Source organism: Mustelus asterias, chromosome 15 (genome assembly GCF_964213995.1).
Source record: "Mustelus asterias chromosome 15, sMusAst1.hap1.1, whole genome shotgun sequence".
In the NCBI taxonomy this organism is placed as follows: Eukaryota; Metazoa; Chordata; class Chondrichthyes; order Carcharhiniformes; family Triakidae; genus Mustelus; species Mustelus asterias.
In genome coordinates, this window is record NC_135815.1 from 44,015,559 (window position 1) to 44,087,647 (window position 72,089).

Here is a 72,089-nt window from a genome sequence, read left to right on the forward strand (position 1 = left end):
CGGGCATTGAGTCTACATACATCCAGCAGCGTCTGCTGGAACAAGATGACCTAGACCTCCGGAAAACGGCCACGATGGCTGAAACGTTAGAAGCAGCCTCCCAGAATCTCGGGTCTTACCTTGGATCCCGTTCCACCGACGGCTCCACTGCGACGGCTGCTCCAGCAGGGCCCAAATGTTACTTTTGTGGCCTCCCTAAGCACCCTCGGCGTCACTGCCCGGCAAAGGACGCGATTTGCTCCGGATGCGGTAAGCTAGGCCACTTTGTTAAAGTCTGCCGAGCAAAGCCGCTTCTGAAGACTCGTGGAGCCATGTGTGCTCCGAGGGCGCGGCCATCTTTGATGCAGGCGGCGGCTGCGCGCGAATCGCCATCTTGGATGCAGTCACCGGAAGTGCGGGAATCGCCATCTTTGATGCGGTCACCGGAAGTGCGGGGGTCGCCATCTTTGAGACTGGCATCAAGGCAAGCTGAGCAGGAAGCTTCATCCGTGACGTCATCAGACGGCGACGAAGATGGATTCTTCTTTAATTCAACAGTGGCATCGATTTGCCTGGACCAGTCGCAGCCACATCAACTCTCCAAGTCCATAATGGAGATCAAGGTAAATGGTTATGCAGAAAACTGCCTGTTTGACTGTGGGAGCACGGAAAGTTTTATACACCCTCGCACAGTGCGTCAATATGCCCTTCCCGTGCGACCCTGGAGCCAGACCATCTCCATGGCCTCGAATTCCCACTCAGTGGAGGTCCTCGGGTGCTGCTTGGTGACGCTGACGGTACAGGGCACAGTCTACGAGCGTTTTCGGCTCCTCGTGCTGCCGCGACTCTGTGCAGCTGTACTGCTGGGGTTAGATTTCCTCAGCCATCATAGAAGCGTCATCCTGCAGTACGATGGCCCTTATCCCCCGCTCTCCGTCTGCAAGGCGCCGTCACGGCAGCGCCCCTCGCGCACCACCTGCAGTCTCTCGACCCTCAAGATCACCCCGCCCCCGTTATTTGATAACCTCACCCCGGATTGTAGGCCTATAGCCACCAAGAGTAGGCGCTATAGTGCGGATGACCGGGCCTTCATTTGGTCCGAGGTACAACGTTTGCTCCAGGAAGGGATTATCCAGGCCAGCACCAGCCCCTGGAGGGCGCAAGTGGTCGTAGTTAAATCGGGGGAGAAACACCGCATGGTGATTGACTACAGCCAGACCATAAACAGGTATACCCAACTAGATGCGTATCCTCTTCCCCGTATCGCGGACATAGTCAACCACATCGCGCACTATAGGGTTTTTTCAACGATCGATTTGAAATCGGCTTACCACCAGCTCCCTATCCGCTCGGAGGATCGCCCATACACTGCCTTTGAGGCAGATGGCCGCCTCTACCAGTTCCTCCGAGTCCCCTTTGGTGTCACCAATGGGGTCTCAGTCTTCCAACGGGCCATGGATCAAATGGTGGACCAGCACGGACTACGGGCCACTTTCCCGTATCTGGATAACGTCACCATCTGCGGCCATGACCTGCAGGACCATGATGCCAACCTACAAAAATTCCTTCGTACGGCCACTCTCCTGAACCTCACATACAATGAGGCGAAGTGTGTTTTCCGGACACGCCGCCTCGCCATCCTTGGGTACGTGATAGAAAATGGTGTCCTTGGCCCCGACCCAGCCCGTATGCGTCCCCTTATGCAGCTTCCCCTCCCTACTACCCTCAAAGCACTGAGGAGATGCCTGGGCTTCTTCTCCTATTATGCCCAGTGGGTTCCCCGTTACGCAGATAAAGCCCGTCCGCTCCTAAAATCGACCTCTTTTTCCCTGGCGGAGGAGGCCTGTCGGGCCTTCGATGACATCAAAGCGGACATCGCGAAGGCCGCGATGCACGCTGTGGACGAATCCATCCCATTCCAAGTGGAAAGTGATGCGTCTGACTTTGCCCTAGCTGCCACCCTTAACCAGAGGGACCGTCCGGTGGCCTTCTTTTCCCGGACCTTACAAGGCCCTGAGATTCGACACTCCTCGGTCGAGAAGGAGGCCCAGGCCATCGTGGAAGCCGTCCGGCACTGGCGCCATTATCTCGCGGGCCAACGATTCACCTTAATTACGGACCAGCGGTCAGTTGCCTTCCTGTTTAACACCAGGCAAAAGGGCAAGATTAAGAATGACAAGATCTTGCGGTGGAGGATTGAGCTCTCCACCTACAGATATGACATCATGTACCGGCCTGGGAAGCTCAATGAGCCCCCAGACGCCCTGTCCCGTGGATCATGTGCCAGTGCCCAACTAGACCAGCTACAGTCCCTCCATAACGACCTCTGTCACCCGGGTGTCACCAGATTTTTCCATTTTGTCAAGTCCCGTAACCTGCCCTTCTCACTTGAGGAAGTCCGGACGATTACCAGGCAATGCAGGGTCTGCGCTGAGTGCAAACCGCAGTTCTACCGGCCAGGTAGGGCGCACCTTGTAAAGGCCACTCGCGCGTTCGAGCGCCTTAGCGTTGATTTTAAAGGCCCCCTCCCCTCCTCTAACCGCAATGTTTATTTCCTGAATATCATTGACGAATACTCACGTTTCCCTTTTGCCTTCCCCTGCTCGGACATGACCACGGCTACAGTGATTCGGACCCTGAACAAGCTCTTCACCCTGTTCGGCTTCCCAGCCTATATTCATAGCGACCGTGGGTCCTCTTTCATGAGTGATGAGCTGAGGCAGTACCTGCTCGCCAAAGGCGTTGCCTCCAGCCGCACCACTAGCTATAACCCTAGGGGCAATGGTCAAGTAGAGCGGGAGAACGCAACCGTCTGGAAGGCCGTTCTATTAGCGTTACGGTCTAGGGGCCTTCCAGTCAGCCGTTGGCAAGACGTCCTTCCGGACGCATTACATTCCATTAGGTCACTCTTGTGCACAGCGACCAATACGACCCCTCACGAGCGGATGTTTTCGTTTCCCAGGAAGTCCTCCTCGGGTACTTCGCTCCCGGATTGGCTGATGTCCCCGGGACCCGTCCTGCTTCGGAAGCATGTCCGGACCCATAAGGCAGATCCCTTGGTCGAGGAGGTCCAATTGCTCCATGCTAATCCCCAATATGCTTATGTAGCGTACCCTGATGGGCGGGAGGACACGGTTTCTGTCCGTGACTTGGCACCCGCGGGTGCCCCGGAGGTCACCACGTCCTTCCGCCCCACGGTCCCTGGTGTCGTCCATTCGGAGACTGCTACGCCTCTTCCTCCCTCAGTCCCTGTCCCCAATGTAGTGTGCCCAGAGCCTGTTGCGGCCCCCCATCCCCCAGCTCCGGTTCCCACTGCTCCCCATACACCACCAGGGCCACTGCTCATTCCTCTCGCCCCTATGTACAGCTCGCTTGAGTCGCCGGAGCCGTCGCCACGCAGTACCCAACGACTGGACGGGACGACGGATCGGTCCGCTTCACACCACCCAGCGCCTTCTCTCGACGCTCACTGTACGGAGCCTGGGCCGACATCACTCCCTGCTCGGACGACTCTGCGACCTGCACTACGACGATCGCGACGACGGATCAAGCCACCGGTTCGTCTGGACTTGTGATATTGTTTCCGCTTCACCCCCGTGTTGTTTTTTTAAAACGAAGGGGTGAATGTGGTGGACCTCAGTTGTGCCTTTGTCCTATATGGACCACCGTTGTGTGTGTTTGTCATACCTGGACACATCCCCTTCCGGTTTGGTTCCTCCCCTCAGCACCTAGTATAAAGGTGGCTGTCTCCTCCCCCTTGTTCAGTCCAGGTCGGTTAATTGTTGGGATCTGCTCCTGATTCTGTTGTGAATAAAAGCCTACACTTATATTGGCATATCGGTAGTCTTTCGCCTTATTGATAGCGCATCAGCCTGGAACAGTCTTGAACGATTCCACAAAATAGTGACATTCGGAAAGCAAAGAATGTTTGCAGGTTGTCCTGAGATGTCAGCCGTGAGATCTCAATCTCTCAACCCAAGCAGCTGAAGCAGTTGAATAGAAGGCTGAGGTTCTTATAATAACATCTGCACTTATTTCTCCTCAATCATTCTTCGTTCTTCACCAAGTTGTCTATCCTACAGCTTGTTAACAGTCCTTGCCAAGTGGATTTGTCTGTCATGGTTTTTTAAAAGTTTACTTATTAGTGTCACAAGCAGGCTTACATTAACAGTGCAATGCAGTTACTGTGAAAATTCCCCAGTGTCCATGCTCTGGTGCCTGTTCAGGTACACTGAGGGAGAATTTAGCATGGCCAGTGCACCTAACCAGCACATCTTTGGGCTGTGGGAGGAAAGCGGAGCACCCAGAGGAAGCTCATGCAAACATGGGAAGAACGTGTAGACTCCGCTCAGCCAGTGACCCAAGCCGGTGTTTCTCACTTTAGGACAGGTGATGGAAGGTGCTGTGGGGTGCACATTTGAGGTTGGGCAGCTGGTGGAGCATAATTACATATTTTGCAACGTTTGCACTCATCCACCACTTGAAATATAGATGAGATTCCAAATGTATGGTCTTGACAAGAAATTCTAGTGCACATTGTGCATAAATGCCTGACTGTGGAACTATGTGCAAAGGAATTACTAATTTTGTAAATACTGTCCTAAGCAGAGGTTGAGGAGGTTTTGTAGACGTGTGCCATTTTTGGTGAAGATCGTGCCTATAGATCTCGGGTTGATTGTGTGCTCCTGTTAACTGAGGAGAAAGTAATTCCTACAAAAGGAGGAGCAGAAATCCTTTGTGAGAAAAAAAGAGATGTGATGGACTTTGTGGCTGAAATTTATGACATACTCGCTGTGTGGACCGTTGGGCAGGCTTTTCCAAGTTTCTGGCTGTGTCACTTCAGGTGGGTAAAGTGGGGCCTGCTGGCTGCACTGCCAGCTTTTCCCGCCATAGGTTTTGATATTTCGGGGCATTTTTACCATTTTGATTCGAAGTGCTGAATCTGGGCGGAATTCAGATCCGACTTGGAAATTCCTTCTCCAGCGCCCCCATACGCACTGTCTGAAAAAAAGTTGCGAGTCTGAATTGCGCTGTGGGCGGGGCTTATCACGCCTGAAATGCTGCTGCTCCAATCGGAGCCTTCAACTGCACATGCGTGGTGAAAAGAATATTTGAAAAACGCTCCCGTCACATCGCTTCCGGGCCGCAAAAAGCGGATAAAGCGGTCCGGGAGTGATGGCTCTCACAGACATCACCCCACCCCCAAAACATAACTGTCCCCCTTATCCACCCACCGACCCCCCCCCCCCCCCCCGCCGCTACCCAGACCAATTGCAACCCCCTGTCCCCTTACTCCCCCACCGATCGCCTGTAGAGTGGCAGCGGACCCCCCTACGTCCCACCCACCATGAGAGATCCATCTAGCCCGCCTCCCTCCTCCACCCCCCACCAGAGAGCCATCTGGCCTCCCTCTCACCCCATCAGAGAATGATCGGGCCTCCTTCCTCCCACACCCCCACCAGTGAATGATCTGGCCCTCCCTCTCCCTCCCCCCCCAAAAGATAATGATCAGGCCTCCCTCCTCCACCCCCCCCCCACCACCAGAGAACCATCTAGCCTCCCTCCTCCTCCCCCCCACCCCACCAGAGAATGATCTGGCCTTCCCTTCTCCTCCCCCCCCCCCCCCCGCCCCCACCAGAGAATTATCTGGCCCTCCCTTCTCCTCCCCACCCCCCACCACCAGAGAACCATCTAGCCTCCCTCCCCCTCCCCCCCACCCCACCAGAGAATGATTGGGCCTCCCTCCTCCTCCACCCCTCCAACACCAGAGAATGATCTAGCCTCCAGGTCAAACAAGGCCAAGTCTCCACAAGGACTGTGAGGTATTCACTCCTAGCATGACTGTCATGAACGGATGCATCTTCAACAAATAGATTGGTCAGGATGAGGCCAACTAGTATTTTCTCTCTGATGGTTCTCTCACTACCTGCCACAAACCCAGTCTGACAGATATGTCCACCAGGACTCAGCCAACTAGATCAATAGTGGTGTTACCAAGCCACTCTTGGTGATGAGTATTGTAGTTCCCATACAGACTGCGTACATTCTGTGCCCCTGCTACCTTCAGTGCTTCTTCCAAGTGCTGTTCAACATGCAGGAGTACTGATTCATCAATTGTGGGAGGGTGGCAAGGTTAATGAGCGGAGATTTCTTTGCCTATGCAAGATCTGAGGTCATTAGACTCTATGGACTTCTGCATCAGTATTGAGGACTACCGAGGGCACTTCTTTCTCCAGTCATACCATAGTGTCACCAATCTGGTGGGTCTGCCCTGCCAGTGTGCAGGACTTCTTCAGGGATAGTGATAGAGAGGTTTTGGACATTGGCTGAAATGCATGATTCTGTGAGTATGGCAACGTCAAGCTGTCTCTTCTTTTATTCCTATAGCAGTTTGATAAAACAATCACTTGCTAGGTCACTGCAGAGGGCAACCACATTGTCATATACCGAGTGTTCCATATAAGCCAAAAACACAAATACTCTTAAAATTACTGCACAGTTTAATTTCTCATGTAAGTGCAAAGAACAAAATTGTAAATTATGGGATTTATGTATTCTGGTAATGTTGTTATATTCAAATCTATATTGGTTCAATTTTTGGTCCAGTCCCTGAGGTTCATTGATCTAAATGGTACTGCTCTGTGTAACTGAGCCATGCAGACAGGGGAGATCCCACTTTTGATCCCTGCCTTCTACTTCATTAGTAGTGATGATGGCGGATCATTTTGTCCCCTATTCTAGCCCAGGACATGACATCTTACCCAGCACCTTCACTATCTATGTATTTCACATCAGCGCAGTCATCCATCAGTTCTCTCTGATCTGTTTAATTTCAAAGTTTTATGGATTTCAGAAGGCAAATTCAAGGTTGCAAGCTGTGCAGATTCAACGGATAGCATAATTGAACCTTAACTTTTGCGTGCCTGTGTTTCACATTGCTATCCACACTTGCCCTGAATGCTTGAACAGCTGGCTGATATACAGACTGGAAAGAACATTTGTCAGCCTGCCTGGCAGACTGTGGCTCTGCATTAGTTACTGGTTGTAAAATCCCTTTGGTGGTTGTAAAGCTTGAAAATTGGAAATTATTTCATATCTCATTGTTTTTCAAACAAATATTTCAGGACTGATCGTACTGTCACGCTACCAAGCTAATACTGTTTCTATCCATATCCCAGCTATATTAGCTCAAATTATGTTTATTCATGCTAGTGCTATGGTATGGTCTCACAACAATGAAAAGCAAATAAATCAACAGTATTTCTCATGATTTTATTTGACAGGAATACTGTGGTTCAGAATTCATATCCATTTCTGAAGCCAAAAGGCTTGGAATGTAGTCATTGTTGAGATAAATCCAGCAGCTAAGTGACACATAGCAAGGTCCCACAAACAGCAAATATGATAAATAACATGTTATTTAGCATGGTGGCACAGTGGTTAGCACTGCTGCCTCACAGCGCCAGGGACACGGGTTCGATTCCCGGCTTGGGTCACTGTCTGTGTGGAGCTTGCACGTTCTCTCCGTGTTTGCGTGGGTTTCCTCTGGGTGCTCCGGTTTCCTCCAAAAGACGGGCTGGTTAGGTGCATTGGCCATGCTAAAATTCTCCCTCAGTGTACCCGAACCGGCGCTGGAGTGTGGTGACTAGGGAATTTCATTGCAGTGTTAATGTAAGCCTTATTGGTGACTAATAAATAAATAAAGAAACTTATTCTGTTCTAGTGGTGTCAGCTGAAAAAAAAATGTGGGCAGGACAACAACATATATTCATACAGCCATCGACAGCAACTTTTCAAACAACTCAAGCAATGATGAGACAGAGTACAGGAATGAGATGGAGAATCTGGTGAACTGGTGCGGCAACAATAATCTCTCCCTCAATGTCAACAAAATGAAGGAGATTGTCATTGACTTCAGGAAGCGTAAAGGAGAACATGCCCCTGTCTACATCAACGGGGATGAAGTAGAAAGGGTCGAGAGCTTCAAGATTTTAGGTGTTCAAATCACCAACAATCTGTCCTGATCCCCCCATGCCGACACTATAGTTAAGAATGCCCACCAACTCTTCTACTTTCTCAGAAGACTAAGGAAATTTGGCATGTCATCTACGACTCTCACCAGCTTTTACTAATGCACCATAGAAAGCATTCTTTCTGGTTGTATCACAGCTTGGTATGGCTCCTGCTCTGCCAAGACCGCAAGGAACTACAAAAGGTCGTGAATGTAGCCCAATCCATCAGGCAAATCATCCTCCCATCCACTGACTCTGTCTACACTTCCCGCTGCCTCAGCAAAGCAGCCAGCATAATTAAGGACCCCACCTTCTTCCTTCGGGAAAAAGATATAAAAGACTGAGGTCACGTACCAACCGACTCAAGAACAGCTTCTTCCCTGCTGCTGTCAGACTTTTGAATGGACCTACCTTGCATTACGTTGATCTTTCTCCACACCCTAGTTATAATTGTAACACTACATTCTGCTCTCTTTCATTTCCTTCTCGATGAACCGTATGTTTTGTCTGTATAACATGCAAGAAACAATACTTTTCACTGTATACTAATACTTGTGACAATAATAAATCAAACTTATATGATGCCTTTAGCAGAGTGAAGTAATAGAATCATAGAATCCTACAGTGCAAATGGAGGCCATTCGGCCCATCAAGTCTGCATCAACCAGAACCACCCCCGCCCCCTCCCCCCCACCAGGCACCAGGCCCGATCACCATATCCCCATGCATTTACTCTAGCTAGTCCCCCTGACACTAAGGGGCGATTTAGCATGGCCAATCCACTTAACCCGCACATCTTTGGACTGTGGGAGGAAACTGGAGCACCCGGAGGAAACCCACGCAGACACAGGGAGAATGTGCAAACTCCACACAGACACTGACCCAAGCCGGGAATTGAACCCGGGTCCCTGGTGCTGTGAGGCAGCAGTGCTAACCACTGTGCCACCTTGCTGCTCCAAGTGTCCCAAGATGCTTCACAGAAATGTTAAAAATAAAAGTTGACACCAAGTCATGTCAGGAAATATCAGAGCAGATGACAAAAGCTTGGTCAAAGAGGTCAATTTTAAGAAGGGTCTTAAAGGCGAAAGAGGGGCAGAGAGGTTTAGGGAGAGAATTTTAGAGCTTACCAATTGTGAAAGGATTAAAATTGGGGATGCCCAAGGGGACATAATGAAAGGAGTGCAGGTATATCAGAGGATTCTTTGGCTGGAGGAGATAAGGAGAAGCAAAGCCATGAAGCAATTTGAAAACAAGGAGGGGAGTTTGCTTAACTGGGAGTTAATGTTGGCCAGTAAGCACAGGGGTGATAGGTGAATGGAAATTGGTGAGAGTTACGACATGGGCAGCAGAGTTTTGGATAACCTCAAGTTTCTAAAGGATGTTATTGTACGTGGCCCCTTTAAGGGTGGGCATTCATGGGTCACATAACCCTCCTGGGACCTATCAGGAAAAGGTGTATGAACTGCCACCTATTGGGTGTTAGGGTGCCAATCCTGGCAGGGGAAACCTTCAGTCTGAGCCCAGGAGTCACTGGGTGAATGTGTGGGTGGGTGAGTGGATGGGTGAGAGGGTGAGTAAATGAACAAATGGGTGAGCGAGTGGGTGAGTGAGTGTGAGGGATGAGTGAATATGTGACCGAGTGGGTGGGTGAGCACGTGGGTGAGTGAGTGAGTGAGTGAGTAAGTGAGCGAGTGAGTGCTTGAGTGAGTACTTGAGTGACTGCTTGAGTGAGTGCATGAATGACTGCATGAGTGAGTGAGTGAGCAAGTAAGTAAGTGAGTAAGTGAGCGAGTGAGTTCTTGAGTGAGTGCATGAGTGAGTGAGTGAGTGAGTGCGTGAGTGTGTGAGTGAGTGCATGAGTCAATGAATGAGTGATTGTGTGAGCGGGTGGATGAGTGAGTGAGTGAGTGAGTGAGTGAGTGAGTGAGTGAGTGAGTGAGTGAGTGAGTGAGTGAGTGAGTGAGTGAGTGAGTGAGTGAGTGAGTGAGTGAGTGAGTGAGTGAGTGAGTGCGTGAGTGAATGAGTGAGTGAATAGGTGACTGAGTGGGTGAACGAGTTGTGAGTTTGTGAGGGGTGAGTGAATAAGTAAGTGAGTGGTTAACTGAATGAATAACTGGATTGGTGAGTGGGTTTAGTTGGGTTGTGGGGAGTTAATGGGTCAGGGGGAGTTTGGTCAGGTGGGGTAGATAGGTGAGAGGGGTATTTGAGTCAGAGGGTATTTGGCTTGGGGGTTAAATGAGTTGAGGGGTATTCGGATCGCGGGGAGTAGTTGGGTTGGGGGGGGCAATCGAGTTGGGGGAGAAGGTCGGGGGGGCATTTGGGTCGGTGGTATTCCAGTCAGGGGATAGTCGGGTCAGGGTGGGCATAGAGTCAAAATGTAGGTGGCTTGAGGTGTATGCGGGTAGAGGGGAGTAGTTGGGTTGGCGGCTATCGAGTCAGGGTAGTAGCCAGGAGGGGGGCTGTCAGGTTGGGGGATTTAAGGTTGGGGGGTTATTGGGTCGGGGGAGGAGTCAGATGGGAGACTCTCAGGTCGGGAAGGTAGCTGGGTCGAGGAAATGGTCGGGTCAGGGGTATTTGGGTCGGGGGGTATTTGGGTTGGCTGGTACTTGGGTCGGGTTATTTGGGTCGGGTTATTTGGGTCAGGGGGAATCATTGGGCCGGGGTATTTGGGCCAGGGGTATTTGGGTCATGGACATTTGGGTCTGGCGGTATTTGGGTCAGGGGTATTTGGGTCATGGGTATTTGGGTCATGGACATTTGGGTCTGGCGGTATTTGGGTCGGGGTATTTGGGTTGGGGATTATTTAGGTCTGGGGGTATTTGGGTTGGAGGGTATTTGAGTCTGGGATATTTGGGTCAAGTGTATTTGGGTCTGGGGGTATTTGGGTCAGGGGGTATTTGGGTCAGGGATATTTGGGTCAGGGGTATTTGGGTCAGGGTATTTAGGTCATGGGTATTTGGGTTGGGGGGTATTTGGGTCAGGGTATTTGGGTCAGGGTATTTGGGTTGTGGGTATTTGGGTTGTGGGTATTTGGGTCAGGGGTATTTGGGTCAGGGTATTTGGGTCGTGGGTATTTGGGTCAGGGGTATTTGGGTTGTGGGTATTTGGGTCGTGGGTATTTGGGTCAGGGGGTATTTGGGTCAGGGGTTATTTGGGTCGGGGATATTTGGGTCAGTGGGTATTTGGGTCAGTGAGTATTTGGATCAGTGAGTATTTGGATTGAAAGTATTTGGGTCAGTGGATATTTGGGTCGTGGGTATTTGGGTCAGGGGGTATTTGGGTCAGGGGTTATTTGGGTCAGGGGGTATTTGGGTCGGGGGGTATTTGGGTCGGGGGTATTTGGGTTGGGGGTATTTGGGTCAGGGGGTATTTGGGTCAGGGGTCATTTGGGTCGGGGTATTTGGGTTGTGGGGTATTTGGGTCAGGGGGTATTTGGGTCATTGGTATTTGGGTCAAAAGTATTTGGGTCAGGGGTATTTGGGTCATGGGCATTTGGGTCGAAAGTATTTGGGTCAGGGGGTATTTGGGTCGGGGATATTTGGGTTGGGGGCATTTGGGTCGTGGGTATTTGGGTCATGGGTATTTGGGTTGTGGGTATTTGGGTCGGGGGTATTTGGGTCATTGGTATTTGGGTCAGTGGGTATTTGGGTTTGGCGGTATTTGGTCAGGGGCTATTTGAGTCAGGGGGTATTTGGGTCAGGGGGTATTTGGGTTGGGGGTATTTGGGTTTGGGGTATTTGGGTCGGGGGATATTTGGATTGGGTGGTATTTGGGTCAGGGGGTATTTTGGTCGGGGCGTATTTGGGTTGGGGGTATTTGGTTTGGGGGTATTTGGGTCGGGGGGTATTTGGGTCGGGGGGTATTTGGGTCGGGGGTATTTGGGTCAGGGGGTATTTGGGTCAGGGGGTATTTGGGTCAGGGGTATTTGGGTCGGGGGGATTTGGGTTGGGGGTATTTGGGTCAGGGGTATTTGGGTCGGGGGATATTTGGATTGGGTGGTATTTGGGTCAGGGGGTATTTGGGTCGGGGGGTATTTGGGTTGGGGGGTATTTGGGTCGTGAGTATTTGGTTTGGGGGGGTATTTGAGTCAGGGGGTTTTTGGGTCGGGGTATTTGGCTCATGGGTATTTGGGTCAGGGGGCATTTGGGTCGGGGGTTATTTGGGTCGGGAGTTATTTGGGTCGGGAGTATTTGGGTCGGGTGGTATTTGGGTCGGGGGGTTATTGGGTCAGGGGTTTATTTGGGTCGGGGGGTATTTGGGTCGGGAGTATTTGGGCCGGGAGTATTTGGGTCGGGAGTATTTGGGTCGAGAGTATTTGGGTCGGGGGGTATTTGGGTCGGGGGGTTATTTGGGTCGGGAGTATTTGGGTCGGGGGTTATTTGGGTCGGGGGTTATTTGGGTCAGGGGGTTATTTGAGTCGGGGGTTATTTGGGTCGGGGGTTATTTGGGTCGGGGGTTATTTGGGTCAGGGGGTTATTTGAGTCGGGGGGTATTTGGGTCAGGGGTTATTTGGGTCGGGGGTTATTTGGGTCGGGAGTATTTGGGTCGGGCGTTATTTGGGTCGGGGGTTATTTGAGTCGGGGGTTATTTGGGTCGGGGGTTATTTGGGTCGGGGGGGTATTTGGGTTGGGGGTTATTTGGGTGGGGGTTTATTTGGGTCGGGGGATTTTTGGGTTGGGGGCATTTGGGTCGTGGGTATTTGGGTTGGGGGCATTTGGGTCGTGGGTATTTGGGTTGGGGGCATTTGGGTTGGGGTATTTGGGTCAGGGGTATTTGGGTCAGGGGGTATTTGGGTCAGGGGTATTTGGGTCAGGGGTTACTTGGGTTGGGGGCATTTGGGTCGGGGTATTTGGGTCGGGGGTATTTGGGTCAGGGGTTATTTGGGTCGAGGGTATTTGGATCGGGAATTACTTGGGGTCAGGGGTTATTTAGGTTGGGGTTATTTGGGCCATGGGCTGTCAGGTTGGGTGGAGTAGTTGTGTCGGGTAAGTCGAGTGGGGGGGTAACCGGGTTGTTGGGGTAGTCAAGGTAGACAGGTTGGGGTTAGATGAGTGGGAGGATAGTCAGGTCAGTGGAATAGTCAGGTAGGGTGGGGAGGTGGTCGGGTGGGGGGGCATTATTGGGTTACTCTCATCAGGGGGTAATTGGGTTGGGGGCATTCAGATCGTGGAGGTAGTTGGGTCAACGGAGGTATTTGGGTCCGGGGTTAGAGGGTCGGACAGTAGTCAGGTTGGGGTGGGATGGTAGTCAGGTCAGGCAGGGGAGGGTGGGGTAGTCGGGTCGGGGGGGATTCGGATTCAGGGGCTAGTCGAGTTGCAGGGGGTCAGGTGGTACTCATGTCGGGAGTTGTTGGGTTGGGTGTGTGGGGAATAGTTGGGTGGGGATTAGTCGGTTTCGAGGGATGGTGGTGGTGGTGGTGGGGATTGGGTTGATGTACTCAATTCAGTTACGCTGGTCAATTACTGAGTTAACCAGGGTTTACAATGTATAACATTTCCAGGCCAGGTCTCAAGGTAAATCCCACATATCTAACCCAAGTCTCTGACCCTGACCCATTCATGGATGGTTTTAGGCAGCAGAGATCACGCCATGGGAAGTTTAAGCTTCCTGGGCAGTTATAGCACATGTGTGTGTGTCAGGATATCTGCAGTATCCCAATGTACAGCACAGAATTAAGTTCAGATTTTGCTGCACTGGACAGCGGAAGTTTCAGGTCATTATCTTAGCTAGAACTAAGGCTGCCAATGTTGGTAGGGCTTCTAGTCCTGATGACCTTTACGAAAGTACAAAACGAAATTGGGAAAGGTATGGTGTGAAACACTGGCTCATCGACTGAACAAGTGTCTGAAGTCTTGGATTATTCCAATGTGCTGGAGGAAAGCTCTTGTAATTCTAATATATGACAAGAGGTAGAAATCCGATCATGAGAATGTCAAGCCAGTTCGTTTGGCCTCAATTATATGTAAGATGCTGGATGGCATAAGGGATGTAATGTATGACTCTGGACAGAGAGATTGGCAGTTATTGGCTAAAAGCATAGCTTTAAGAAAGTAATGGTGTCTCATTAACCTGAGTGAATTCTTTGAATAAATGATGAGGTTAGTGGAAGATACGAGTCCAGTTAATATTGCATTCCTTGATTCACATGAAGTGTTAAGGGAAGGCATTGAGTAACATTTTGTGTCAGATAATGAATTGGTCACATTATTATAGACAAAAAGGAATCAATGGAAACATAAAAGTCCAAACAGAATCCTGATGGCCGGTGGCATCTGTGTTGTGACCATTGATGTTACTATCTTCATAAATGGTTTGGATGAAATCATAAAGGTACCATTCCCAAGTTTGCTAATGAAACAAAACACTGCACTAACAAACATTGATGAAATAAATTGATTAGCAACCGATTTAGATACACTGCAGCATTGCACTATGTGGGATCTTGTTGTCCCCATAAAGGCTGATAACTTTAAACAGGAGTTTTAAATTCCTCTTGAGCAACTTAAAAGAATTACACAAAAATATTTCAAATTTTAAGATTTTTACTCTAGCAAACCAACCAAAAGCAAGGTATCTACACATAAAAGGATAGCCTTTTAAAGGATGAGGTTATCCATTTTGGCAGATAAAATAGAAAGGCAAATTATTATCTAAATGGAAAGCAGATTCAAAATGTGCCTGGGCAGAGGGATCTGGTGTCTATGTTCATGAATCACAGAAAGTCGGTATACAGGTGCAGTATTTCATCAAAAAGGCAAATGGGGGGTTGGCATTGATTGCAAAGGAACCAAAGTATAAGAGTAGAGAAGCTTGTTTATAAAATGATGAGGGGGATAGATAGAGTGAACGTTCAAAGACTATTTCCTCGGGTGGATGGAGCTATTACAAGGGGGCATAACTATAGGGTTCATGGTGGGAGATATAGGAAGGATATCAGAGGTAGGTTCTTTACGCAGAGAGTGGTTGGGGTGTGGAATGGACTGCCTGCAGTGATAGTGGAGTCAGACATTTTAGGAACATTTAAGCGGTTATTGGATAGGCACATGGAGCACACCAGGATGATAGGGAGTGGGATAGCTTATCTTGGTTTCAGATAAAGCTCGGCACAACATCATGGGCCGAAGGGCCTGTTCTGTGCTGTACTGTTCTATGTTCTATGTTGCAATTGTGTTGGGGAGACCTCTTCTGGAGTACTATGTCCAGTTTTGGTCTTCTTCTTTGAGAAAGGATGTGATGGCATTGGAGGCAGTTCAGAGGAGGTTCACCAGATTTTGATTTGATTTTTGATTTTGATTTATTACTGTCACATGTATTAACATACAGTGAAAAGTATTGTTTCTTGCGCGCTATACAGACAAAACATACCGTTCATAAAGAAGAAAATGAGAGGGTGCAGAATGTAGTGTTACAGTCATAGCTAGGGTGTAGGGAATGATCAACTTAATGGAAGGTAAGTCCCTTCAAAAGTCTGACAGCAGCAGGGAAGAAGCTGTTCTTGAGTCGGTTGGTACATGACCTCAGACTTTTGTATCTTTTTCCCGAAGGAAGAAGGTGGAAGAGAGAATGTCCGGGGTGCGTGGGATCCTTAATTATGCTGGCTGCTTTGCCGAGGCAGCGGGAAGTGTAGACAGAGTCAATGGATGGGAGGCTGGTTTGCGTGGTGGATTGGGCTCCATTCACGACCTTTTGTAGTTCCTTGCGATCTTGGGCAGAGCAGGAGCCATACCAAGCTGTGATACAACCAGAAAGAATGTTTTCTATGGTGCATCTGGAAAAGTTGGTGAGAGTTGTAACTGACATGCCAAATTTCCTTAGTCTTCTGAGAAAGTAGAGGTGTTGGTGGGCTTTCTTAACTATAGTGTCAGCATGGGGGGACCAGGACAGGTTGTTGGTGATCTGGACACCTAAAAACTTGAAGCTCTCGACCCTTTCTACTTCATCCCCGTTGATGTAGACAGGGGCGTGTTCTCCTTTACGCTTCCTGAAGTCGATGACAATCTCCTTCGTTTTGTTGACATTGAGGGAGAGATTATTTTAGCCGCACCAGTTCACCAGATTCTCTATCTCATTCCTGTACTCTGTCTCGTCATTGTTTGAGATCCGACCCATTATGGTGGTGTCGTCAGCAAACTTGAAAATCGAATTGGAGGGGAATTGATTGATTCCGGGGATTGAGTCCGGGGATGAAAGGGTTGACCAATGAGGAGAGATTAAACAGTTTGGGCTTGTACTCGCTGAAGTTTAGAAGTAGAGAGGGGGTCTGATGGAGGTATATAAAATTTTAAAAGGGACTGATAAAGCAAATGTAAACCAAATGTTTCCTCTTACGGGGCAGTCTTGAACAAGAGGTCACAGGTATAGTTTGAGAGGAGGTAGATTTAAAACTGAGATGAGGAGGAACTACTTCTTGTAGAGGGTTGTGAATTTGTGGAACTCGCTGCCCCATAGCACGGTGGAGTCTGAATCGTTGAATGGTTTCAAGAAGATAAATATATTTCTAATAAAAAAAGGGATAAGGGGTTATGGGGAGCAGGTGGGGAGGTAAATTTGAGACCAGGGAGAGATCAGCCATGATCTGATTGAATGGCGGAGCAGGCTCGAAGGGCTAAATTTGCTGACTTCTGCTCTTAATTCCTTTGTTCCTATGTTCCTATTCCCTCATTCATGCTTTGCCACAACTGATAGCCCAATGCCACATGCATATACATTACAACATGCTCTCCACAGTTATAGTCTTTACAGACACAGCAACTCCCAGTTTCCAATGGGTTCACTTCTCCATATTTTGAAGAGTCATGTTGAATGACTTCCCTCAGTTTTCAAAGAATTTCCAAACTAATTATCAGCAGTGAGATCTACTCCGGTGATTACTCCTCCTGGCCTTACCAGTACAAATCTTTGAGAGTTTTTAGATTGCCATGGGATGTGACACTTCAACCAAAGAGATTCATAACATTCGAATTCTGCCTGGTAGTCTGCAGAGGACTCACAGCCTTCTTCTTTCTGCTGATCACATCAGCTGCAGCCTTCTGACTCTCTGTGAGACCTCTCTTACTAGCTCTTTATGTCCGAAAACTTGGAGACCAAACACGGTGTGCACGGTGGCACAGTGGTTAGCACCGCTGCCTCACAGCGCCAGGGATGCAGGTTCAATTCCAGTCTCAGGTCACTGTCTGTGCAGAGTTTGCACATTCCCCCTGTGTCAGCGTGGCTTTCCTCCGAGTGCTCCAGTTTTCTCCCACAGCAAAAGATGTGCGGGTTAGGTTGATTGGTCGTGATAAATTTCCCCTTAGTGTCAGGGGGATTAGCAGGTTAAATACATGGGGTTAAGGGGATATGGCCTGGGTGGGATTGTGGTCAGTGCAGATTCGATGGACTGAAAGGTCACCTTCTGCACTGTAGGGATTCTATAGTTCGATGAACTAACCACAGTCAGCACAGTTGCTCTTGCTGTTCCTTTTAGCTGTGAACATTTCCCACCTTGCTCCCAAAAAATACTAACTTGGACTCCCCTGTCCTCATGGCAACCAAGTCACCCAAGTCTGTTTTCAGTCAGAATTTGAAGCATATCACATGACCCTCTTTGCTCCTCCATTTTACATTGAATTAAAGAGACAGTCCCAAACATGATTATTTTATAAAACCTTGTGTTTGTATTAGTGGCCTTTGTGATGTGCTTTCATGTCTGTGATCTTAACTGAAAGACAACCCAACATAATAGAAGTTCCCTCTTCCTGATGATTGTTGCAGTGCTCAAAATAACAAGCCTGGAAAATCCCATTTCTTTTCACATCGAAAAGCAGACTTACTCAGACAGATGGAAGTCTTGTATTGCCTATTTATGCACTGCGTTGCATATAGAAATATATACAGGGTGGTATTCTGATGATAGTGTTGAAGCACAACAATAAAACTTAACCTTGCCTTTAATTTGTCTTAATGTGAAAAGCTCGGCACAACGTCGTGGGCCGAAGGGCCTGTTCTGTGCTGTACTGTTCTATGTCTATGTCTTATACCTAAGTTGGAATGTATGCAGAAATTGAGGAGTAAAAGTAAAACATTGTTCAGTAGCCTAGCTCTCAACCCCTTCACTTTGATGAACACAAAAGCTGATTAGTATTAAAATTAAGTTACAAATATTCAATGTAGTTATTCCTCATTATGTATAAGAGGTCTTGTGGTTCAGTGGGTAGCAACGCTGCCTCTGAGCCAGGGGCGTAGCCAGGTTCTAAAGTTAGGGGGAGCGAGCACATAAAAAAGGCGCCACGACATAAAAATGACCGCCCCCCTCATTACTATTCTGCCAATCCCCGCTCGCCCTGTCCAGGCCCTGCCCGTCACTGACATCACCACAGTCTGGCGTCATCACGTCGCACACAAATCAACCGTTCTTTTCTCAATTTATTTTCTTTCCTTTAAAAAAACATTTATTTTTGACCAAAAAACCTTCTCTTTTCTCAGAACAGAAAAATAAAATAAACACCAAAAAAATTAAATACATTTATATTTTCTCGGGATTTTTCAAACACCCTGTTGAAAAGGCGCCACTTTTGAAGAATGTGCTCAGGGGGAGCGGTCGCTGCTCTGAGCCAGAAGCTCTGGGTTCAAGTCCCACATCGGGACTTGATGACAAAGGGAAGGTGTGTTCATAATGTGGCCAACAGGTTGAGTGTTAACCTGCAAATCCTTCCAACACAGATGATGATAAGAGCGGGACGGACTCTTGGTCAGCCATGCTTGATGCACCCCTCAAGCTATAAGCCTCTGGCGCCAGACTCACAACCTGTTCCAGGATTAACTAGCTATGGACGCAGATGAAAGTCTGCCTCAGTACGCCATTATATGCGGGAAGAAAGTTGGATTATTATCAACTCATATATTACCAATGAACCCCCATGGTCACAGTAAAATAAAGAGGATTGTGATGATCGGTGTAAGGATAGAAGATTGCACAATTTAAATCGAATGTAGGAATTTATCCTTTAAGACTAAAAGTGGTAACTGCGGCATGGTGACACAATGGTTAGCACTGCTGTCTCACAGGACAGGACCTGGGTTCAATTCCCAGCTTAGGTGACTGTCTGTGTGGAGTTTGCACATTCTCCCCCGTGTTTGTGTGGGTTGCCTCCAGGTGCTCCAAAGATGTATGGGTTCAGTTGATTGAACATGCTAAATTAACCCTTAGTGTCCTGGGATGTGATAGGTTAAAGAAATTAGCAAGGTTACTAAGCGAGGATAGGGCCTGGGTGGGATTGTTGTTGATGCAGACTCGATGGACCGAATGGCCTCTTTCTGAACTGTAGGTTTTCTATGGTTTCTATGTTCTTCGAATGAATGATGGGCTGTCTTCCATTTAAGGTTACATGTGAGACACTAGGATTTGGTTGATTGACAGGTCAGTTATCAAGTTTGACTCAGTGTGGCATGACTATGTTTGTGGGAAGGGAACTTGAAAGACACAACATTTTAAGATTATTTTTCACATCAAGAAAGAGAGCAGTGGGCAGGAGATAGCAACTATAAGTTGCAAGTGTCATTTTAACTTACTTTTCTTTAGTCTGCTATAACACTTAAGAAAGTGAAAGTTAGCATTAGAAATCAATCACACGGAAAGAAGAATAAAATCAGCTACTATAGGATAATTTGTTCCAATGAATTGGCGAATGATTGAAGTGGTACACAACAGTATTACAGAAAATCTGACATAAAAGTGTATGAGAGTATTCTATTAACATTGAGATACCCATGATACACTTCATGGCCAGTCTTTGGATACACTGTTGCATGCAATACAATCAGCATCACTGATTTAGGATTATTGAACAATTCAAATGATGTTTCACGATACAATATTATGGTAATACCATTAATATTTCCCAGTCCCACTTGTGTGATTATGTCCATAATGTTATGGTAGAAAGTATGATGTGATGCTACTGTGCCTTTAAGAAAGGTATTTTAAGCACGTTCTCTGCAGATAGAAGCGGCCCTGTTTTTATTTTAATTGTGGCACTGAGATGTCTGAGCAGATGTCCTTTTAGTGCTACTGAAGTCAGCTGATGGGCCTTTTGTTTATTTTTTAATCTGGGCCAAATGCAATGTCCTGGAGTTTATGATCCTTTTAACTTGTTAGGAGAAGGGATCATGGGTATCATGGATATCACAATGTTAATAGAATACTCTCATACACTTTTATGTCAGGTGTTCTGTAATACTGTTGTGCACCACTTCAATCATTCGCCAATTCATTAAAACAACTTATTCTATAGTAGCTGATTGTATTATTCTTTCCATGTGATTGATTTCTATTGCTAACTTTCACTTTCTTAAGTGTTACAGCAGACTGAGGAAAAGTAAGTTAAAATGACATACTCCTGCCCACTGCTCTCTTTCTTAATGTTAAAAATAATCTTAAAATGTTGTTGATTGACAGGTCAAGGTCAGGTTGTTCCTTCCCAGGGAAATCCAAGAGTTACTTTAAGTCTGGCAGAAGCTGTTGGACTCCAGACTGCAAGCAGTGTGTTTCTGTCTCACTCCCTGATTTTGGAAATTTAGCTCTTGGTGGCTGGCTCGCGAGTAACTAGAGGCAAGGAGTGCTTCTGGTTCTTCAAGTGTGCTGAAAGTTCCAGGGTCAGAAGGCCTAAGCATTTTTAACCCAACATCCAAAGGAATAAACCACAGCAAAGGTTGTAAAGCTGAAAAATCCAGCTTCAGGTGAACATACTCATTTTCTGTGCTAGGTTGAAACTGGGGTGTATGTTTGTAAGAATGTTGGTGTTGGAACAGCATTCTTAGCTGTGAAAGTATATACAATATCATCGTTTTTTTCCCCTTGTTTGTAATTAGTAAAAGTTATTGCTAATTGTCTTGTTATATGTTAACTGTATTCTTAAATAAACTTTGTTTGATTAAAGCTCCCTAGTGGCTTATTTGAATCATACCTGGAGTGAAACATCTTATGCTTACCCGTGCCAAAGTTCAAAATGTATGGTCTAGGCTGACTTCATAAAACACCTTGGAGTTTCCGACTTGGATTATAACAATGAGAAGAACAGAGAAATACTCACAAATATCACAGATGATGATGACCTTTTGATCCAGTAGTAGGTCATGATTCTTCCCGAGGTCCAAATGTATTGGGACAGGTATTGCAGGGGAAGTCCTTGGGTTTGTGCGTAGTAGTGGGAAGATTTGGCAGTTTGAGAGTAGTGGGGCTAATGTACAGAGTATGAAAATGATGGGAACGTGTTATTGGTTTTGGGAACTCTGGCTTGGAGAAGCAAGGTGCAGTGGTTCTGAGGCTGCGTTTCCGGCTTTGATAGTAATGCAAAGTTGTTGGTGAGGTTTGAAAACAGTGGTGAACTGTTTGGATCTGGAGTCTATGGATAAGGGTGTCTGGGTGTAGAACATCTGGGAGAAGGGTGCTTGCAAAGCACAGCAACACTGGAGAAGAAGGACTGAAAAACGAGTGGAATGGGGTAAGTGGGTAATGTGGTCTGTGATCTCTAAAGGAGTAGAATCTGGGACTATAGGGAGAAGTGTGCGAAAATAATTTTGTTGGAGTACCTCGCAGCATAGGTTGTGGAGTGCTGATATCCTTTTGAAAATCATGTACTCAATCACAGGTATTTGGTTCTCTCTATATGCACAAGCGCATTTCACATATTTCTTTGGATTTACTTTTGTGAGTCCATGCTAGCAAATGAGTTCCACAATTATCCTCAATGATCTGCCTCTGTGGAAGGAGAAGGAAGATACGAGCTTTCGTCAATCCTCTCTATCCCAAAATATTTACAACAGGATTTCCCAAAACTGAACTGTCTTATTTCATGTATCGTTTTACACTAAGCATTTTATCTGCGCATTGTATTGGCAATTATGATGTAAGCACACTATACATTTTAAACCACAGCATACTAATTTGTAATCTACTGTATTTATTACGATACAAAAGACTCTTGTCATTTTATTGGCTGTAGCATCCTGCATTATCATTGACAAATGGAAACAATGTCCTTTCATCCTTCTACAGTACTGGTAAAGTAAGCATTTTATTCAATATCTTATTCTGTCCACGTGCAAGTTGGCTCGAAGGTGATTATTTAGCAAGCATTCCACAGAGGCAGATCATTGAGGATAATTGTGGAACTCATTTGCTAGCATGGACTCACAAAAGTAAATCCAAAGAAATATGTGAAATGCGCTTGTGCATATAGAGAGAATCAAATACCTGTGATTGAGTACATGATTTTCAAAAGGATATTATTTATTACTGTTTGCACAATAAAATACAAAAAGTGCATGGATTTAAATTATCTTGAACTGATTCCAATCTATTTACAGTAACTATATATCACAGGGTTTTGAACATTACTGCTTGGATGTTTTTCATTATTCATGAACAGAATTTTACCTGCCCTGACCAATGGGCTTGCATACAGGGACTTGCCATAAAATTCCCCAGGTGGCCTTTCTGCCACCCTCGCACCCTCCCTGACCTGTCCACAATTCTACAGGAGTTCAGTGAGGTCTAGCGTGGCCTACCCACCCTCGTCCTCTAAATGGGCATTATTTTGTTATTCCCACCCCAACCACAATTTTGTGAATGGTGGGCCGGGGGTTCAGTGCAGGGAGAAGCCCAGCAGTTTGTCCTGTCCAGGTCTCTGACTGAGAGGGGGGAAGGGGTGGTGAGCGGAACACCTCCATTACTCCATTTCAAAATCAGGTGCCCTGGCTCCACAGTCTGGGACCCCTTGGTGTTCCCTCTCATCTTGGTCTTCAAAGCATGACTCCACCCAAATTTCCTCAACTCCCTGTGCCTCCCTCCCCCTCCCCACCATGAAAATCCTTAATTATCTTCATCCTGGGGCTCTGACATTTTGGCTGTTTGTAGTTCCAGCAGTCACCACCACTCCTGGTGGCGCTGCTGATACTACAAAGCTGTCAGCCAATCTGGTAGGAAGGCAGCTGTCTGAGATGGCGCTTCTGTTACATCCTGCATTATCATTGACAAATGGAAACAATGTCCTTTCATCCTTCTACAATACTGGCAATGTAAACATCTTATTCAATGTTTTATTCTGTCCATTTCCACTCTTGAACAGGTCTCGCTACCTGCTATGGAGGCAGCTGCTGCCAGTGTCTGCCCAAAACCCGAAGTTGACCCCACGTTAGCCCATCTGGATAACGAGGACACAAACTCTGAGGTGGAAGCAGAGGAAGCTGACATCCCGGCTGAAGCAGAACCGAGGAGAACCAGTATCAGTCACCCTGCAACACTCCATTCTAAAGAAAGCAGAAAGTCCACCTCCGCCCCATGGTCAACGGACATCCCTGGTCAGGAGGGATGCATTCCTTGTGACTTGTACAGTGGCAGAATCGGGAATATTCTGCCGATGGTGTCATTTTCTTCCCAATCCGATTTTTGACTGGGTTAGATTAGGTTTCAAGATGAAATAAATTACTATAAAATTTTAGTTATCTAAAGAAGTTGGGATTGCAAGAGCAATTGCAATGAAGATTGCAACTTTCATACTTCAAAATAAATACCTATTTTAGCCTTAACTCCATACACTCTCAACTTTCCGCACTCTGACCATGCAAAAGTCAGGCTTTCGTCTGCTCCTGTAGCTAATTAGTCCTGGAAGAGGTCGCCAGTTTGTCATCAGTGGCTTACAGCTTGAGGGGGCACTACACCACATCAAGCATAGCCACAGTCACATTCACACACAGAAACAAACTAAGGAGCAATTTACTGTGGCCAATCCATGTCTTTGGAATGTGGAAGAAAACCGGAGTACCCGGCTAAAATCCACGCAAACACAAGAGAACATGCAAACTCTACACACAGAGCCCAATGCAGCATCGAACTGAGGTCCCTGGCACTGTGAGGCAACAGTTGTAGCCACTGTGCCACTGTGCCATCCAATCCCAAACACTACTTACATAGAATCTTCTTCCTGAATGCTAGTTTGCATCCATTTTTGTTTGCTACTGGGACAATTAAATACAATAGATACTTCAAAATCAAAACCTATGGTCTGCCTGTCTGCCTCTAGTGACGTATGAATAGAAGTTAGACCTCATTGTGTTCATGTTCAGATATAAAATGGCAGCAGCAAAGAACAAGTTCAGGGAGTAACATCCTGTGCCCCAAGATGCCTGCAAAATGATTTAAACCAAAACTGAGTTAGACTAATGTTCAAGTGAAGCCTGTGGCCTTCTAAAATAGGTTTGTTATATTTGTAGATGAGGACCCTAAGGCACATTTTAGGCCCCCTCACTGCAATTGCTCGGTGATAAGCAAGGTACGTATTGGAACTGTCTAGCTCACAATTCTTTGAGAAGCAACGAGGCTTGTGAGTTCCATTGAGGGCCGCTGACAGTCTGTCTCACTGTCTGCCCTCTGACACATAATTGGAGAGGCACTGTTATCGAGGAAGGGAGATTAAAATTCAAAGAAGGGGAAGGGCAAGCTAACTGTTGAATGCACACCATTGGATATTGCCATCAGATTGGGATCTAAAGGTTCACATAAACACAATATTCATAATAGTCATTCTGCAAACTTGGCAAAATGAACATTTTGCATGAATTTTAAATGAATGGTAAGTTGTTTGCCTGCACTTCGCTTTGCATGGAAATAATCTTGGATTGCTTCTGGCTACGTACTTGAAAAACATCATTACCGGAAAAAGGAAAAGATCAACCACACTACACACTCCTGACTTGTTCACTCTATTCAACAATCTATCCATTGCCTTCTTGTTTCTCAATGAGTCAATTATTTTCACCAGAATAATGAACTGTTATTTGGAAAGTATACATTATTAGAAATAAATGATTCACAAAAATGACCCCTAGGTAATTTTCAACATTTTGCATCATAATAGAGGTTCTAACCTCATCTTATCCTTCAAAATAAGATACTTGTAAGCCATCAATAAGAGTAAATGTGTTCTGAAAACATTGCAGCAATGTGCAATGCTTAGTAATGTATTCGCCGTGCTGGTTTAGTTCAGTTAAATACGTCACTGTACTTGTTCCCAATTTATTGGTAGCTCAGTAATGAATGTTTGGAACAGAGACTGATATCTCTTGATTAATCTGTATATTTAAATCATGCATCACATTTTCTGGCTCCTTAATGGTTTTAAATTCTTTTATTCGATGAAACAAACAGATATTGGCCAGGAATTTCCTCACCTCTGTAACTTCACTGGGTGTATCACCACAATATTGTTTAAACATTTAAACAGGGGGTTTTCATGCCCCGGCAATGAAGTGGCTGTAACTCCAAAGACAATGGTTGGGATCTTGAGCCCACATTTTCCGTCTGCGGGATTGGCGGCAGGGACTCAATATCTGGCGAAACCCGGAAGTCCGAATTTCGTCAGGGAGATCACAACTTCCATTTTTCTCTGCCCTTCATTGGCGACATAATCAAATTCATGCCCATAATGGGTGGGAACCTGATTTACATGTGTTTTACTATATTACCATATGATTAAAGACCCCACCCCCCTCACCAGATATTTGTGGGCATCTCCCAAAACAATTCTAAATGTCAAATTGGCGTAAAAGCTGGAGTAAATCACGCTGTTTTTTCAGCAGGAGTGTAAAGTAAATCTCCCACACTCTGTGCACTGCGGAGTTCCTCAGCAGTAATTAGTCCAGAAATCATTGGGCAGGGCCCATTCCCACAGAAGAGGCCGGCAGCATAGCGCTGAGCGGGTCACTGCGCATGTGCGATCTGTCAGCGCCGAGATCGGCGCGTGCGCAGTGATCAATGTCTGCCAGCCTCCCGATTGCTGGCCAGCTCGATCGCTGTCCAGCCCCGCGACACCTGCATCGCTGGTCGTGCAACTCCCCCATGGTCCAATCGCTGACCCCCTGAACATGTCTGGGCCCAGCCCCGCCCTCTCCTTCCCAGCCCAGCTCGATTTCCTGCGCCGCTCCTCCCCCACTCCCCCCCACCTGTGGTCCCAAACCCCCCCCACCACAGTGCCGACCCCCCCTGCAGCCCGACCCCCCAGCAGGAGGCAGCCTCCCTCTACCCCAATGGCCAGCCCTGTGGCTAGCCTACCTCCCCTTCCGACCCTAACTGCAGAGTGGCAGCAGGACACCTCCACTCCACAGGTCACCCACAGAGGCCCTGTCGTCATCATGCCCCATCCCCATTAGCCACCTTCTTGGCACTGCCCCATATCTGGTGAGCAGTGCCAAGATACCCCCTGGGCATTGGCACTTTACCCCTTGGGCAGTGCCAGGAGGCCCTAGCCAGCACTGCCAAGTTAGCAATGCCCAGGAAGCACCCTCCTGGTGGGAAGCTATACTAAACCCCGCTGGAGTGAACCATTCCTGGCGCAGGAGTTGGAGAGGCTAGCGGGCCTGGAGATTTCAGTCCCGGGCCCGCTAATGATATTGAAATTGTAGAGAAATGAGCTGCTGAATACATTACATAGGTCTGTGCCAATTTCTGGCACAGAGCTGACGGCGTCGGAAATCCGGCGCTGGGAGGCGTTCTCCCCGTGTGTGCATGGGATTCCTCCGGGTGCTTCGGTTTCCTCCTATAGTCGAAAGATGTGCAGGTTAGGTGGATTGGCCATGCTAAATTGCCCCTTGGTGTCCCATAATGTGTAGGCTAAGGGGATTAGCAGGGTAAATGCATGGTGGGGGGTGCTGGAGGGGCAGCACTACGGGGAAAAGATGTGCAGGTTAGGTGGATTGGCCTTGCTAAATTGCCCTTTAGTGACCCAAGATGTGTAGGCTAGGGGGATTAGCAGGGTAAATGCATGGGGTTACAGGTATAGGGTGGGAGGTGGGGGGGGGTCCGAGTAAGATGCTCTGTCAGAGAGTCGGTGCAGACCAGATGGCTGAATGGCCTCCTTCTGCACTGCTGTGATGCTGTGATTCAATGAATGAAATACGACCCACCCCTGCCATTCCACCATTATCCTTGCCGATGCCTATTAACCAGCAAGGCCAGACTGCCGCTGACTATGTCAAGATGGTCCAATTTGAAACTGGCTGTTCTCGACCCAGAGTCAGGGTGTCCTCCAAGACTAGCTGCAGTCTCCTCCACTGAACATCAGTAGCCTTCCACTAATCATGTTGCAGCTACTTAATAGGGCCCTACAGGAGGCCTAGATAAGGCAAAGACACACAAAATGGGATCAACAAAAGTGATTAGTCAAAAGTTGTAAACAATATGGCATAATATTTACATTGAAATGTGAATTTTGAGTTGGCTTTTATTTTGCTTTATACCCAATTTTGTGATGTGATGGCCAGTGACATGGGGGAGTTAAGAAGTATGGAACTATTGGTGAATGGGGAATTGGGGCAGATGTTACTGGTATTGCAGTCAAATTGGTTCTTAACATACACCACAGGCAGAAAGCGACTATCTCCCTTCCACTTCCTCACGCTTCCCATCTTTAGCTTCTCGCCTCATAGGTTGTGGCCAGAGCTACCCCCTCATGATGGCAAGGGTGTGCAGTATGGAACATGCTACAACAAATCTTGTGATAAGCTCAACCAAGTGCCATACAGCTCCTCCAGAGATGTCTGCTCCTCCCGACCTCCTGTGGAAACACGGCTTTCATTGTGTGCGTGCTGTGCAAGTCTGCACATTGCAAAACAAAAACATGGACCATATCTGTAGCAGATAACCCTGGTCACCTAGTTCGCATCCTTTGATTTTCCATGGTGCCTAAGATACAGTTAGCATAGCGGAACACTGTAGAATGAAGGCATCATGACTCGTTCCAGAATACTGGGGACTGAAACTCTGTCTATCATTACTTTCCAGTTGCATGTTGAGGGAATGAAATCCCTTTTCATACCAGTTTCAGAGAGAATTGACATGTATGCAAAGCGAAGTGTGTGTTGTCAATAGCAACCTGCACCAGGAGAAACCCCTGTAACCTTGTAAACTCTTGTGCTTGCTCCACCTTCTTCTCTCTGGTAAGTGGAAATGAAATAAAGTTATATGTCTTTGGTTAGAAAGCTTCAGAAAGCCTTGCGCAATGTGGACTGCAAACTGTGAGATATTGTTAATATCCCCAGCACAAGCTTGTAAAGAGCAAGACACATAAAAGTTAATAGTCATGATCTTCTCATTAACTGGCAATGCAGTCCTTGATCTGTTCAGAGGTCAGAGTTGTGGCTGCAGCAGTCAACAGATTTAAGTGACAACCTCTTTACTGAAGCGCAAATGTTTCCATCCTTGATCATTGCTGAGGTTCAAGAAGGAGAATTACTCATTGGATACCTGGGTGGGTTAGCCTTCTGCTGAGAGCCCTCATTCCCCACTCTCCTCTCCTCCTTCTTCTAGCAGCTTGCCCTATTCTGAATGGCCTCTCCCGATTTCCCAATTGTTCTTGATTTCGAGGAGAACTTGTGGACCCAGATCTGGGAGCAACTGATCTGTGCAGAAGACTTGGAGTCAGCAATAAATATTTCAGCAGCTGCTATACCACTCTCTGTAGATTTTTAAAACTTGAAGCAATTATGGGAAATGCCAACATGTGGAGAATTGCAGCAACAGTCAATGGAAATTAACTAACAAGTAACCTGCAAGCAGTTGATGATGTTTTGAAATAGCGCTGATTGTGGATGGAGTTGGGTGGGAGATCCTGAAGATGTTTAACACATATTAAACTGTGTGAGGTTAAGAGAGGATGGCAGCTAGTGTTTGGAGCTCCTAAATGGTGTTAAATCATCTGGGTAATGATATGATCTGCCTGCTCTGCAGCTATCCAGTGAACTTTAACTGGGGATGCTTTATTCCTTGACCAAAATGGCACCTGGCACACGTCATGTCAGAAATGTGCGCACACACACACACATATACACACACACACCAGAACTTGTGGTGCTTGGGAAATGGGTGCTATCAAGCTCACTTTCACCTGCAGCCATGTTGATGTGGGACTGCAGTCACATATTGGCCAAGCCAAATAAGGATGTTAAGTTTCCTCCCCTGAAGGACATTAATGAACCAGTTGGATCCAGTTGGATTTATTATTTTTGTTTGTTTTGTAATAGATATAGACTGCACACAAATAACACCTCTGAGTCCATATTAATTGAAAGTTAAACTACTTGTGAAATAAATGACCTCTGCCATTTGTGGATTAATGTTTCCTGTTAAAATGCTGTTACTGGCACATTGCACATTCATGCCAGCAGTAGTTAAGTGTTTACATTAATTCTGCACGAATAACAATTAGCAGGTAGAGGGATGTGTGGTGCGTTGGGCTGAGACAGGTTTCTCGCTTCTGAAAATATGGTTTCATCTCACCCAAGTTTTTGCAATTGTAATGTCTCTCAGCTGGATGTAAGAATTTTATGTGAAATTTTATTTGAGTTACAGCTTAGTTTCAGCCCACTAAGATCCACTGTCTAGAATTTGGGCCCAAGTTCAAGTCATACTTCGTGAGTGCTTTTTTAATTGTTGCTGTTGAGGCAGATTGTTTGAAGTATAAGGTTTATTTATTTGTGTCACAAGTAGGCTTACATTAACAACGCACTGAAGTTACTGTGAAAATCCCTTAGTCGCCAAACTATGGCGCCTGTTCAGATACACTGAGGGAGAATTTAGCACGGCCAATGCACATAACTATCATGTCTTTCAGACTGTGGGAGGAAACCGGAGCACTCAGAGGAAACCCATGCAGACACAGGGAGAACGTGCAGACTCCGCACAGACAGTGACTCAGGCCAGGAATTGAACCTGGGTCCCTGGCGCTGTGAGACAGCAGTGCTAACCACTGTGTCACTGGACAGTATTATAGTTTCACCCTGTGCCTGTTTATGTTATACCTCACTTGGGAATGGGAAAGTATTCAAATGTTTCTATGGTCTTACTTCACTATCTCCATAACCTCATCCAGACCTCCAACCCTCCAAGATGCACTCCTCCATGCCTGGCCACTCGATTTTTGTTGCAGCTGCATTGGTGTTGTACTTTCACCTGCCCAGGCCCTAAAATCTATCATTCCCTTTCTAACCAGCTCGACATCTCTACCTCTGCCATCTCCTTTCTCTCCTCAAACTTATAATCCACTTCAGGGGAAACTGGGAAACAACGTGGGGGAGAAAGGCTAGAAGGATATGCTGAGAGAGTGAGATGGAAGATTGTAGGAGGAAATTTGTGTGGGGCACACGTATCATTGTTTAGACATGTTAGGCTGAATGACCTGTTTGTGCACTATGAATGCTATCTAGTATCTCTTTGACTAAACTTTTGGCCATCGGTCCCAATAGTTCCAAATACAGTTTGGTATTGATTTGTTGGTCTCGATAATGTTCCTGAGAAGCACCTTGGGATTTTTCACGATGTAAGATATGTGACATAAATCCAAATTGTTGTTGCATTTCAGGCTCCATCATTCACATCCCTGAGTACATTCATCTATATATATATATATATATTTAAACACTTCCTATCCCGCCTGCCACGGGAAACATAGCGTGTCGGACGGAAAATTTGGCAGCCTATTTAAAAGTCCGTTGACCTCGGGTGGGAATTTCCGGTCTTCGAGAGCGTGCGGTTGGGAAATCCTGCCCTTAATTTGCATTAACACAGGGAAATGATATCATACGATGGGTTATGATAGGTGCCGGAACGTTAGCACCGTTCATGCCAGCAGGATTTTCCCATCCCGCTGCAGTGAATGTAGATTTGGCTGAGCGCAGAATTCTCCTACCTTGCTGCAGTGGGAGAGAGGCATGAACGGCCAGTAAGATCACGCCCTTGTATCCATTTGGTTTTTACCATTTCCCATTTGTGATAAGCTAGCTGGCTCCAAAGCAATCTCCACATTTAAAAAAGAGTCGGCTTTTTGGGAAAAATACAATGGGTTGTTACAATCAGCAATGTTTATTGAAGAGTGGGCAGAGAGGCTATCACACCACTAACCTGTCGCGATGCAGTGGTTCTGTCCTGCAAAATGGAAAGTCGTTTTCAATTCGTTTCTGATGACATAAATAAGATCAAAGATATTATAAATGATTATATCATCTTCCGTGAACAGCTTCAAACTAAAAAATCTATCCAAACAAGAAACATTGGGTAAGGACTTAGAAGCAATAACAAAGGAAAGGCAAACTGCATTTAGTGTAGGGGACCAAGATAAACCTGATGGACCAAAAATCCAGGAAGGAAGTTCTGAATGTGAAAGATGCGTATGGAGTCAGATGGCATAACTGAGTTTGGACAAATGATCCCAGAGATGCATACTGTAGACATTAAATACCAGGCTTCACACTGAAAAAGAGAAATGACTCCTTTTTGTCCACAAATAATCCTCATCATGTTCCGAATGAATTAAGCAGATTTCTTTACCCTAGTTTGAAAATGCATTTGAGGAACATGTGATTCTGCAGCCAGCTTCACTTTGTGAACGCACAGGATCTCATGTTACTATCAACAAATGGAGGCAGAGAAACAATTCAAGTTTGAGCGAATGCATGGAAAACAAATGGCCAAGATTAGATCAGATCAGCGGAAATATTCCAAAGGAATGTGCTCATCAGTTGGCAGATCCTTCCTTTCTGTTTTTTCAGAAAAAGTTCAACATACAAACTGTTCCTTGTTGGAAATCAGCCATCATCGTCCCACTTGATAAGAAGTTTTGGCCTGCTGAGCTGAATGATGACCGACCAGTTGCTCTTACACTGATAGTCATGAAGTGTTTTGAGTGCATTGTGAGAAAGTCTATTTTCAGTCCCCTTGTTCCATACTGATCAGTTACAATTTGTTTATCCACCTCATAAGTCAGTGGATGACACTGTTCTCACCTTGAACATCTGACCCAACAACACACGGATAGGTAAGGCAATTATTTTCATGTTACCTTTGTTTATTTCTCTTCAGCTTTTAATACTATGAAACCATTCAAGCTTATTGAGAAATTGAAAGGTCTTGATGTCAATTCTACTCTCCCATCTTGGATCAGTGACTTCCTTCACAATAAGACCCAATGGGTGCTAGTTTCCAGGAGTTACTTGGCGCTCATGTTAACACATATTGGATCTCCTCCAGGTTGCATACTGGCATCATTACTTCCTTTCTCTTCATGAATGATTTGTTGATCAGAGTGTGACAACATAACAAATTGTATAGCCTATATGGTAGTTGTGGGTCTCATGAGAAATAATGAAGGAAACCACTTTATGAACTTCCTCAGTGAGAAAGTTCATAAAGTGCAATAACAATTCTCTTACACTGAACAAAAACAAGACAAAAGAGCTAGTTAGGAAAAGCCAGTTAATTATATTGTTCCTGTGAAGATTCATGATGTGGACATTGAAATAGTTCATAGGTACAAGTATCCAGATATCAAAGTGGAGGTTGGATTGAACAAAGAACAAAGAACAATACAGCACAGGAACAGGCCCTTCGGCCCTCCAAGCCCGTGCCGCTCCCTGGTCCAAACTAGACCATTCTTTTGTATCCCTCCATTCCCACTCCGTTCATATGGCTATCTAGATAAGTCTTAAACGTTCCCAGTGTGTCCGCCTCCACCACCTTACCTGGCAGCGCATTCCAGGCCCCCACCACCCTCTGTGTAAAGTATGTCCTTCTGATATCTGTGTTAAACCTCCCCCCCTTCACCTTGAACCTATGACCCCTCGTGAACGTCACCACCGACCTGGGGAAAAGCTTCCCACCGTTCACCCTATCTATGCCTTTCATAATTTTATACACCTTTATTAAGTCTCCCCTCATCCTCTTGTCTTTCCAGGGAGAACAACCCCAGTTTACCCAATCTCTCAAAAAAAGAACAAAGAACAAAGAACAGTACAGCACAGGAAACAGGCCCTTCGGCCCTCCAAGCCTGTGCTGCTCCTTGGTCCAACTAGACCAATCGTTTGTATCCCTCCATTCCCAGGCTGCTCATGTGACTATCCAGGTAAGTCTTAAACGATGTCAACGTGCCTGCCTCCACCACCCTACTTGGCAGCGCATTCCAGGCCCCCACCACCCTCTGTGTAAAAAACATCCCTCTACTATCTGAGTTATACTTCGCCCCTCTTACCTTGAGCCCGTGACCCCTTGTGAACGTCACTTCTGATCTGGAAGCAGCTTCCCACCGTTCACCCTATCTATCCCCTTCATAATCTTGTACATCTCTATTAGATCTCCCCTCATTCTGCGTCTTTCCAGGGAGAACAACCCCAGTTTACCCAATCTCTCCTCATAACTAAGACCCTCCATACCAGGCAACATCCTGGTAAACCTTCTCTGCACTCTCGCTAACGCCTCCACGTCCTTCTGGTAGTGCAGCGACCAGAGCTGGACGCAGTACTCCAAATGTGGCCTAACCAGCATTCTATACAGCTGTATCATCAGACTCCAGCTTTTATACTCTATGCCCCGTCCTATAAAGGCAAGCATGTCATATGCCTTCTGCACCACCTTCTCCACCTGTGACGTCACCTTCAAGGATCTGTGGACTTGCACACCCAGGTCCCTCTGCGTATCTACACCCTTTATGGTTCTGCCATTTATCGTGAAGCTCCCCCCTACGTTAGTTCTACCAAAATGCATCACTTCGCATTTATCTGGATTGAACTCCATCTGCCATTTCTTTCCCCAAATTTCCAGCCTATCTATATCCTTCTGTAGCCTCTGACAATGCTCCTCACTATCTGCAAGTCCAGCCATTTTCGTGTCGTCCGCAAACTTACTGATCACCCCAGTTACACCTTCTTCCAGATCGTTTATATAAATCACAAACAGCAGAGGTCCCAATACAGAGCCCTGCGGAACACCACTAGTCACAGGCATCCAGCTGGAAAAAGACCCTTCCACTACCACCCTCTGTCTTCTGTGACCAAGCCAGTTCTCCACCCATCTAGCCACCTCCCCCTTTATCCCATGAGATCCAACCTTTTTCACCAGCCTACCATGAGGGACTTTGTCAAACGCTTTACTAAACTCCATATAGACGACATCCACGGCCCTTCCCTCGTCAACCATTCTGGTCACTTCTTCAAAAAACTCCACCAGGTTAGTGAGGCATGACCTCCCTCTCACAAAACCATGCTGACTATCGTTAATGAGTTTATTCCTTTCTAAATGCGCATACATCCTATCTCTAAGAATCTTCTCCAACAACTTCCCCACCACGAACGTCAAGCTCACCGACCTATAATTACCCAGGTTATCCTTCCTACCCTTCTTAAATAATGGGACCACATTAGCTATCCTCCAATCCTCTGGGACCTCACCTGTGTCCAGTGACGAGACAAAGATTTGCGTCAGAGGCCCAGCGATTTCATCTCTCCTCTCCCTGAGCAGCCTTGGATAGATTCCATCAGACCCTGGGGATTTGTCAGTCTTTATATTCTCTAACAAACCTAACACTTCCTCCCTTGTAATGGAGATTTTCTCCAACGGGTCAACACTCCCCTCCGAGACACTCCCAGTCAACACATCCCTCTCCTTTGTGAATACCGACGCAAAGTATTCATTTAGGATCTCCCCTACTTCTTTGGGCTCCAAGCATAATTCCCCACTTTTGTCCCTGAGAGGTCCGATTTTTTCCCTGACAACCCTTTTGTTCCTAACGTATGAATAAAATGCCTTGGGATTCTCCTTAATCCTGTCTGCCAAGGACATTTCGTGACCCCTTTTTGCCCTTCTAATTCCCCGTTTGAGTTCTTTCCTACTTTCTTTGTACTCCTCCAGAGCTCCCTCCGTTTACAATTTAGATTGGAGGGAACAGTGTATAAATGTGGTGGCCAAGGAACTTACATGGTCAGACCACCTTAGAAAATTGAAATCCTTTTGAGTTTATATTGCAGTGATGAATCTCTTTGGGTGTTGTTGAGAGTACAATCCTGTTTAGATGTCTCTCGCCTGGTACTGTTATCTTAGGAGAATTTATTTATTTTTAAGTTTATTTATTAGTCACAAGTAGGCTTACATTCACATTGCAATGAAGTTACTGTGAAAACCCCCTAGTCGCCACATTCCGGCGCCTGTTTGGGTACGCTGAGGGAGGATTTAGCATGGCCAATTCACCTAACCGGCACATCTTTTGGACTGTGGGAGGAAACTGGAGCACCCGGAGGAAACCATCGCAGACACAGGGAGAACATACAAACTCCATACAGACAGTGACCCAAACCAGGAATCGAACCTGGGTCCCTGACACTGTGAGGCAGCAATGCTAACCACTGTGCCGCCGTGCCAACCCCTCTGTTAGGGTGCAGAGATTACTGAACTAGGCAGGAAGGGTAATTGCCGAACAGATCTTTCTCAATGAAACCTGCTCTTGAATAATTTTGAAAAGGCAAATGGAAATAAGAATCCACTCTTGTCTCAGTATTACTGCTAATTGTGTTCAAGGAAAGGGCTTCAATCCCTCAGATACAGACCAAATCAGTTCCTGAACTCACTTTTGCCCTTCTCTAATAGAATTTTTAACAGGATTTTGATATATGAATGAGAATATGCACTTAGGATTGGACTCACTGACTGATTATTTTAATCTATTGGAATCATTTTTAACATATATTTAATTACATTAGATCCCTGTGACGACATAATTTTCTTTGCTTTTCTGTTATCAATCAGTTACATGCAATTTTTTAACAAATGAACAATGTATCCAAAATGAATTGCCATATGGACAATAAAGTGAATCAAAATTAAATTGAAATTCTGGATTTGTAGTGCAGTAACTGGGGAAAAAACCCATGCTATCCAAAATATGGCCATCAATATTCAGGGCGAATGTAAGAGTGATACTAATAATCTGTAAAAAAAAACTATGCTATGCAAACCCCAGATTGGAGGCTATTGAGTCCATTTGGGAATATCATTTCCAGGAATTTTGAGGTGAATAACTCGCCTCAAGACTCCTGAAAGCCTACATCTACAAGGCATGAGTTAGAAGTGTGATGCGATACTCTTCACTTGCTTGGATGAGTGCAGCTCCAACTACATTCAAGAAACACTCAACACCATTCAGGACAAAGCAGCCCACTTGATTGGCACCCCATCCACAAGTAGCCAATCTTTACACCGCTGATGCACATTGGCAGCAGTGTGTGCCATTTACAAGATGCAGTGCAGGAACTCACCGAGGTTCCTTAGGCAACATCTTCTCAACCCAAAACCATTATCACCTAGCTGGACAAGGGCAGCAGGCACATGGGAACACCACCACCTGGATGTACCCTTCAAGCCACCCACCATCCTAACTAGGAAATATATTACCATTCATTCACTGTCGCTGAGTCAAAATCCTGGAACTCTCTTGCTAACAGCACTGTGAGTGCACCCAAACCACATGGACTCAGTGGTTCAAGAAGGCAGCTCACCACCAGCTTCTCAAGGGTAATTTGGAATGGGCAATAAATGTTAAGCTAGCCAGTGACGTCTAAATCAAATGAATGAATAAAATAACATATATATTCTGCAAACCTATTGCCCTTCCTCAGCCAGTGAATCAGTACCCTCAATGTTCAACAGCATTTAGAAGAAGCATTGAGGATAGCATAGAATATATACACAATCAAATGGGGGACACCGGAGTCCATCAACAAGAATGTCCTGGTATCACAACTACTGGCCATGCTGGCTAAGTCTTGAAGGGAGTGTCTGTCAGATTGGTCTTGTGACAGACAATGAAAGAACCAACAAGAGGCAAAAGCTAATTGACTTCACCCTAACCGATTGGTCACAGATGCAACTGAACATGACAGCATTGGTAGGAGTGACCACCGCACAGTCCTTTTAGAGACAAAGTCCTGTCTTCACACTGATGACACTCTCCATCCTGTTATGTAACAGAACTGCAGTGCTAAATGGGAGACTGTGATGATTATCTCTTTAAGGATTGACCCAGGGAACCAATCAGGGAGCAGGGTTGGGGTAAGCAGGAGTTTCTATTCCAGGACCTTCTCGGGAGCTGACTCAGAGAAGGAGTCTGTATAGCCTCTGTTTCGCCTCTGTATAGCCTTTACCTGTAAATAAGTAGGTTGTTCTTTTTTCCTTAACTGGCGAGCAAGAATTATTACAAATAGATTCAGAACAGATCTAGCAGCTCAAAACTTGACATCCACAAGGTGCAGGGGGCCATCAGCAGCAGCAGAATTGAATCAATCACAATCTGCAACATCACGGCCCATCATACCACCAAATGTACCATTACCATGAAGCCGAGAGATTAACCCTGGTTCACCGGGGAGTGTGGAAGAACATGTTAGGAGCAGCACCACGCAGATTTAAAACTGAGATGCCAACCTGGTAAAACTACAACACAGGACCACATACATGTTGAAAGGAGAAGCAGCATGCAATAGACAGAGCAAATTAATCTCGCAACGAATGAACCAGATCAAAGCTTTGCAGTCCTGCCACATCCAGTTGTGAGTTATGGAGGACAATTAAATAACCAACTGGATGAAGAGCATCCACAAACATTCCCTTCCTCAATGACGGGGGAGCTCAGCAAGACAGTGTAAAAGATAAAACTGAAGCATTGGCAACCATCATTAGCCTAAAGTGCCAAGTAGATGATCATTTTGGCATTCTAGTGAGTTGCCCGCTATCATTGATGCCAGTCTCCAGGCAATTTGATTGACTTCACTTGATATCAAGAAACAGCTGAAGACATTGGATACAGCAGAAGCTTTGAGCCCTCAGAACATCCCAGCTGTAGTACTAAAGACTCGTACTCAAGAACCAGACCCACCCTTAGACAAGTTGTTTCAGCACAGCTACAATACTGCTATTTACCCAAAGCGGAAAATTGCCCAGCTACATCCTATCCACAAAAATGAATAAAATTTAATCCAATCTTATCAATCTACTCTCAATTGGCACCAAAACGATGGAAGTTGTCATCAACAGTACTATTAATGACACTTACTCAGCAACAACGAGTTGCTTACCAACGCTCAGTTTGGGTCCTGCAAGGGCCATTCAATTCCAAACCTCATTACAGCCTTTTTCCAAACATGGAAAGAGAACTGAACAGCAGAGATGAAATGAGAGTAATTGCCTTTGACTTCAAGGCAGCAGTTGACCAAGTGTAGCATCAAGGATTTCGAAAATTGAAGTCAGTGGGAATTGGAGAAACTCTCCACTGGTTGGTGTCATACCTAGCACAAAGGAAGATGGTTTTAGTTGTTGAAGGCACATCTTCTTAGGCCAATCTTCTCAGACCTAGGATGTCACTGCAGGAGTTCCTCAGGGTAGCACGTCCTCAGCCCAACATCTACAGCTGCTTCATCAATCACTTTCCTTCCAACATAAGATCATAAGTGAGGATGTTCACTGATGATTGCACTCTGCTCAGTGCCATTTGCAACTTTTCAGATATTGAACCAGACTGTGCTCACATGCAGAAAGACCCGGACAACATTCAGGCAAGTAAACGGTAAGTAACGTTTGTACCAGAGAAGTGCCAGGCACTGACCATTTCCAATGACAGAGAATCAATCCATGCCCCCTTGACATTCAATGGAATATCACCACCTGCAACTACCCAGTCAGGTCACACACCATCCTGACTTGGAACTATGTCACTGTTCCTTCAGCGTCACTGGGTCAAAATCCTGGAACTCACCTCCATAACAGCACTATTGGTGCACCTACACTACATGGGCAACAATGAAGGCAGTTCACCAGCACTTTCTCAAGGACAATTAGAAATGGGCAATAAATTCTGGCCTAGCCATGATGCTCACATCCTAAGAACATTAAAAAGTGCATTTCTTTTGTAGTTTGTCTTTTTAATAATTCCATGTGTGATTTTGTTTTTATTTTCAGGACAGTAAGACAGGCAAACGAGCAACTTAGGGTAGAAAATACCATTATCTTTAATGGATTTCAAACCCTGTATGCTCCAGCACAGATGTATTTTCAGATGGGAGAATTTGTTCTAGGCCTATGACCTTTCATACTTTTAGGTTTCTGGTGTGGCTGGGGAATAACTGTTGCTTTATAAGATGGGTGGTCTAGGCAGAAGAGTACCAAGGCCTGAGTGCAAATAGCTGCAGCTATTTAGATTTGATATAATTTCCAATTATATCAAGGCGGACAGACATAACAAGATCCTGAAATTACATCAGGTGTAAAAGCTAACCTAAGCAGTGCATCTGGAAAACCACTTGAAAATAATCATTATCAGGGTCATCCAAAGGCTGTATTCCTCCCAGTAAACTGATGTTTCATTTAAGAGAATAGGGATCAGTGAAAACTGCAGCAAATTAAGCGAATCCAAATTTGTTCAATTCAGTTGGGTCAGATCAGATTCTGACTTTGCCAGCTTCTTTTTTCTTTTGGAAAGAAGAGTGACAAGATTAGATTCAAAATCCAAATGAAGATATTTCTGCTTTGCAATCTAAAAACTTTATTCGATTGATTCGAAAAAGATGCAGTTAGTCATGCAAGACCCAGTTGGTTGGCAGGGCACACACGTGTTCCTGAAGGTAGCCCTTATTGTACTGCATCAGACTGTAATTGTGTTGATCTGAAAAGAATGGGCAGTGTAAGTTGGTCAAGTAGTTCTGATGTGACACAAAGTCAAACAGGTACAAGACCAAAGAACGGGCAAAACAAGGCTGAAGTTCTCCTGCAATATGACATCGTTCTGTCGGCCGCTTTGCACCTCCCTGGTGAACTTTGGCATTAATAAGTTCTGACCTTATATATCCCACATTTTGTACAGTAGGAAGTAATAATGATGTGGATTATACCTGTGAATGTCCAGAGGAAAGGAAAATGGGAACCCTTATCAAAGCAGAGTGCTGGTGGGGAGGGGAAATCTTCAGCCATGCTGTTGCCTTTTTTCCTTTTGAGACTAGTACCAGAAAAACTTGCCAAGAAAACTTAAGAATTGTAATATTTTTCAGTTGGTAATTTTCCGGTCATATTCTTAAACTGCTGGGGTATGTGAGTAGCAATTAAAGCAAGGGACAGAGTGACTGCATGAATCTAAACTGGAGGTTTGTTATAGCAATGGGCCTAGAAGGACTTCATACAGATGTTTAGATTAGGTAATTTAGTAAGGATGCTGACAGAACAGGAAATAGATTTGAATGGGTTGATGTGATTCAAAGGAGAAGATATACAAGATGTGAAAGAAAGATGTTATAGACAAAGTACAGATAAAATGAGCTTATTTTTCTTCTAAATTCTAAAAGCTAATGTAAAGAGATGAAATCAAGCAATTCTGGGAGAGAGCAGTTCAAAAGAGACAGGTGAGACAATTGAGATCTCAATGGGAAAGAACCTATTTAAGGAGATACTGAAAACTATGAAGGGAGTTGTTTTAAAATCTCAGTAGATAGCAGGACAGCTCAGTGGCATAATGGTTAGCACTGCTGCCTCACAGCACAGTAAGAAGTCTCACAACACCAGGTTAAAGTCCAACAGGTTTATTTGGTAGCAAATACCATAAGCTTTCGGAGCGATGCCCCTTCGTCAGATGGAGTAGTTATCTGAAGGGGCATCGCTCCGAAAGCTTATGGTATTTGCTACCAAATAAACCTGTTGGACTTTAACCTGGTGTTGTGAGACTTCTTACTGTGCTTACCCCAGTCCAACGCCGGCATCTCCACATCATGACTACCATCGGCCTCACAGCACCAGGGACCTGGGTTCGATTCCTGTCTTGGGTCACTGTTTATGTGGAGTTTGCACATTCTCCCCGTGTCTGTGTGGGTTTCCTCTCAGTGATCCAGTTTCCTCCCACAGTCTGAAAGATATGCTGGTTAGGTGGTTTGGCCATGCTAAATTCTCCCTCAGTGTCCCCAAACAGATGCTGGAGTGTGATGACTAGGGGATTTTCACAGTAACATCCTTGCAGTTTTAATGTAAGCCTACTTGCGACTAATAAATTAAAACTTTGAATAGCTGGTCAAATTCCGAGAAGGCAGTGTGAACGAGACCAGATCTGAAAAGTCAACTGCTGTTAGCCACAGATGGCACCCCAAGAGAGAAATAAAGGCATTGTGTGGTAAAAGTTTTATCGATATTAAAATCTGTAAGGTGTGGCTGAATAGATGGGGATTATTAGCTCTGAAGGTGGTTAAATTGATATTGTTTGGAACTGTTTTAAAGTATTGATACTGCGTGAAGCAATTGCCTTATTTAGGTTTAATTTTACTTTAATTTATTGTTAAATTAATTTTTAAAATTTTTAAGTTTCACCATCTGCCATGGAGTGATTCAAACCCAGGGTCCCCAGCGCATTACTCTGGGTTACTAGTCAAGCGCCAATACCACTGTGCCACCGCCTCCCTTAAATGAATTGGCGTGTATTTTGTGTTCTGTTGTGGTGTACTAAAACATATTTTATGTAAACATTGTATTTTACGGAGAGTTCAAAACAGAAATAGGGAATAATTGTTGCAAGAACATCAAATATTGAAAATTGAGAAAATTAAGAGGTTTATCTTATAATTGTGGTCTGCCTTGTTTGAGTGAGGAATGGTCTCAGAGATGTCACGATGATGACCTTCAATGTTCACATTCAACAGTTCCAGAATCTCTGGCCCTTAGTTTTTGATGTGGAGATGCCGGCTTTGGACTGGGGTAAACCCAGCCAACTCTTACCTTAGTTTTTGGACAGGCTTGTTGGAGATATTCTGACAATTTCTCACGTTGTCCTAATGTGCTACCAGGAGAAAGACACCCATAACCATTTAGAGCAAAATCACACCAACTGGAGTCTGGCTAATTTTAATGTCTGTTCCAGATTTGAGGAGATAGCCATTGTCATTTTGGTCTAGGCGCAGTAAGAAGTCTCACAACACCAGGTTAAAGTCCAATAGGATTATTTAGAATTACCAGCCTCCGGAGCGCTGCTCCTTCAACAGGACTCACCTGATGAAGGAGCAGTGCTCCAAAAGCTCGCGATTCTAAATAAACCTGTAGGACTTTAACCTGACGTTGTGAGACTTCTTACTGTGCCCACCCCAGTCCAATGCTGGCATCTCCACATCATTCTGGTCTAGAGTTAGTAGAAGGAGTAAATGAGAGAAAGTTTGCAAAAGTACCATCACCACCCAGCAACTATCCCCATTTATTTTGCCTAATTATGACACATTTCTGGATGGAATACTTTCTAGCAATGGTAAGAAGCCTGTGTATTATGTTGCACAGCACCTTAACTTTAGATTAGAACACATTCTAAACACAGTTTCCTTTCCTCTTCAACCAAAAGAGAAAATGATGGAAAATTTCCGCAGGTCTGGCAGCATCTGTAAGGAGAGTAAAGAGCTGACGTTTCAAATCCAGGTGACCCTTTGTCAAAGCTAAAAGGCATAGAAAGTGGGAGATATTTATACAGTAGGGTGAAGGAATGAAAGATGAGTCATAGCCACAAAAACAAGGGGAAAGGCTGCTAATGGCAGTCCATAGAGAGAACAGAAGGTGTGAATGGCCAAAAGGCAGAGAAGTTGAAATCAGAAGGTAAGCTCGGACAGATGAAGATGTTGGGGGAGGGGGGAGATGGGTGGGAGAGAGATAAAATTGAGAGAAAGGAGGAAAAAGGAAGCAAAGGGAGAGAAAAGGTAAGAAAATGGGGGATAAAATTTTATCCTTTTAATCCTTTTCTCTTCCTCAAGAGTGTTGAACATTGGCAGCTAGAGATCTGGCACATTATGGCTACTTGACACAACTCACTCCACTTAGCACAAGAATCTTCACAGATCCAGGGCATATCAATATGAACTTTAAAGCAGGCATAGGAGGTGAAAGTCACGACAAGTTAGGAGAGGCAAATGGTGATGGCAGTATCATTGAAGCATAGAATCCCAACAGTGCAGAAGGAAGCCATTCAGCCCATCAAACCTGCACTGACAACAATCCTACCCAGGCCCTATCCCAGTAAACCAACATATTTATCCTGCTAGTCTCCCTGACACGAAGGGCCAATTTAGCATGGCCAATCCACCTAACCTGCACATCTTTGCACTATGGGAGGAAACTGGAGCACTTGCAGGAAATCCACGCAGTCACGGGGAGATGGGCAATCTCCACACAGTCACTCATGGCCGGAATTGATCCCAGTGCCTGGCACTGTGAGGCAGCAATGATAACCATTGTGCCACCATGTGGCCCAGTAGGGGAAGCATAATTAGTTAGCCAGAGTTAATGTTCACAAAACTCCTCGGCTGTACGGGCAATGAATTGGGGAGTTATTGGATCTGCCTTCAGAAACGAGATGATCTATGGGGAAAGACCATTATGACATTCTTTGAGACTGCGGTAAACACATATAAACATTGCCAAGAGCTGTGCAGATGTGCAATTCCGATCTTTTGGCAGGAAGGTACTAGGGAGAAACAGAATTACGGTGCACTTTGAAGGGAAACCTCGGCTGCAATTCTCCCATTGTGGCCTGCATCTTTTCTGGCGGGTCCGGCCAGGAGATGCATGTGTCGGCCATTTTGTGGGTTCCCTGTCAGTTTTTTCGACCTACGCGCATCTCCCAGCCAGAGAAAAATGGCTCTGCCAGGAACCCGCTGAAAGCCGGCGGGCCACTGTTTAGCATGAGTATACATACCTTTGCATGCCATTATCAGAATCCACACGGCAATCTCCGCCCACATCTGTGTCTCACACCTCTTTGGCATGATGTAATTTTGGCACAAATCAGAACAGGCATTTAAAAGTCGCAACCTGGCAACCTGGCGTGGGAGCCTTGAGCTGGCGTGAGGAGGTAAGTGCTGCTAGCAGAGTGCAGGGGATGTTGCAGGCAGGTCCTGGAGATGCCTGATGGCCTTCCTCCTGCCTTTAGGCTTTGGTCCATTGACGATGACATCTGTGGCGGGGGGCTGGCGGGGGTGGGGGAGGAGGTGGGCAGGGGGGCTTCCATTTCCTCACAGCTCCCTGGGTGAGGTTCGTCAGGGAGTCCCGCTCCCCTCCCCCCCCCCACCCAAGCAGCGCTGAAGCTGACTGTAGGAAGCAGCGTCCCTCTTTCCCCCGCCCCCCACAGTCCCTCCAAGAAGTGCTGCAGCGCACTGTGAGAGGAAGCCTCGAGGGCTCCCGCTTCCCCTCCCCCATCCAGGGCACTTTGCAGTTGCCTTGCCGCGGGGTGTGGTTATGTTCTCGACTGAGTGCTGGTGTTCCGGGGGGGGGAGGAGTGCACCATGTGCTGACTGAGGCCTAAACAGATGAAGCAGCTGCTGCTCCAGGCCGGGGTGCAGAGGTTCAGACATGGACTGCATGGAATCTGCTGTCACTGAGCACACATCTGGTCTGTCCCTGCCCTGTGACACGGACGAGCAACACATGCCTGTAACGGATGCTGCAGCTGCATACGTAGCAATGGCTCAAGGGTGCGCATTGCCCAGGTCTGCACACTGACCTGCATAATCTGTGCCAGCATTTGTCATGATGGGAATCTAACATAACCCTAATCGGGGGCCACGCATGGCACCATGGATTGTGTGGGATTGCCAGCTCCCACAAGTGGGGATGCTGGCCCAAGTGAGGGATTGGGGTGGTGCTGGTTCTTTGCAGCCAATGATAATAATCCATCATTCTATACTCTTTCCAAACCCCACTGTGCAGATAGATCTCGGTTCACTCGATCTGGAGCTGGCCATGTTGGTAGCAGCAGGGGCGGAGGAGGAGGCGGCTCAGGAAGTGGCGGGCATGGAGAGACCACCGCAGGAGCAGCCACTACCAGACCCTCAAGAAGGAGGGCAGGGGGCTGCTGGTGAGGGCCAGGAGGTGGGTGAGCAGTCTCCCTAGAGGGGCACAGAAGGCAGAAGGTGCCGAGGCCAAGGAGGTACAGGCCCTGCAATTCCTTCGAGGCCCTCTCGGAGGAGATGTGCCATCGCCGGCTGCGCCTCTCCAAGGCCACAGTGCGACACCTTTGTGAGGTGCTCTCACACCTGGCACCTCAGGAGAGGGACGGCCACCCGCTTCCTGTGGATGTGAAGGTGACGGCATCCCTCAATTTCTATGCCTCTGGGTCATTCCAGGCTCCCAGTGGCGACCTAGCTGGGATCTCCCAGGCCTCCGTGCACAGATCTGTGCAGCAGGTCACAGATGTCCTGTATGCCCGGGCAGGGCAGTTCATTAACTTCGATGTGGGCCATGCACAGGAGGCTTTGCATCCATCGCCGGAATCCCGAATATGCAGTGCCAATGCACATCGCCTTGTCGACTCCCCATGCAGGGCTGCAGCAATTTGTGAACCGGAGGGGGTTCCACTCCCTGAACGTCCAAATCGTCTGCGACCGTAGGCTCAAGATCATGAAGATCGGTGCACGCCACACAGAGAGTGTCCATGACAGCTTTGTGATCAGGCAGTCAGACATCCCTGGGCTCTTTAAAGACCAGCCCAGGCTCCCGGGATGGCTACTGAGTGACAATGGATACCCGCTAAGGTCATCGCTGATGATGCCCGTGCGGAGGCTCGAGGCGGAGACCCGCTACAACGAGGCTATTGCAGCCACCCGGTCCATTGTTGAGCTGTGCACCGGTCTGCTGAAGATGCGGTTCTGCTGCTCGGACTGGGGGGGGCCCTCCAGTATGACCCTGTGCGTGCTTCACACATCTTCATCTTTTGCTGCACTCCGCACAACATCGCCCAGCAGCTGGGAGACCAGCTGGAGCAGGAGGAGGAAGGGGTAGGAGGAGGGGCGGCGAGGGGGTGAGGTGGATGTCCCACCACATGAAGAGCTGGGGGAAAGAGGGCGGGTGGCGGTTGCAGGTGTCCGGCAGGGAAGGGCAGTGAGGGTCGCCTTGATTGCAGCTCGCTAGCTGGTACTGTGCAGTGAGGGGGCTGCAACCATCACACACCCACCACACCCCAGGAGCATGTGCAGCTGCTAGTCCCACTCCAAACCACCACATTACCCTTCCCCTGCTCCTGTCATCCCACCACCCTTTCCCCCAGAAACATCCAAACCTGTTAATGTGCTGGCGATGGCTGCGAGTCTTGGTTGAAGGCTGGAGGGTGATAACGATTCACGGTTGTGCACACTGGGATCCTGCCCCTGGTGCCACTCAAGTCTGACTCCGACCTGTACTCCGAATGCACGCTGCCACTCTGGCCCACGTAGCTGTAAGAGTTGGGGACACATGTTTTTTGGCCAAGGTGGGGAGGGGGGTGGGGGGGGGGGGGGTGGGGGGGGGTGGAGGGGGTGGTGGTGAGGAGTCTGGAACACTGAGCTGGGTGGGGAGGGGAAGAGAATCAGAGACACATTAGTCACAGCATGATGTGCAATTAACAATTTATTGTGCTCTTAACACAAATGATTACCAAACTTTGACTAATGCTGACCTTCACCCGTGCCCTCCAGTGAACAACTGTGGTGGACCTCAGTTGTGCCTTTGTCCTATATGGACCACCGTTGTGTGTGTTTGTCATACCTGGACACATCCCCTTCCAGTTTGGTTCCTCCCCTCAGCACCTAGTATAAAGGTGGCTGTCTCCTCCCCCTTGTTCAGTCCAGGTCGGTTAATTGTTGGGATCTGCTCCTGATTCTGTTGTGAATAAAAGCCTACACTTATATTGGCATATCGGTAGTCTTTCGCCTTATTGATAGCGCATCAACAACTTTCTAACTTTGTGCGGTCTACTGCTTCTTCTAGGTGCTACCCCAGGATGCACATTAGAGGTGGAGGTGTCCAGCTGTGATGCACGCCCCATTGCCTGTGATGCCCTTGGCGATGTCCCCTGGGTGGCCGGGACCTGGAGGGTCCTGGCTGACTTGTGGACGGCACTGTTTCAGTGCCATCCTGTTCATCTCGCTGGCCCTGAGATGCCCCAGTGTGAGGAAGGGGGGAATCGGAAGATCTCTGGACGTCTGGGATCTCCTGGGTGGGAAGGCCCCGGCATGGGCTCAAGCCTTTCCTCCATCTTGGGGTGCCCAGAGGCCCCAGGGACACTCCATGGGACCCCAGGGTAGCTGGACTGAGCTCCAGAAGCTCCAGCGTCACCTGGCTCTGCCAGTCCTGGAGGCCTAGATGCGTCCGCCCCATGATTTGTGATCCCTCAGCCCTGGCCCTCTGAGACTTGGCCAAGCTCCGGAGCCCCTCCGCTACAGCATCCTGTGAGCAAGCCAGGCTTTGGAGCCCCTCAGAAGTAGCCCCCTGAGCTCACAGCCACCACGGCCTGCTGTGTCTCCAGAATGCCAGCGAGAGTCCCAGCCTTGGCCAGCAGTGTCTCCCACATGGCCAACGAACGCTGTGCCTCCTAGATGCCAGAAACACACTCGCCCATGACCCATAGTGTCTCCAGGATGGCCTGGACCCTGTCACCCATGAGGACAGACCGATGAGCCAGACTTTCCACTGCGGTCGCCAGACTTTCCACTGCAGTCGCCACCCTTGCAGTGTTGGCCTGGGTCTCACGCTGTGTTGGCACCACCTGCTGCAACAGCACTCTGTTGGACTCCCCTAAATAGACTTACAGTCGCAGCATGGTTGCTGACAGCCTTCCACAACTCCCCGGGTTTCCTGATCAACCTCCATCAGCCTTGGGAGGAACATACCCCCGAGGCCCAGCAATTGGCTTGGGGACAGCTGAACCCTGGCCTCTGGCAGACCTCCGTGTGCCCAAGCCCTAGGATGTGCCCGCCTCCACCCAATGTGCATCAGCTACTGTGGTGTGCTCACCAGATCGTAACCCAGAAGCCTCAACACTAAAGGTACCCACCGTGGTGATCGTCTCTGTGTTGGTGGGTTGTGTGATACATGCTGGTGATGCTTCAGTGGTGCTGCCTCCGGAGGATTCCTCAGTGCCTCCCTCCGTGGTGTCATCCAGGGGGTCGTGGGCAGTTTGCTCCAGAGCAGCAGGGGCGGCGGCAACGCCTGAAGGGCCGGGTTTCTCTGGGTCCAGAGCTGGAAATAATAACACACATTAGGGGGAGGGAGGCAAAACATTCCATGCAGCATCGCGCTCACTTCGAGGAGGACCAAGGTTGAGGGTGCGTTTCTGCTCACTTGCTTGTTGTACGCCAACCTGGCTATCGGTTACCATTCAGGATGACCCATCACCCCCTGCCAGCTCCATGGCACGCTCCTCCATGCTACTCGGCTGCTGCAGGTCAGACACACCACCACCAGTCTGTGTTGTCTCCCGTGCGTTGTGGATTTTCTTTTCCTGTAGGAAAATAAGGTGGATAGCAAGCATTAATATATTGCAATGCGTGTCTGTGTCTCGGGCGTTGTGCTGACAGCTTCGGGGAAAGCGGTCACCACTGAAGGGTGCTCGTTAAGGGGTGAGGGGAAGGGGTTAGATTGTGTTCCTGGAGGAAGGGTCACTTGTTGCATGCCCTTCAGGTGTCTAAGCAGGGTTGGAGCTCCGTGCCAAGCATGTACGGGGTTCCAAGTGGAATGTTCACTCACCCTTGCTGCTCAAAGAAGGTTGTTCATTTTTTTGCGACATTGCCAGCCAGAGCGCGGTGTCAGGCTCCTGGCATTCACCACTTCTGCCACCTCCTACCACAATGCAGTGGCAGATGCACCCCTTGGGTGAGGGCCCTGGAGGGGGAAGATTCGCTCACGCCTCTCCTTCATAGCATCTAGCAGGTGCTCCTGCTCGGCCTCTGTGAATCAGGGTGCAGGTTTGGGCACAGGCAACTTTGCGATGTGACTGGCTGTGTGTCCATTCCTGCAGCTTATATTCAGCTCTGGCTTATCAGGCGAGTGCAGGTGCAGTGAGTGCGGCCAGTCAAGGGCCCCTTGGCAACAAATACTTGTGAGAGATTTTGAAGGCTGCGTTCAGTTGAGTGTCATGCATCCCTCGGGGTGCTGATTGGCTGCCATTCAAAGGCTGCTGTGTCGGGGTTGTGGGGGGTGGGGGGAGGGGGGTGCAATACTCAGGGCTCCTAATCGATAAGCTGCTGTATCCAGGGGGGTGCAATGCTCAAGGCTCCCATTCAAGAGAGGGAATGCTCGCAAGCTGAGGCTGTGCATGTCAGCACAACGCTAGTTCTCTGCAGGGCAGCAGTGAGGACTGTATGTTCAAGGGATGGAGGGATTGTGTACCCGCATTTTCCGGATCCATGGGGGCATGAGGTGAGCGGGCAGCCATGTCTGTGTGTGGGGGAAACGGTGGGGGGACCAGTGATGAGGCCAGCGATGTGTGTGGGGGACTTGTGGGAACCAGCAATGAGGCCAGCGATGTCTCTGTGGGGAGGTTGTGGGGGGTAGCGATGAGGCCAGCAATGTGTGTGGGGTTTTGATGGCAGTGATCTGGATGCTGGGAGGTCTTTTCAGCGATCTCCCAGCAATGTGCGCATGCGCGAGTTCCCGCTCATCCCACCGATTTCAGTCTCTTTGGCCTCGCCTCCTGAACGTTTAATGATATTCACGACTGGGCCCTCTGCATTGTAAGAAGTCTCACAAGTGGGAGTTCTCACTTACCTGATGAAGGAGCAGCGCTCCAAAAGCTAGTGGCTTGTGCTAGCAAATAAACCTGTTGGACTTTAACCTGGTGTTGTGAGACGTCTTACTGTGTTTACCCCAGTCCAACGCCGGTATCTCCACATCATGACTTCCCTCTGCATTGTACAGAGTGTGGAGATTCAGATGAGAAGCTGAACTGTCAGAACAGTTGCGATCTAGAACAGTTTTCCTGCCAATTCAGCACTTTTGGGAGAATCGTCGCCGAGTGTGGATCTTAAAGGAAGACCCAGCATACAGTCAGACCAAGTTCAGACACAGTTTCCTGGACACACTTGTGCAGTTGCAATAAATGTGAACAGTTGCAAGAGAATTGTGCATGACTCCTCTTTGATATCAGAGGTTTTGTGGCACAATGGATAGCGTCCAGTAGCTCCAGGCTTGAGAACCACCCGGGATTTGAAGGCCAAGAAAGATGCATTTTATAGAAACATATAAGATTATGAAGGGAATAGCTAAGCTAGAAGCAGGGAAGTTGTTTCCACTGGCGAGTGAAACTAGAACTAGGAGGCATGGCCTCAAAATAAGGGGAAGCAGATTTAGGACTGAGTTGAGGAGGAACCTCTTCACACAAAGGGTTGTGAATCTGTGGAATTCCCTGCCCAGTGAAGCAGTTGAGGTTACCTCGTTGAATGTTTTCAAGGCAAGGATAGATACATTTTGGAACAGTAAAGGGATTAAGGGTTATGGTGAACAGGTGGGTAAGTGGAGCTGAATCCACGAAAAGATCAGCCATGATCTTATTGAATGGCGGAGCAGGTTCGAGGAGCCAGATGGCTTACTCCTGCTCCTAGTTCTTATGTTCTTATTCATAACACAGCCAATAGGCTGAGTATTAACCTGCAATTCTACCCAAGACTCATCAATGGCAGGCAGTAAGATTGGGAATCTTACTGCTCAACAATGTAATCGAAAGAATGTCGGAGCCTCGACCATCACTATCCATAGCTCCAGACGACAACATGCATGCACTGGAGTGCACCACTGTCTGTGTAATGCCATGTCAGTGAGGTGAAGTTGGCATGCATTGAAAGACGGGACAAAGTATGAGCACATTTAACCACTGAGAGACCAGAAAATATCTTCATTTATTCCCATAACTGAGGCACATGTAAAACTGTATTCAGCTTATCTGCAAATGCTATCGAGGCCACTTTAGTGTTTTTCTTCCCTCTTCTTCCAAATGACATCACATTTAGTGAAGAACCTCTTGCAACAGGACCTCCAAAAATACAAATTCACAAAGGTGCAATTCTCCTTCAATCCACAGTGCAACCATTTCTGCTTAATCATTAGCAGGACAGCCAGCAGACATTTAAGAGCTGTGGATATTAGATATCCAGATTCTTTATCCCACTATCAAATATGCTGGGAGTGATGGTAAATGACATTAGTTAATTGATCGTACATCAGTTTAAGTTTAAGTTTCTTTATTAATATCACAAGTAGGCTTACATTAATAATGCAATGAAGTTACTGTGAAAATCCCCTAGTTGCTACACTCCAGCCTCTGGACGGGTACACTGAGAGAGAATTTAGCATGGCCAATCCACCTAACCAGGATATCTTTTGGATTGTGGGAGGAAACCTGAACACCTGGAGAAAACCCCAGCAGACACAGGGAGAACGTGCAGACTCCACAGAGACAGTGACCCAAGATGGGAATCGAACCTGGGTCCCTGCTGCTGTGAGGCAGCAGTGCTAACCAATGTGCTACCATGCCACCCAGATTGCTAATATTATGCACAGCTCTGAAAGAGCTGCAACCTGTCACCAATACAGCAAGACTGTATTACTGTCCTTGTACTTCCTTCACAAATAGTATTGTCTCCTGAGGTTTTTTTTCCTCTCTATTCACATTTGACCTTTTAAAGCAGAGTTTTGACATGCATGACTTAAATAATGTTGCTCTTCCATTTATTCCCATTAACGATGATGTCTCTGTGGTGTTTAGCATGCTGTTATTAGGTTATTCACATTAGCTAACAAACAGCTGAGCGACATTATCAGACATTAACTCACATTTTGTATCAAATTCTACTGTCCACTCTTTTTACAGAAGAGTTATCTGACATATTCACAGTATTAGAATAACATCAAATCTTGCCTTGCATGTTTCTTTGCTGTTTACTGCTGCATGCTGAAGGTTGCTTGCTGCAGCAGTTCTGCAATTTGTCACTCTGTATTCTAAGCACAGCTTACTGGAGCTCCAAGCTGCACAGCACTTCCGTGAAGGAATAGGTTCGTTTTTACAGATTGATGCTGTTCATTTGTGTTCGGCTGCTGCTGCAGCAAGGGATAAATACAGGACAAGTACAGATTTGCATTTTCCATACCCATCTCTGTTTTGGAACTGAGCTGAGGTGCATTTATATTATATCACCACGATTGCTCTCAACCCCAAAGGACTTGTGTCTCATACCTCAATAACAGCTTGGTACAGACCAGACACTAAATAAGACACTTAAATCAGATGAAGACCTTTTATGTTCTTGTGTGCATACTGGGGTGACCCAATCCAACAGAAAGATGCAACACTATGTGATATTGGACTCTGCCACACTTGACATTGTTTTCTCTTTTAGTAAAGTTTAAAACCACTGTTTAGTAAAGAGCCTGATTTACTAACTGGGCAATTAAAAAAGAAAATGATGGAGACATACCTGCCAGCAGTGAGTCTATAAGTTACCACAAATAATGATGAGATTGACCTGCTGATTCTGCATCTCAAAAAATGACAAATAAAATATAAGTAGATGACTGTCCCCTGAAAGTGCTTAACTCAAAAACTATGTCCTTGAAATAATCATGTGGGCTACTAGTACATAGACACTTCATATGTTCATTCAAAATTGCTCTCTCTGCTGTGATATTAGAAGCATTAGTTCTTTCAAATAATTCTACTAAAATAGTGTAGTGAAGCTCATGTTTGCACAGTGGTGTCTCAATTGGGCGCTTTTTAAAAAAAAATCATTCATTGGATGAAGGCATGACTGGCAAGGCAAACATTTATTGCCCAACCCTAATTGGCCTTGAGAAGGTGTGGTAGCCATCTTTTTGAACTGGTGCAGTCCATGTTCTGCCGGGTAACGAAGGCTGCTTACATATTTCAGCTGGTGGAAGTTGAGTTCAATAAAAAATATCTGGAATTAGGAATCTACTGATGACCATGAAATCATTGTCGATTGTCAGAAAAACCCATCTGGTTCACTAATGGCCTTCAGGGAAGGAAATCTGCTGTCCTAACTGGGTCTGGCCTACAAGTGATTCCAGAGTGACAGCAATGTGGTTGATTGACAACTGCCCTCAGGCAACTAGGGATGGGTGATAAACACTGGCCAGCCAGTGACGCTCATGTCCCTTCAATGAATAAAAAAAAGAAATCGCCCATGTTTAACTAGCTAGCACTCATGAAGTTTAACCACTTGACCAAATAGTGAGTGGGTGGTCAGCTTCCATGTAACTACCCCAGGCAGCATCAGAAAAGAAATGGGCAACAAAATTCCCACAAATGAACATAAGAACTACATTCCATTGCTTACATTATCTCATCATGACAGCGCTAACTTTTCCTAAAAAATGTTTTACTCCATTCTTAAAGTTACAAAGCCAATGCTCAGAATGGACTGGGCAGACCCAAATCCATTCCTTGCTTGCTCCAAAAACCAAATTCCAGTTCCAATTGAATCCAATTCATGGTACCCACAAGAGAGACAAACAACCAAGCTGACAAGATAAAGAATTGCACCCCATTTTAGAACATAGAACATTACAGCGCAGTACAGGCCCTTCGGCCCTCGATGTTGCGCCGACTAGTGGTACCAATCTAAAGCCCCTCTAATCTACACTATTCCAATATCATCCATATGTTTATCCAATAACCATTTGAACACTCTCAACGTTGCCGAGTCCACCACTCCTGCAGGCAGGGCATTCCACGCCCTTACTACTCTGAGTAAAGAACCTACCTCTAACATCTGTCCTATATCTATCACCCCTCAATTTAAAGCTATGTCCCCTCGTGCTAGCCAACACCATCCGAGGAAAAAGGCTCTCACTATCCACCCTATCTAATCCTCTGATCATCTTGTATGCCTCTATTAAGTCACCTCTTAACCTTCTTCTCTCGAACGAAAACAACCTCAAGCCCCTCAGCCTTTCCTCATATGATTTTCCCACCATACCAGGCAACATCCTGGTCAATCTCCTCTGCACCCTTTCCAACACTTCCACATCTTTCCTATAATACGGCGACCAGAACTGTACGCAATACTCCAAATGCGGCCGCACCAGACTTTTGTACAGTTGCAGCATGACCTCCTGGCTCCGAAACTCAATCCCTCTACCAATAAAAGCTAACACACCGTACGCCTTCTTAACAACCCTATCAACCTGGGTGCCAACTTTCAGGGATCTATGCACATGGACACCCAGATCCCTCTGTTCATCCACACTACCAAGTATCTTACCATTAGCCCAGTACTCTGTATTCCTGTTACTCCTTCCAAAGTGAATCACCTCACACTTTTCCGCATTAAACTCCATTTGCCACCTCTCAGCCCAGCTCTGCAGCTTATCTATGTCCCTCTGTAACCTGCCACTTCCCTCCGCACTGTCTACAACTCCACCGACTTTAGTGTCATCCGCAAATTTACTAATCCATCCTTCCACACCCTCATCCAAGTCATTAATAAAAATGACAAACAGCAGTGGCCCCAAAACAGATCCTTGTGGTACACCACTAGTAACTGAACTCCAGGATGAATATTTCCCATCAACCACCACCCTTTGTTTTCTTACAGCTAGCCAATTCCTGATCCAAACCACTAAATCACCCTCGATCCCATGTGTCCGTATTTTCTGCAAAAACTTACCATGGGGAACCTTATCAAATGCTTTGCTGAAATCCATATACACCACGTCAACCGCTTTACCCTCATCCACCTCTTTGGTCACCTTCTCAAAGAACTCAATAAGGTTTGTGAGGCACGACCTACCCTTCACAAAACCGTGCTGACTATCCCTAATCAAATTATTCCTTTCTAGGTGATTATAAATCCTATCTCTTATAATCCTTTCCAATATTTTGCCCACAACAGAAGTAAGGCTCACCAGTCTATAATTACCAGGGTTGTCCCGACTCCCCTTCTTGAACAAGGGGACAACATTTGCTATCCTCCAGTCTTCTGGTAATGTTCCTGTAGACAATGACGACACTAAGATCAAAGCCAAAGGCTCTGCAATCTCCTCTCTAGCCTCCCAGAGAATCCTAGGATAAATCCCATCCGGCCCAGGGGACTTATCTATTTTTACCCTTTCCAGAATTGCTAACACCTCCTTCTTATGAACATCAATCCCATCCAGTCCAACAGCCTGCATCTCAGTACTCCCCTCAACAACACTGTCCCTCTCCAGTGTGAATACCGACGACAAATATTCATTTAGTGCCTCTCCTATCTCTTCAGACTCCACGCACAACTTCCCACTCCTGTCCTTGACTGGCCCTAATCTTACCCTAGTCATTCTTTTACTCCTGGCATACCTATAGAAAGCTTTAGGGTTTTCCTTGATCCTACCTGGGCTAAAAGATTTTTTTTAATGTTTAAGGTTAATTTATTATTGTCACAAATAGGCTCACATTAACACTGCAATGAAGTTACTGTGAAATTCACCTAGTCGCCACACTCTGGCGCCTGTTCGGGTACACTGAGGAAGAATTTAGTATGGCCAATGCTTCTAATCAGCACATCTTTTGGATTGTGGGAGAAAACTGGTGCACCCGGAGGAAACGGGGAGAATCTGCAGACTCCGCACAGACAGTGACCCAAGTAAGGAATTAAACCCGGGTCTCTGGCACCGTGAGGCAGCCGTGCTTACCATTGTGCCACCATGCTACTCCACGCTTGATCTTACCCAAAAGGTCAAGAAGCACAATCTTTTGAATTATATTCACGTGAGTCTTTCACATCAGACTTTTCTAATGAACAATTTTACAGAGGATATACATCACATTATGCTATTATCATCCATCTAGCTACAACCCATGCCTTGTAAGAATTGCATTTGACCATCTCTCTCCTTCAACCCTGTACAGCGTTTCAAGATAGTTATATAATATTTTAATTACCCACCAAGGGGGGATGGTAGGGAAGCCCTCTAAATATATTCAAATTTACTGAAATGAGGTTCCCAACATTCCTGGTCAGAAAACTTGTTATGTCATCGGCGGAGAACAGGCAAAATCAGAAAATGAGATCTCGTCAGCGAGATTCTCACTTTCCAAGCCTCATAAGATTTTGTGCCCATGTCACCATTGCGCTTGCAGCGAATGCAGCTCTAAAATCGCGGCAAATGTCTAAAAATAAGTTATTTCCTTCTTAATAATCTGGTTTAATATCCTAAAGGATAAATGCGATTTTATAGAATTAATATTAATCAATGCAATTAATAATTAGATGGTGAAAGGAAATGACTTCATACTCCATTAGTTTAGCCCAGTAGAGTTCTCAGTTTCTTCCCCCACACATTACCTCATTGCAATTTCATCCCTGTTTACAAAAGGCATTCACATTTCACAATCAATCAATATGTTATACAGTGTATATGACATTTACCAATGCAATGCATATATCTTATTTCATTATCATACAAGTAATATTTTAAAAAACTCAATTTACTGTGATTTACAGAAATACTGTCACTTTGAATTTCACTGCTTTTGTATTAGACATATTTCTATTCATTAAAATGTTGAAATATGTCCGATATCATCATTTTGTTTCTGTTTTAACTTGGAGCACTCTAATATGATTGATGCATTTGAAGCGAGTCAAGGTTTTAATTTCATTTGAGTGAATGTAAGGCTTTCTAAATTGCATAGTAATTCAAGTTGTATCAGTTCATGCGACAAGAATGGGAAGAATGCTGTCAAATCCCTTGGGATTTATAACCAGGTGAACTAGTTGCACCTTCAGTAATATTGATTTGTAGTGTGGAGTACATTTATGCTTTTTGGAGTTTTAGCCAGAGTCTTAGATCCATTACCACTCCATAAATGAGCACCATTACTATGTAGTTCTGTATTTCCACTCACAATGTATACGGCGTGTAGGTTGTTCCCAGCAGATTTTTTTTTTAATTCTTTCATGGAAAGTGAGTGTCATTGTCAAGGCCAGAACTTGTTGTCCATCACTAATTGTCCTTCAGAAGGTGTGGTGAGCTGCCTTCTTGATCTGTTGCAGTCAATCTGGTTTATGTGCACATGCAGTACTGTGAGAGAGGGAATTCCAGGGTTTTTACCTGGTGACAGTGAAGGAATGATGATGTCGTTCCAAGCCAGGATGCTGTGTGGCTTGTCAGTGTACTTGCAGGTGCTCCCATGCATCTGCTGCCATGTCCTTCTACGTGCTAGAAATTGCTAGTTTGGATGGTATTGTCAAAGAAGCCTTGGCAAGTTACTGTAGTAGAATATGGTGCTGCCACTGGGTGTCAGTGATGGAGAGACTGAATGTTTAAGGTGTTGGATAGAATGCCAACCTATTGGGCTGTTGTGTCCTGGGATAGTGTTGAGCTCCTTGAGTGTTGTTGCAGCTGTATTCATCCCAGTATTCCATCACAATCATGGATCTTATAAATTGTGGGGAGTCAGGAGATGAGTTACTCACTGCAGTACTCGAAGTCTCTGACCTGCTCTCAGAATCACTGTAGTGCAGATTATGGATATGTGTGGGGCTCACAGGATAGTTGTCATGGGGGACTTTAACTTTCCAAATATTGATTGGAACCTTTGTAGGTCGAATAGTTCGGATGGGGCAGTTTTTGTGCAGTGTGTGCAGGAGGGTTTCCTGACACAATATGTGGATAGGCCGACAAGAGGTGAGGCCACATTGGATTTGGTACTGGGAAATGAACCGGGCCAAGTGTTAGATTTGGTTGTGGGAGAGCACTTTGGAGATAGTGACCACAATTCGGTGTCTTTTGTTATTGCAACGGAGAGGGATAGGGCCGTACGGCAGGGCAAGGTTTACAATTGGGGGAGAGGTAATTATGATGCGATTAGGCAAGAATTAGGGGGCATAAGATGGGAACAGAAACTGTCAGAGAAAGGAACTAATGAAAAGTGGAACTTTTTCAAGGAACAAATACTGGGTGTCCTTGATAGGTATGTCCCTATCAGGCAGGGAGGAAATGGCCGAGTGAGGGGACCATGGTTCACGAAAGAGGTGGAATGTCTTGTGAAAAGGAAGAGGGAAGCTTATGTAGGGATGAGGAAACAAGGTTCAGATGGCTCGATTGAGGGTTACAAGTTAGCAAGGAATGAGCTGAAAAAAGGGCTTAGGAGAGCTAGGAGGGGACACGAGAAGTCCTTGGCGGGTCGGATCAAGGAAAACCCCAAGGCTTTTTACTCTTATGTGAGGAATAAAAGAGTGACCAGGGTGAGGTTAGGGCCGGTCAAGGACAGTAGTGGGAACTTGTGTATGGAGTCAGTAGAGATAGGCGAGGTGATGAATGAATACTTTTCTTCAGTGTTCACTAAGGAGAGGGGCCATGTTTTTGAGGAAGAGAAGGTGTTACAGGCTAATAGGCTGGAGGAAATAGATGTTCAGAGGGAGGATGTCCTGGCAGTTTTGAATAAACTGAAGGTCAATAAGTCCCCTGGGCCTGATGAAATATATCCTAGAATTCTTTGGGAGGCAAGGGATGAGATTGCAGAGCCTTTGGCTTTGATCTTTGGGTCCTCGCTGTCCACGGGGATGGTGCCAGAGGACTGGAGAATGGCGAATGTTGTTCCTCTGTTTAAGAAAGGGAATAGAAATGACCCTGGTAATTATAGACCGGTTAGTCTTACTTCGGTGGTTGGTAAATTAATGGAAAAGGTCCTTAGGGATGAGATTTACGACCATTTAGAAAGATGCGGATTAATCCGGGATAGTCAGCACGGATTCGTGAAGGGCAAGTCGTGCCTCACAAATTTGATTGAATTTTTTGAGGAGGTAACTAAGTGTGTTGATGAAGGTAGGGCAGTTGATGTCACATACATGGATTTTAGTAAGGCGTTTGATAAGGTCCCCCATGGTCGGCTTATGATGAAAGTGAGGAGGTGTGGGAAAGAGGGAAAGTTGGCCGATTGGATAGGTAACTGGCTGTCTGATCGAAGACAGAGGGTGGTGGTGGATGGAAAATTTTCGGATTGGAGGCAGGTTGCTAGCGGAGTGCCACAGGGATCAATGCTTGGTCCTCTGCTCTTTGTGATTTTTATGAATGACTTAGAGGAGGGGGCTGAAGGGTGGATCAGTAAATTTGCTGATGACACCAAGATTAGTGGAGTAGTGGATGAGGTGGAGGGTTGTTGTAGGCTGCAAAGAGACATAGATAGGATGCAAAGCTGGGCTGAAAAATGGCAAATGGAGTTTAACCCTGATAAATGTGAGGTGATTCATTTTGGTAGGACTAATTTAAATGTGGATTACAGGGTCAAAGGTAGGGTTCTGAAGACTGTGGAGGAACAGAGAGATCTTGGGGTCCATATCCACAGATCTCTAAAGGTTGCCACTCAAGTGGATAGAGCTGTGAAGAAGGCCTATAGTGTGTTAGCTTTTATTAACAGGGGGTTGGAGTTTAAGAGCCGTGGGGTTATGCTGCAACTGTACAGGACCTTGGTGAGACCACATTTGGAATATTGTGTGCAGTTCTGGTCACCTCACTATAAGAAGGATGTGGAAGCGCTGGAAAGAGTGCAGAGGAGATTTACCAGGATGCTGCCTGGTTTGGAGGGTAGCTCTTATGAGGAAAGGTTGAGGGAGCTAGGGCTGTTCTCTCTGGAGCGGAGGAGGCTGAGGGGAGACTTAATAGAGGTTTATAAAATGATGAAGGGGATAGATCGAGTGAACGTTCAAAGACTATTTCCTCGGGTGGATGGAGCTATTACAAGGGGGCATAACTATAGGGTTCGTGGTGGGAGATATAGGAAGGATATCAGAGGTAGGTTCTTTACGCAGAGAGTGGTTGGGGTGTGGAATGGACTGCCTGCAGTGATAGTGAAGTCAGACACTTTAGGAACATTTAAGCGGTTATTGGATAGGCACATGGAGCACACCAGGATGATAGGGAGTGGGATAGCTTGATCTTGGTTTCAGATAAAGCTCGGCACAACATCGTGGGCCGAAGGGCCTGTTCTGTGCTGTACTGTTCTATGTTCTATGCAGAGGAAGGCCTTTCAACCCATCATGTCTGTAATTACCCTAGGAAAGAGCATCTGACCCAGAATGGGTGGCAACCTGATTGATATGCAAACCCGATGTCTGTAATAGCGGGAACAAATGGCAACAACAACAATAGAAATGTCATAAACATTGAGGAGGAGAGTAACAGACTTCAGGAGGACTGAGACAAGAAATGGATAGACACATAGCAGATTAAACTAATGGCCGGAATTCTCCAATGTCACCTGCGGTCCCGCTGCAGTGAATGGAGAATTGGATGAGTGCAAGATTCGCTGTTCTCACTGGCAGTGGGCCTGCCAGACCAGAGAATTCCAGCCAATATAGTGAAGTGTGGTGTGATTCATTTTGGTAGAAAGTATGAGGAGCAGAGGCAAAATGAAATGGAGGGTACAATTACAAAGAAATGGGGAAATGTGGCAGGAGAAGCTTTACGGGGTTCTTCACTTCATAAATACAAAGAAATTATGCTGAAACTTTCCAAAACACTGGTTAGACCAAGCAAAGTACAGCGGCCAATTCTCAGCATCTGACAATAGGAAGGGTGAAGGCCTTGGTGAGGGCATAAGGGAGATCAACGAGAATGGTGTCAGAGATGACAAACTTCAGACACATGGAGAGACTGAAGAGATTAGTGTTGTTCTCCTTAAAACAGATTCAATAGATGTGTTCAAATTCATGAAGAGTTTTGATCAAGTAAATAAAAGGAAACTGTTTCTAACAGCAGAAGGGTCGGTAACCAAAGGGCACAGATTTGGGAAGAGAAATGGAGACGACATAGAGAAAAATATGTTTATGCAGGGAATTGTTATGCGCTGAAAATCTCCGACCCTGTTCACAGCTGGGGTTCTCCGATGCCACTGAAAATGAACGGAGCTTTGGCTGGAACGCCAAAGGCTCCATCCTCACTTGCAATGGGGTGGACACGGACAAAATCAGAGAATCCTGCCCATGATCTGGAATGCATCGGCTGAAGGGATACTGGAATCAGAATCAATAATAACTTTTGAAAGGGACTGAGAATATACTTGGAGGGAGAAATTTGGCAGGACGGTAAGAAATGAATGGAGGCAACTGGCTAATTCTCTTAAAGGGTATAATAGACAGAATAGCTATATCTGTATTTATTCTGTGCTGTATCTAATTACAGGATTCCTTAAGGTTAAAACCATCATTGATGACACTCATATCTAAGTGTTACACAATAGCTAGACCTTCTGTTCATTTGTCTAGCCTTGTTCTGGGTCTGTTTCATATTTCAAAGACAGATAGGGGAGTCTAAAACTAGAGGGCATAGGTTTAAGGTGAGAGGGGAGAGATGCAAAAGTGTCCAGAGGGGCAATTCTTTCACACAGAGGGTGTTGAGTGTCTGGAACAAGCTGCCAGAGGTAGTAGTAAAAGCGGATACAATTTTGTCTTTTAAAAAGCATTTAGACAGTTACATGTGTAAAATTGGTATAGAGGGATATGGGCCAAACATGGGCAACTGGGACTAGCTTAGTGGTTTGAAAAAAAAGGGCGGCATGGACAAGTTGGGCCGAAGAGCCTGTTTCCATGTTGTTAACCTCTATGACTCTATGGCCGTATCTTCTGGTCAATGGCAAAATCGAGGCATCAGCTGTTGACCACAATGAAAAGTGCACTTTTATCTTCAATGATGCCTTCCTCTCCCGGCGGCAAGGCAGCGCAATCAGAAAAGGGAGTCACAAGGCCTGGTTGCAAAGCATGGATGCAATGGATGGGGCGGCACGGGGCACAGTGGTTAGCACTGCTGCCTCACAGCGTCAGGGTCCTGGGTTCAATTCCCGGCTTGGGTCACTGTCTGTGTGGAGTCTGCATATTCTCTCCGTGTCTGCATGGGTTTCCTCCGGGTGCTCTGGTTTCTTCCCACAGACCAAAGAAGTGTGGGTCAGGTGGATTGGCCATGCTAAATTGCCCTTTAGTGTCAGGGGGACTAGCTAGGGTAAATGCATAGGGTTGTGAGGATCGGGCCTGGGTGGGATTGTGGTCAGTGCAGACTTGATGGGCCGAATGGCCTCCTTCTGCACTGTACAATTCTATGATTCCATAAAAGGGGCCCCCTGTGATGTCATAGGAAGAAGGTATGGCCCTGAGGTCCAGCAGAGCTCCAGTTTTCTGGGAGGTGTTTTAAAATGTTTAAAGCAGTTTTATGTCAAATCTTTTTTGCTTTGAATGGTTACAAATGGCTTAGTCTGAAAACAATTGGTTTCAAGTGTTTACTAGTGTTCCCAGGTGCTTCAGGCAATTATAAGTATTTACAAGAGCTATCGGAGTTTCTTTTATTCAACTTTTAGCTTTCTGAGTAAATCCATTGAGATTCAGATCCTTGGATTCATTCGCTAAGAGCAGATGCAAACTGACCCACAGATAGAAGTTCTTGATCTGTTCTGCCACCTCTACCTCCTCCTGCTCACTCATTCTCTGCACCACCCATTGTGCTGCTTTCAATCTCATTCACAAAGAGAGCGATTTTAATCCTACGTCTGGCAAAATAAAGCAGGTGGGTGGTTAAAACTGCCCAGGTCACTTACACTTCCCAGAGCTGGTGGGCCCGATTTTACCATCGTGTTGCGCCCGTTTTCAGGTGCGAAAACTTGGTAAAGTCAGGCGTGAAGCGAGTAGCGTGATCCGCACCCGCCTCCGTGTCGGTTCCCCCTTTACCAAGGCCCAAAATGGCCGCGATCGGGACTGCGCCCGAAACGGGCGTGACGGCCATTTAAATGCATTTGCATGCATTTACATTGACTTAATGTGCTACACGCCCAACTTTACCGGCACTTCCCCCTTTACCACCACGTTCGCCCATCCAGAATTGGCGGGAAACAGACATGCTCCATAAAAGTCTGATCCGGGCGCTCCAGTTAGTGAGGAGATAGGTGCCTAGCATCCGATGGCTCTCTGCCTGAGATCAGTGGGGGGGGAGGGGGATCCACTGCCCCTCTGCCTGAGATAGCTGGGGTGGAAGGAGGAAAGGGGGCTGCGATTAGTCTGGGTGGTGAGGGGGTGGGGGGATAAGGGGGTCAGTAATTTTGTGGGGGTGGGGCAATGTCTGTCGGGGTTGGGGAAGGCATTATCCGGTCTGGGAGCGATGTGGCGGGCGTGGCATTCTATCATTTTTTTCTGCGCATGCGCCGTTGGAGGCGCCGATCGGAGCTGCAGCATTTTGGGCACGATAAGCCCCGCCCACAGGCTTCTGCAGCGCGATTCAGAATCGCTGATATTTTTGCAGGCAGATTGCCTATGGGGGTGCCTCAGAATGGTTCTAAAAGTCGGATCTAAAACACTCCCAGTTTCAAGTCCGCCCAGAACTTAGAATCAAAATGGTAAAATAGGGCTCGATGTCTCCGGTATTAACCTGTTCAAATGCTAAAGCAGAAAGGCCACTTGTCCAAAATAACAAGATCTATATTAACATTTGCAAGTCAGGACCCAACAACAAACACTGAGATGTGGACTGCAATGCTTACCCATTGGTGTGAGCATGTTTGAGAGAGTTCCCCTCAAGCCTAGTTGTATGAGAGTTGAAGCTAAAAGGCAAGATTTTCCGTTCTATTTTCAGCATTCCTCATGTCTCCAGAAAGAGTCAAAGTACAATTAAGATAAAATCTGAAAGAAACCCAAAATGCTTAAAGGCAAGAACTGTGTCTTATGCTGTCAAGCCAAAGGTTGAAATGGAACTTGAAAAATTCATCAAAGCTGGAGTGATTGAGTCTGTAACCATGAGCGATGGGGCAACTCCAACTGTCCCTGTCATTAAATCAGATGGTTCTATAAGAATTTGCGGTGACTTCAAAACAATAAATCCAGTACTGTGTTTGGACCAGTACCCCTTACCGTTCATTGAGGACCAATTCACAGGACTGTCTCATGATCAGCATGATGTGGGGATGCCGGTTGGACTGGGGTGGGCACAGTAAGAAGTCTCACAACACCAGGTTGAAGTCCAACAGGTTTATTGGTATCATAAGCTTTTGGAGCGCTGCTCCTTCATCAGGTGAGTTGGGTTCACAAACAGGGCATATATAGACAAAGGCTTAAATGCAAGATAATGATTGGAATGTGAGTCTTTACAGGTAATCAAATCTTTTCAGGTAAAGACAATGCAAGTGGAGAGAGGGATAATCATGATCAGCAGTTCAGTAAGATAGAATTACCTCTAAATGAAGGTGGTAACTGAGTCGCAACCATTGCTGCTGATTGTTACTCACAAAGGATTGTTCCAGTTAAAATGCCTGTCGTTCGGAATAACATCAGTGCTGGTCTCATTCCAAAAATCAATGGATTGAATCTGAAGAAGCCTTAATGGTGTCCAATGTTGTTTGGATGACATTTCACTCAGGGGCAAAGCTGAACAGGAATATTTACAGAACTTAAAAAAAAACACTGGAGTGAATAAAGAAGCACAATCTGCATGTGAAGAAAGAAAACTATGACTTTTTCAAGTCATCAATAAGCTATCTGAGCCTTGCCATTGAAGAGGAAGGACTGGCTCCACAAGGAACGTAAGAAAATGACAGAGATTTTAGATGCTTCTGGACCGCAAAATCTATCACAACTGAGATCATTTTCGGGACTCATCAATTACTGTGGAAAATTTATCCCAAATCTTACTTCCATATTAAAACCACTCCATACATTATTATGTGTGAACCAACAAATGGACTTAGACAAAAAGACTGCAAAAAGGCATATTCTGGGGATACTCTTGAGCCCACGCTCGCCGTCTGTGCGAATACTGGTGGGCGTTCAAGATCCAAAGTTGCAAATCTCAATCGCGAGATCACAATTTCGGATCTTCCTGCCCCTCACTGGTGATGTCATCGGGTTCACATTCATAATGGGCGTGAACTTGCTTCACATGCATTTCTATAAATTTTAATATAATTAACCTGCTCCCTCACCAGACATTGAGCCCTGCCGTATATTGACACCGTGCTGACATTTACACCAGGTTTACCGAGACGTGAAGACTCTTGTATTGATTATATATATCTGTATAAAACTGTACATAATGATACTTGGGAAAATAATTATTGTTCATAGTGAGTAAGAGTTAAAGTTAATATTAGTTGTCATATGACTGGAGTAAAGGGGGAGGGACGTTAAGTATTGTATCTCTGCATAGTGTGTCACATGATTACGTGGTGACATCATCAGAAACATTTGGGAGATTTTGCCATTCTTCTCTCCTGGACTGTTATCAAAGAACAACTTTCTAATAAAACACCACAAATTGATTAATGAATCCACTGTGTGGCAACTTTTTCATTCTTTTATCTTTGCTGTTAAAGTGAGCTGACAACAAAAGGATTGGGAAACCCTGGATCAGAGAATGAGGATTGAGGGAGGTTTCGACCTGTTAGCATCCTTTCCTCTTGTATCATAGAAATCATGAAATCACAGAGATCGAAGGATCCCTGCAGTGTAGAAGGAGGCCGTTCAGCCCATCAAGCTTGCACCAACAACAATCCCACCCAAACCCTATCCCCGCAACCCCACTTATTTATCCTGCTAATCCCCCTGACACTAAGGGACAATTTAGAATGGCTGATCAACCTTATCCGCACATCTTTAACATACTGTCACCTCAAGAGAAAGCATTTGTACATGAGGAGCCCTATTTTACCATTTTGATTCTAAGTGCTGGGTGGACTTGAAACTGGGAGTGTTTCAGATCCGACCTTTAGACCCATTCTCAGGCGCCCCTACACGCACTCTACCTGCAAAAATATCAGCGATTCCAAGTCGCGCTGCAGAAGCCTGTGGGTGGGGCTCAATGCACCCAAAGCCCTGTAGCTCCGATTGACACCTCCAACTGCGCATGCGCAGAAAAAAAATGATAGAATGCCGTTCCCCTGCCACATCCTTCCCGGACCGAATAATGCGTCCCCCTGGCCCCCACAGACATTCCCCCCCCCCAACATTACTGACCCCCTTATTCCCCCCACCCCCCCACCATCCAGAACGATCGCAGGTCCCTTCCCTTCCACCAATCTCAGGCAGAGTGGCAGTAGACCCCCCTTTCCCCCCCCCCCCCCCAGATCTCAGCCAGAGTGGCAGCGGACCTCCCTCCCCCTCCCCCCACCAATCTCAAGCAGAGAGCCGTCGGACGCTCGGCACCTACCTCCTCTCTAACTGGAGCGCCTGAATCGGACTTTTATGGAGCATGTCTGTTTCGCGCCGATTCTGGATGAGCTAACACGGTGGTAAAGGGGGAAGTGCTGGTAAAGTTGGGTGTGCAGCCCATTAAGTCAATTTAAATGTATGCAAATGCAGTTAAATGGCCGCCGCACCCATTTCGGGCGCGGTCCCGATTGTGGCCATTTTTGGGCCTTGGCAAAGTGGGAACCGGCGCAGAGGTGGGCGCGGATCACGCTACTCACCTCACGCCCGACTTTACCAAGTTTTTGCGCCCGAAAACGGGCACAATGCAATGGTAAAATTGGGCCAAAGGAGAGAGATTGAAATTGTCATGAGGTCATACTGTGTGAGCTACGTGTCAGAGTGCAGTCCATAGCTGCTCTGAATATGCAAACATGCATCATGCACAGAAACATTCACTGGGGGAAACTCCAAGAAAATGATGGGAAAAGTTCTAATGGGAGGGAGATTGTGCTGTGAAGTGTCCCATAATGGAAGCTTGTATGATGAGTATGCCTAATGCACAGAACAATTATATGTAAATAGTGTGGTCTCTAACCTTGACAGGCCTGGTCGAGATTAAACCTTTTATGGTACTCTGGCCCAGTCTGCTGAATAGTGCACATTTATATTTGTTGCACCACCTACCAGATATACTGGGTCATTCACTTTGATAGCTTCTGGCCACCCAGTTCCTCTACTGTACTTGTTCCAGTTAGGTATCTACAGTACCGTCTGAAAATCAAAACATTTTGTAAACTGAAACTAGTTGATAAAGATACTCCTCTAATTTACTATACCTTGATGATTTGTGTGGCACGTTGGCACAGTGGTTAGCATTGCTGCCTCACATCTCCAGGTCCCCAGTCCAATTCCAGCCTCGGGTGACTGTGTGGAGTCTGCACGTTCTCCCCGTGTCTGCGTGGGCTTCCTCCGGGTGCTCCGGTTTCCTCCCACAGACCAAAGATGTGCGGGTTAGGTTGACTGGCCATGCTAAATTGACCCTTCTTGTCCCACTTTGTGTAGTTTAGGGGAATTAGCAGGGTAAATATGTGGGGTTACGGGATAGGGGCTGGTTGGGATTGTTGTCAGTACAGGCTCAATAGGCTGAATGGCCTCCTTCTGCACTGTAGGGATTGTATGATTTTATTCTACTCTCATAAACAGCAGTTTCCTTACAAAGCTGCTGTAGGCCTGTGGACTGTTAATAGCACTGACCATTAAAACAGAGAAAGGATGAGCACACACCATCTCTTCCCAACCGCTAAAAGCTCCAGCTGAAATCAGGACTATTTTGTCTTAAAATAAATGTTAATGTGTGTGTCAAAATTGCACAATACCAAGTTTTGAAAAATAAAGCTGCAATTCAAAAGGATGGAAGTGAATCATTTAATGGCCCCAGGCCTCGATGCAGCACTGCAGATCTCATCACGTTATCAGCAGATGTTTCCAGTGGAAGTGGAATATTTGCTGTAACATTGAAAGTTACCTCAGGGACCAAACTGAAAGATTAGCATTCCAGCCATTCGAGTGGCATCCTAAATTATATCAGCAACATTGAGTTCATTGGCCCAGCGTTAACATTAGGATTGAAATGTAAAATCTTAAGCTTACAATACACACCCACCATTTTTAGCTAAAAGCCAATTACTGCGGATGCTGGAATCTGAAACAGAAACAGAAAATGCTGAAATATTTGAACAGATCTGACAGCATCTGTGAAGAGAGAACAGAGCTAATGTTTTGAGTCTGGATGACCCTTCATCAGAGCTGAATACAATAGAAAATGGGATCAGATTTATACTGCTGTGGTGAGGAGAGGACGGGGATGGATAGGTGTTGCTGTGACAGTAGAAAGCCAGTAGTTGGTGGAGACAGGAGAGATTGACAAGGTGTCATAGAGAAAAAGACAAAGGGAATATAAATGGTGGTGATCATGGCTAAGAAGGATGCCGATGGCGGCCATTAAGAGATCAGAATGTATAAATGGTAGAACAAAGGTAAGCAGAATGTCAAAGCACAACCTGAGGCATGTAATAGATGGCCCTGGTGGGGGAGGGGAGACAATAGTAGGGGAAAAAGATGGAAAGTGAGATTTTAAAAAGTTGAAAAATGAAACAATGGAAGAAATTAACATTAAAAATAAATAAAATAAGCTAAAATGAATTAAAATAAGTTGATGGAGATGGGATGAAGGCAGAGGAGAGTGTTCATGGTCTGAAGTTGTTGAACCTAGTGTTAATTCCAGAATGTTGTAAAGTGCCAAATCAGAAGATCAAGTGCTGTTCCTCCAGTTTGCATTGGACTTTCTATCCCACCACTCTCTCCCCTCTCCATGCACTTGTCCCATGTTCAAGATGGATTCTAAATCATCTGTTGTGAAGGAGTGTTTCAACAACAGATGGTGAAATTTGAATTCATTAAAAAAAATCTGGAATTAAAAATCTAATGATGACCATGAAACCATTGTTGATTGTCATAAAAACCCATCTGGTTCACTACTGTCCTTTAGGGAAGGAAATCTGCCATCCTTACCTGGTCTGGCCTACATGTGATTCCAGATCCACAGCAATGTGTTTGACTCTGAAATGCCCTCTGAAGCGGAGGGCAGGTAGGGATCGGCAATAAATGCTAGCCCACATCCCCTGAACGAATAACAAAAAAAGTGAGACACACAGCAGGATACTCACCTCTGACCTGCTTCGGTTTGTATGCAACTGGTCCATTTAAGTTTCTAGTTAATGGCGGCACCCAGAATATTGAACGATTCCATCCAGAAATCAGTAATTGATGAAAGGGGCAAATATTGGATTGAAATGGACACTGTTCCAGTTCTCAAAGAGAAAATGATTGAACGATCTCGATTGTTGTGTTTAGCTGTATGAGAATCTTCATTGGTCTGCATGGATGAAGCCAGATCTTGCATCAAGAGTTATTAAACTCCACCTATGCATATATTTGATTCTTATTCATGGCTAAAGAGCAGTAAATTTGGAATCAACATTTACCTCAGCTTGCTGAATATCTCAAACTGAAGCTGAAGGTAGCTCCTACTTGGCTTCAGTTATCATGTTGCCCAACTTGTTGGCAGCACGGTGGCACAGTGGTTAACAGTGCTGCCTCACAGCGCCAGGGACCCAAGTTCGATTCCCAGCTTGGGTCACTGTCTGTGCAGAGTCTGCACGTTCTCCCCGTGCCTGCGTGGGTTTCCTCCGGGTGCACTGATTTCCTGCCACAGTCCGAAAGACCTGCTGGTTAGGTGCATTGGTCATGCTAACTTCTACTTCAGTGTACCCGAACAGGCGCCGGAGTGTGGCGACTAGGGGATTTTCAAGTAACTTCATTGCAGCGTTAATGTAAGCCTACTGGTGACAATAACAAATAAACTTTAAACAATGCTTTGTTGTCAGTTGGAGGAGGTGGGGCAGCTTCTTCTGCTTGTAACTTTACTGGCCTGAATAAAAGCCAAGAAGTCCTAATTCATAACTAAATTGTCTTTTTTTAGAAATATCATCAACAGGAGATTACTTCTAATGTAGAAAAAATCTAATTCAATTGGGAAGTGAAGCTTTGAAATGAATCTGTAGACATCCTCATTGATTAATATCCCACAGATGGTCACTTTTAAAACAAGAATGAAGTTCCAATAATGAGTACTACAGGGACGAGAAAGAGATGCTATCAGAATCTTAATACCTAGTCTCGCATTTATTGTATAATTTCAGTGATGCAAAATAAATGAAAGCTTCAAAGCATAAGTACTTTCCTCAGCATCTTTGTACAAAATACGTTAAAGTCAGCACTTGACAAATGAATAATAGAACTGACTTTTTAATCACTGAAAGAATTGCAAATGTAGTGTATCAGTAAGATAATATTCCGGAAGCTTTATTATGAACAACGCACTAAAAAGGAGATTGATGCTTGACCTTGCTGCATGGAAATGAAAAGAAAAGATCATGTACCACTGTAAGTTTTAAGAAAAAAGTTGTACTTGGAAAATTGTAATGAACCTGCCAGATTTTGTTATTCTAGGGAAAGTCGTATTTCTTGAATTCGTGCTATGTCAGATAAAAATGGTGTATAATTCAAAAAGTCTGTGTTATTAGAAAGCAGCGTTGTCACCAAAGAGACACACTGCTAGGAACAGATGATTTCAAAAGGATTATGCAGATTGAGGGAATCTTCAATCCACTGCTCAACACCCTGTTTCCTTGGAGTTAAGTATGTATGATATCGCTTCCGAGGCAGGAATCATTTAGCTGATGCACTCAGGAAAACGTGACCATGAGCATCAAAGTGTGACACCAAAAAATATTAATTATAAGCTGCAAACCAATTGGTTTGCTATCTCACAGGAGTTTCTGACTCTGGCTCTACGACGCAATGTCATCAAGGACTCTTGCCATCACTTTTGGTCATGTGTTCAATCCAACACCACGGGGGCAATTCTCCCAGCCCGCTGTTCTAGCAGCATAATGGGTCGAAAGACATCAACAGAAGCTGTGGGCTCCCCGCTGGGCACCATGGCCTCCGCGTGTCTCTGGCTCCAAGATTTTTGAAGCAATCAGCTCCACTCCGGAAATCGGTGCTGATTTAAATACTGAAATTTAAATTTCCATCCTATTAGCGGGCCCAAGACTGAACCCTCTGGGCCCGCTAGTGTTTCCCCCTTCCCCGCCTGGAGTGGTTTCCTCCAGCAGGGCTTACAACACTTCCCCACTAACGGGGAACAGGCAGCTGACCCCGCCAAAGGGAACAGAGGCTATTGAGGCCCCCCTGGCGGTTGAGGGTAAGGGGTGTCCCCTGAGAAGTGCCAGCCTGGCCCCCTGGCACTGCCCAAGGGACAAACTGGACATCAGGCAGTGCTAAGGGAGCGAGGCCAAATGGGGCAGTGCTTATTGGGAGCCAATCGGTGGGGATGGGGGGGGGTGCCACTAATCATTGGGAGATGAAGGGAAGGGGGTGATTGGGGCTGCCAATGGGGGAGGGGTTAGGGCTGCCGGGGGAGTGGGGTTGGGGGACATTGGGGCTTGCCCAGAGAGTTCCAGGAGGGCAGCGATCTGGGGGTGTGGCGGTTCGGATTGTCAGCGATTGGGCTGGCCAGTGATCTGGAAGCTGGCAATGTGGAGCCACTGCACATGCACCAATCTCTGCTATGACAGATCAGTGCATGCACAGTCACCCGCTCAGTGCTCTGCTGCCAGTCTCTCCAGCAGGAATAGGCCCTGCCCACTGATTTTCAGAGTGGATCATACTAGGGCACGCTGTGATACACAGAGTGTGCTGGGGCATGTGGGGGGCAGTGCCAGGGGGAAGGGCCTGTCGGGGGCAGTGCCGGGGGCAGGGCATGTGGGTGGGTGGGGCAAATGGGAACGCCTATGGGGGCAATGGGGCAGGGCATGTTTGGGAGGTGCCAATGAGGGGCAGGGCCTGTGGGGGGAGGGGGCCCACTGCCACTCTGAATGCGATCGGCGGGAGAGGGCAGCAGGTCCACGATCAGTGGGGGAAAGCAGTGGGTCCGTGATTGATGGGGGAGGGTCAGGGTCTGCGATTGCTCTGGGTGGTAATGGGGGTGGCGGGGGCTGCATCTCCAGCCGTGGGTCCCCGTGATTGCGGGTGGGGGAAGCTACTTGAGGATGCCTGCAGTAGCAGGGGCTGGCAGCTCTCTCTCTGTCTGTCAGACCCCTGCTACTTTTAATGTGCATGCGCAGCATCAGGGGTCTGCACATGCGCAATACCTCCCTCTACAGGCTGTCGGGTGTGTTACAGCCCTGCCACTGCCTTCTGTAGCGAGAAACGGACACACCCAAAATTTTAAAGACAGAGCACATAAGATTGGGCCTGTAAACGCGTCCAAAAAATAGATCTTGAACTCTCCTAGATTCACGTCCGCCCGACACTTAGAAAAAAATCTCAAAAAATTCCGCCTAAGAATCTGCTGATGACTATGAAACCATTGTTGGAAAAACCCATCTGGTTCAATAATGTCCTTTAGGGAAGGAAATCTGCCGTCCTTACCTGGTCTGGCCTACATGTGACTCCAGACCCACAGCAATGTGGTTGGCTCTTAACTGCCCTGTGAAATGGGGAATTAAGGATAGGCAACAAATGCTGGCCAGCCAATGATGCCCTGCCCCATGAAAGAATAAAGAAAGAAAAAGATTCCTTTCTCCCTCATGTGCTTATGTAACGTCTTCTTAAATGAACAGATGTTTCAGCTACTCCCTGTGGTAACACATTCCTTATTCTAACCATCCACTGGGTAAAGAAGCTTCTCCTGTAAGAAAAACAAAAGAAAATCCAGCACAC